General features: G+C 42.5%; 4 protein-coding genes across 10 annotated transcripts in view; all 4 read left to right on the forward strand.

Moving 5' to 3' along the window:
* Positions 1–3,397: 3,397 nt before the first annotated feature.
* On the forward strand, positions 3,398–6,597 carry nop10 (NOP10 ribonucleoprotein homolog (yeast)). The gene is made up of 2 exons (XM_020491332.2): positions 3,398–3,608; positions 5,942–6,597. Exons 1-2 carry the CDS (start codon positions 3,555–3,557, stop codon positions 6,080–6,082), a joined length of 195 nt encoding a protein of 64 aa, XP_020346921.1. The 5' UTR covers positions 3,398–3,554; the 3' UTR covers positions 6,083–6,597.
* Positions 6,598–8,904: 2,307 nt separating this feature from the next.
* On the forward strand, positions 8,905–22,704 carry tox4b (TOX high mobility group box family member 4 b). Of its 2 annotated transcripts, none has more exons than XM_020491319.2 (9): positions 8,905–9,010; positions 15,592–15,660; positions 15,956–16,252; positions 18,677–18,937; positions 19,115–19,432; positions 19,566–19,646; positions 19,811–20,455; positions 20,634–20,788; positions 21,390–22,704. In XM_020491319.2, exons 1-9 carry the CDS (start codon positions 9,005–9,007, stop codon positions 21,442–21,444), a joined length of 1,887 nt encoding a protein of 628 aa, XP_020346908.1. In that variant the 5' UTR covers positions 8,905–9,004; the 3' UTR covers positions 21,445–22,704. The 2 variants fall into 2 exon arrangements, with proteins under 2 accessions (XP_020346908.1, XP_020346907.1); XM_020491318.2 differs by lacking the exon at positions 8,905–9,010 and adding an exon at positions 9,042–10,437.
* A 4,445-nt stretch (positions 22,705–27,149) lies between these two features.
* LOC109896898 (FACT complex subunit SPT16) lies at positions 27,150–50,643 on the forward strand. Of its 2 annotated transcripts, none has more exons than XM_031832145.1 (24): positions 27,150–27,605; positions 31,564–31,656; positions 34,579–34,749; positions 35,053–35,205; positions 35,394–35,540; positions 35,879–36,030; positions 36,239–36,411; positions 36,608–36,698; positions 36,812–36,885; positions 37,040–37,152; positions 37,803–37,868; positions 38,081–38,179; positions 38,306–38,421; positions 38,841–38,994; positions 39,179–39,306; positions 39,489–39,751; positions 40,452–40,570; positions 40,747–40,985; positions 42,025–42,100; positions 46,979–47,148; positions 47,503–47,632; positions 49,030–49,153; positions 49,293–49,367; positions 49,688–50,643. In XM_031832145.1, exons 1-24 carry the CDS (start codon positions 27,540–27,542, stop codon positions 49,798–49,800), a joined length of 3,105 nt encoding a protein of 1,034 aa, XP_031688005.1. In that variant the 5' UTR covers positions 27,150–27,539; the 3' UTR covers positions 49,801–50,643. The 2 variants fall into 2 exon arrangements, with proteins under 2 accessions (XP_031688005.1, XP_031688004.1); XM_031832144.1 differs by having other exon boundaries at positions 27,152–27,605; positions 49,030–49,159.
* Positions 50,644–63,472: 12,829 nt separating this feature from the next.
* Positions 63,473–72,089, forward strand: part of LOC109896890 (E3 ubiquitin/ISG15 ligase TRIM25) — a 32,101-nt gene continuing 23,484 nt past the window's right edge. For 2 of the 5 annotated variants that reach the window (XM_031832147.1, XM_020491324.2), the window contains exons 1-2: positions 63,473–63,545; positions 67,824–68,099. In XM_031832147.1, coding sequence (XP_031688007.1) covers positions 67,842–68,099 — 258 coding nt within the window. In that variant the 5' untranslated portion in view covers positions 63,473–63,545; positions 67,824–67,841. Of the gene's footprint in view, positions 63,671–67,823; positions 68,100–72,089 lie in introns of all 5 variants that reach the window. The other 3 variants (XM_020491325.2, XM_020491321.2, XM_020491322.2) reach the window with 2 other exon arrangements.

Consider the following 72,089-nt stretch of genomic DNA (forward strand, 5'->3'; position numbering starts at 1 on the left):
ATGAGTGAACAGGGAGTACAGGAGGGGACTGAGCACGCACCCCTGAGGGGCCCCCATGTTGAGGATCAGCGTGGCGGATGTTTTGTTACCTACCCTTACCACCTGGGGGCGGACTGTCAGGAAGTCCAGGATCCAGTTGCAGAAGGAGGTGTTTAGTCCCAAGGTCCTTAGCTTAATGATGAGCTTTGAGGGCACTATGGTGTTGAACGCTAAGCTGTAGTCAATGAACAGCATTCTCACATAGGTGTTCCTTTTGTCTAGGTGGCAGTGTGGAGTGCAATAGAGATTGCATCATTTGTGGATCTGTTGGGGCGTTATGCAAATTGGAGTGGGTCTAGGGTTTCTGGGATAATGGTGTTGATGTGAGCCAAGACCGGCCTTTCAAAGCACTTGGCTATACATGGCTACAGACATGAGTGCTACGGATCGGTAGTCATTTAGGCAGGTTTCCTTAGTGTTCTTGGGCATAGAAGTCCCCATTGGCCATAGGGACTATGGTGGTCTGCTTGAAACATGATTATATTACAGACTCAGTCAGGGACAGGTTGAAAAGGTCAGTGAAGACACTTGCCAGTTGGTCAGCGCATGCTTGGAGTACACGTCCTGGTAATCCGTCTGGCCCTGCGGCCTTGTGAATGTTGACCTGTTTAAAGGTCTTAGTCACATTGGCTACGGAGACCGTGATCACACAGTCGTCCGGAATAGCTGATGCTCTCATGCATGTTTCAGTGTTACTTGCCTCGAAGTGAGCATACAAGTAATTTAGCTTGTGTCACTGGGCAGCTTGCGGCTGTACTTCCCTTTGTAGTCTGTAGTAGTTTGCAAGCTCTGCCACATCTGACGAGCATTGTAGCCGGTGTAGTATGATTCAATATTAGTTCTGTATTTACGCTTTGCCTGTTTGATGGTTCTTTGGAGGGCATAGTGGTATTTCTTATAAGCTTCCTGCTCCTTGAAAGAGGCAGCTCTACTCTTTAGCTCAGTGCAAATGTTGCCTGTAATCCATGGCTTCTGGTAGCTGTATGTAAGTACTGTCACTGTGAGGATGACATCATCAATGCACTTATTGATCAAGCCAGTGACTGATTTGGTGTACTCCTCAATGCCCTCGGAAGAATCCCAGAACATATTCCAATCTATGCTAGAAAAACAGTCCTGTAGCTTAGCATCTGCTTCATCTGACCACTCTTTTATTGACCAAGTCACTGGTGTTTCCTGCTTTTAGTTTTTGCTTGTAAGTAGGAATCAGGAGGATAGAATAATGGTCAGATTTGCCAAATGGAGGGCTTTGTACGCTTCTCTGTGTGTGGAGTAAAGGTGGTCTAGAGTTTTATTTTTCCACATGTAATGTGCTGATAGAAACGAGGTAAAAGGGATTGAAGTTTCCCTGCATTAAAGTCCCTGGGCACTAGGAGCACCGCCTCTGGAGGAGCCTTTTCCTGCTTGCTTATGGCTGTATACAGCTCATTGATTGCGGTCCTAGTGCCAGCATCGGTTTGTGGTGGTAAATAGCCAGCTACGAAGAATATAGATGAAAACTCTCTTGGTAAATAGTGTTGTCTACAGACTGCCACCCCTTGTTGCCACCCATTGTCTTATGGAGGCAGCTGTTCTATCCTGCCAAAAAAGCGTAAAAACCGCCAGCTGTATGTTATTAATTTCGCTGTTCAGCGACGACTCGGTGAAACATAAAATATTACAGTTTTTAATGTCCCTTTGGTAGGATATACATGCTCGTAGTTCGTCTATTTTATTATACAATTATTGTATGTTGGCTAATAGGACCGATTGTAAAGGCATATTATCCACTCGCCGTCAGATCCTTACAAGGGACCCAGACCTATGTCCCCGATATGTCTCTGTCTCTTTCTCCTGCGAATGACGGGGATGAGGGCCTTGTCAGGCATCTGAAGTAAATCCTTTGCGTCCGACTCGTTAAAGAAAACATTTTCTTCCATTATGGGGTGAGTAATCGGTGTCTTGATGTCTAGAAGCTCTTTTCGGTCATATGAGACGGTGGCAGAAACATTATGTACAAAATCAGTTACAAATAACACGAAAAAACAGTCACAATAGCACAATTGGTTATGAGACCGTAAACGGCAGCCGTCTTCTCAGGCGCCATTAATTTAGAGGTGTGGTGTAGTTCTTGGAGCCCGGGGCTTGTACAGAGGGTCAGGATCAAGATGAGTCTGTGACAGTAGGAGTGAAGTTTTGGAAAAGTGGACCCTTGCTTTTTTTTTTGTGTGTGATTTCAGGGTGGGTGACAACAGAGTTGGGTGCTGTGGAATCGGTGAGGGTAACCAGAAGTGGTCTTGTGATAATTGTTTGTTTCTGCTGGTTAGAGGGAGCAGGTGCTCTGTGTTAAATGAATGTGGGCAAGAAATGTGAATTGTTTTGCTCTCAAGAAAAGGGTGCCATTGAAAGGAGTGATTACTGTGGAAGCGGTAAATGTGAAAGCTGACTAACTGAACAGGAAGATTACCGGTGTTTGTGATGCTCGTTGTTTGTTGTGACGCAGACAGGGTGGCGTGAGTGGAAAAACAGGAGTCACTGTCTGTTCTTTTGAGTTTTGATGATGAGTCTTTGCCCAACAAAGTGATGTTAGGATATATATCCTATCCTGTAGCTTTTGTGCCAAATACATTACGTTGTTTCAGGTGTCAAACTTAAGGGCATGTGGCAGCAGTGTGTAGGAGGGAGGTTCCTAGGTGTGAGAAGTGTGCAGAAGGGCATGAAACAAAGTAGTGGTATGTGTTAATTGTAGGGGTGGCCATGGGGCTGGGGATCAGAACTGTCCTGTGCGAGAGAGGCAGGCTGAGGTTTCCCGGGTTAGAGTAGTGCAGAAGTCATATGCTGAGGCAGTGAAGAAAATAGAGTAAGATAGGTCAAGGTGGAGGGATCCTGAGAGGAGTGGTGTGAGTAGGGATAAACCAACAAGTGATATGTTTCAGTAAGATTGGATTTTTGGCATTTATGGCAATGGTTATCAACTGTACTGCAAGGATCCGTAAGTCGCAGAAAATAGAGGTTGTGGTGGTAGCTGCAGAGAGGTATTTGGGTGTCTCGAGACTTGACATCAGATGAGTTACATTATTATTATTATTTTTTTACCTATCTATTTTTTTACTTGACACCTATTTTCCTTAAAACTGTGTTGTTGGTTAAGGGCTTGTAAAGTAAGCATTTCACTGTTGTATTCAGCACATGTGACAAAGTATGGTATTGTTTTTATTATTATAAATAAAGTGGTGTTAGATTGTAGGGCATTTGTTGTATTTTTTTTTTTCAAGCAAAGGAGTTATACTCCAGTCTAGTAGGTGGCGGTAATGCAACATTTATTGGATGCCACCTCAACGAATAAGATTTTTTTTTTTCTCGATTAGGTTTGTGCAAGAGGCAATTTTTTCCCTCACGTATATCCGCTTTCAACACTCGGAGGGGAAAAAAGCACGTGGACCGCTGAACGCAACAAATACAGGCACATTTTCTGTCAAATAAAAGCTAACAAGTCCACTTGTTTATAACTTACAAAGCACAAGTTATTCGTCACGATGTTTCTGCAGTTCTACTTGAACGAGAATGGGGAGAGAGTTTACACTCTGAAGGTAGGTTTCGCTAGCTAACAACTAATTAACTAGCATGCAAACCCGTTAGCAATATTCAATGATGTGGTATAGAATCGTGTCCACTCTATGCACATAAATATTACGTCTGTCTTCTGCATTGTAAGAAAAGTTTAGCGGAGTGCGTTAATGCATTGTGTTTTTTAGGGAGGTAGGCTAGCTGTGCATCAAAATAACGCTACCGCATATCTTAGGGATTCACCCTAAGAAAAAACGTTCCAGTTAACAAAGCCATGTATGTACTATATATAAACTACTTAACATATGCGAAATGTGTCCCTCGCTATTAAATAAACGTCTGAATCCAACTTTAGTCCGAAAAGCACCATATTCCTGTCGTGTTAAACAACCGGCTGCCATCAGACCACGCAGTTCACGTGAGAATTCCTACCATGATAGTCTACCACGGTCTACTCAACACAGCAGGAATATGGTGCGGTTCGGACAGAAGTTGAATTCAGATGTTTATTTGATAGCGAAGCACACATTTCACTGTACGTCTGGTAGAGCTGACAAGGTACAAATCTGTCGTTCTGCCCCTGAACAGGCAGTTAACCCACTGTTCCTAGGCCGTCATTGAAAATAAGAATTTGTTCTTAACTGACTTGCCTAGTTAAATAAAGGTCAAATGTTAAAAAAAAAAGAGTTGCTAGAGAATTATATATATATATATATATATATATATATATGCCCTTTTTTGACTGGAAACTTTTTGGGGGTGAAGCTGGCTATATTGTGATATGGGTTATTCGCAGAGGGAGTCCAACCAATACAAAGACTCCCGATGTTGTCCCAAAGCTAAGCGGTAGGCAGTCAAGTAGGGCGACAGGTGAACCACTATCTGGGTTAGAGACCTAACGTTCAGATTCAATCTCCTATTCACCAGCTCTGCAAGCATTGTCAAAATATGTTTGTTGATCATATGGAGTTTGCTGAGAAACTATGCTCATTTACTCATGTTAAGGCCAATATGTACTGCACAAAACAGATACAACATATACAAGCAGCCCAAAAAATGCCTATTCAGCATCTCCTTACAAGCCACGCACAGGTCGGAAGTTGAAAACAGCTCTTGTACATACTGGCCGTAACAGGAGTAAATTTAAGCTCGTATTTGGTGACAAGCAAACATATTTTGAAATTAAGGTTATAACGCTTTGCAGAGCTGGTGAATGGAAGTTTCAATCAGAGTTTTCTGGGCATTAGAGGTCTCTAATACACAGATAGCCTAGCGGTAAGACCATTGGGCCCATAGAAATATAATTCATTCTATTTCTCTGGTTGGGACAGTAACTAAAAGGTCGCTAGTTCGAATCCCAGAGGCGGCAAGGTGAAAAATCTGTTCCTGTGCCCTTGAGCGAGGCACTTAACCCCTAAGTGCTCCAGGGTCGCCATTGATCATGTAAGACTCTGGCTGTGAACTGAACTTGAGGAGACTGACGCCCAGTATCCTTAAATTCAAAGTCCCATTAACTAGCTCTGCAAATGTTTTAATGTCCACATATGTTCGGGCTTTAATGTCCACATATGTTCGGGCTTTAACCAAAATATGGAGTTCCGCAGAGTTCCGCTATCGTCATTACTGTGGTTACGCAGGGTATGTACTTCCAAAACATGTCTAAATAAAATCAATGATACTTCTGGGATACAGTACTCTAGCTGGATCAGCTGACTTGTGCTTGGCAGTAATGAGTGGTTTTTATTGCCAGTGCCGAAGGTAGATCATGTGCACTTGGTCAAAAACTATAAATTTTTATTTAGACCATTTTTAGAAGCACATACCATGCGTAACTGCGAACGCTCCATATTTTGGCGTTATATGTTTACGGACCTGGTTAATGGGACTTTGAATTGAAGAATCCTGGGCATCAGAGGAGATCTCATCTCCTCGTGCACAGGTACTGGTTCAGCTGTGACCCCACTCTCCGAAGGTCTCCGAGTTGAGATATGCAAAAAACATGCTTATACGTTAATGCAAACTTGTACATGTGTGAAATAGGACAAATATAATCACCCACCTAATTATTACTTGTATATGCTGTTATTCTTATTGTAGCTAGTTTCTGATTGTAACTGTTCTTAGGTCCTGCTTAGATGGCATCTCTAAATATCAACTACTGATGCAATTCATAACCTTCTCAGAGGTGGTCCACGTATCCAAACTTTACATCAAAAAAAATTCTGGCCCTACGGCTTCTGTAGAAAATGGGCCTGTCCAACCCTGTAACGTTGTAACAAGCTATACTCAGCTACTTGTTCATGCTATCTCTTTCCTTGTCATACCTCTCTCCTCTCTTCACCCTGTGACCAAACAGAAGGTGGATCTATTGGGCCAGCCCACCAGCTCTGCCCATCCCGCCCGCTTCTCGCCTGATGACAAGTTCTCCCGGCACCGGGTAACCCTGAAGAAACGCTTCGGCCTCCTCCTCACCCAGCAGCCCAGACCAGTTCTGTGATTGAAGCATGAATGACAACTATTGTGCCTGATTCACCCTCCAGGGCCGACCCGAGCCGTAGACCTACTGTGTTGGCTTGGATATTTTCTTTGTACGTTGTCCTTTCTAGCATGGTTACAGCTAAACAGTACAGCTCAGCATGGCCCTAAAGTGTGAATCAGGCTTTGATTTATCATCAATTGATTTAAAAGGCTCGCTCCACAATTGTTTGAGATGTATGGGCCCAGAGGATGTATGTCTTGGGGCTAGCCTGAGAAATCTGTTTATGAAAATCTCAGGCCTGCTCCTATATAGGCTATTTGCCCTGACAGAATGTAATTTTTAAATTTAGTGTGTGTACAGAACATCATTCTGGACATGAAGTCCATACAGAGTGCTGTATGTGATTTTCCTAATCCTTATGAATGTGGTTTCAGAGCTGTCAAAATCAACTGTTCAATTAACATGTACTAGTGTCAATATTTTTCTAAAGATATTTGTTTTGGAGATGGAGAATAAATTAAACGTGAGAACTACTCTTGTATGTGTACTGAAATGTAGTTGGATAAATGTATAGGACAGAGGTGCCATGGGGCTGTGAGGTTGCTTAGGCAGAGAGCTTTGTAGATATTGATTATATTTTTCAATCAACTTTTTGTTAGCTAATTACGTTTTGATTGTGTATATATTATAATCTCCAGCAGATCCGTTTGCTTACAGGCTTTCTGTGTAGATTAAGACACCTTGGAGCTGGTGCCAGATTCAGAATTGTACCTCAATCCTAGGGTGAGTAATGTATTGTACTCCTAATTGTTCCATCATCCCAACTGTTACACAGAGAAGATTGAACAACTGCTAGTTTAATTAATAGCAGTAGTTCAATCTTGTTGTAAAATTTGGGATAATGGGATTACAATGCATTTATCAGCCCTGCATTGAGGCATGTTTTCCTGAGACAAATCTCACGCCGGCTCCATGGTGTCTTAAAGTCGCTGCACGGTCAATCCGACTGTCAGCATTTGCCGTGCAGCATTTCCGGTGATACAGTCTCTGTGGAAGTCAGGGCATTCTTGCGCTTTGGAGAGCTGTTGTAAAATAAGTGAGTTTGTGTTTATACAGGACCTCCCACCCCCACCTGTAACCAACCAATGATGTTAATGTGGAGCTCTAGAGACCTCCACATTGTTACCAAATTTGGGATTAGACCCTTCGTACGGAGCCACGGAACACATTTTCGGATCAAGCATGAATTGGCTTTTAATCTACACAGGAAGCCTAACTGAGCCTAGTGCAACTGTAAGCAAGCAGGTCAGATCGGCTAGCTAGTATATACAGTGCAATCAGAAAGTATCAGACCCCTTGACTTTTTCCACATTTTGTTACATCACGTCCTTATTCTAAAATTGATTAAATAGTCGTCCCCCCCCCCCCCTATTTACACACAATACTGATGACAAAGCAAAAACAGGTTTTTAGAAATGCATTAAAAATAAACAGACATACCTTATTACATAAGTACTCAAGACCCTTTTCTATGAGGCTCGAAATTGAGCTCAGGTGCATCCTGTTTCCATTGATCATCCTTGAGCTGTTTCTACAACTTGATTGGAGTCCACCTGTGATAAATTCAATTGATTTGGATGTGCAAGGCACACATCTGTCTATATAAGGTCCCACAGTTGACAGAGTAAAAACCAAGCCTTGAGGTCAAAAGAATTGTCCAAGAACACAGTGTCGTCATTCTTAATTGGATGAAGTTGAGAACCACCAAGACTCTTCCTAGAACTGGCCAAACTAAGTAATCGGGGGAGAAGGGCCTTGGTCAGGGAGGAGACCGAGAACCCGATGGTCACTGACCAAATTCCTCTGTGGAGATGGGAGAACCTTCCAGTAGGACAACCATCTCTGCAGCATTCTACCAATCAGGCCTTTAGGTTAGAGTGGTCAGACAGAAGCCTTTCCTCAGTAAAGGGCAGTTTGCCAAAAGGCACCTAAGGACACTCCGATCATGAGAAACAAGATTGAACTCTGGTGTGAATGCCAAGTGTCACATCTGGAAGAAACATGGCACCATCACTACGGTGAGGCATGGTGGTGCAGCATCATGCCGTGGGGATGTTTTTCAGCGGCAGGGACTGGAAGCCTAGTCGGGATCGAGGGAAAGATGACCGGCCATGTGCAGAGATCCTTGATGATAACCTGCTCCAGAGCACTCCGGACCTCAAACTGGGGTGATGGTTCACCTTCCAACAGGACAACGACCATAAGCACACAGCCAAGACAATGCAGGAGTGACTTTGGGACAAGTTTCTGAGTGGCCCAGCCCAATCAAACATATCTGGAGAGACCTGAAAATAGCTGTGCAGTGACACTCCCCATCCAACTTGCCAGAGTTTGAGAGGATTTGCAGAGAAGACTGGGAGAAACTCCCCAAATACAGGTACCTAAACTTGTAGTCATACCCAAGAACACTTGAGGCTGTAATCGCTGCCAAAGGTACCTCAACAAAGTACTGCTTAGTCTGAATAATTATGTAAATGTTATATTTGACTTTTTGTTTATGTACAAGCAACAACAACAAAAAGACGTCCCAAGTTGTATCTTTTTATTACATTAATGAAAATGTGAGTAAAACACGTTTTAAGTTGTGATGACTTATCGTTTTCTGTGTATTCTGACATGTTATAGGAAAGGATACAGTATAAATTGAGTTATTTATTCAAGAACATTCAAATGATTGTTAAACTGTAGTTCACAAAAAATAGCTTTTCCACTTAGCTAACTCGAGCTCGCGGAACTTCAACTTGTTTGTCGCTCTGTGGAAATGATGTCACTTCCTCTTCTCGAGACAATCACGGAAGCTGGTGCAATGTCATTTTTTTTAGGATAAATTATCACGGGCGAAATTCAGAAAAGTGGGACAGAGCAGATTTCGGGGTAATAATGGAGGTAAGATGCGTATAAAGTTTAGCAGTGGGGTATCACGCGTGGTCGGCATATTCACTACGTGTACAGATTGGATCGCACAAGTGTCCATAATCTTTGGTTTTCCAACACACAATGAACACTCACGCTCAGCCCGACATCAATTCCGATATAACGTTAGCTTACAGTTTCCTAGTTTGTTACTAGAGCTGCAGTTCGCTTCTCCTTCTATAAAAGTCCTTGAGGCCTTAGACGAACTTGTTAGTGAGCTTCACGTGGCCTTGTTTTAAAAGCTGAGAACGCTTGCTAGTAAAACCAAGAGCTCAACACAGGATAAGTGCAGTCATGATCCCTTTCTTACCATATTCCGACTGTTCAAATAAACCTGCGACAATGGCTATTTACCAAAATTAATGTTGACGATTGGCATTACCAAATATTTAAAATTGAGTTACTAGTGGTCTGGGATATTCTGCCTCCAGAGAATAAACTGTTAAAATGATTTCATTTGGTTTACTAGGCCATTGGGATGAACCATTTGAGAAAAATGGGGTCCTGGGGGGGAGAGAAGTCTGTGCGATTTGTTTACTTATTTCAATTAGAGAGTGGTTGTATACAGACTTGAGTCAGCCATATGATTATCTACACAAGAACGTTGATTGTTACATGATGACAAATCTTTGAACTAAAACAACTGTGAAAGCAAAAGTCCGAAATCCCAGACACCCTCTATTCCCAACCATTCCCCACACAGGAACCCGACCCACGGTGATTGATTCCAATCCAAATCCACAATTCAGGATCCATTGAGCAGCCTTGTTCGAGCGCAGAGCAGCTGTGAAAAGAACCAGACGAGCTCAATTCTGAAATGCCTCAAGACACATCAAAATACGGTTATTTGCGGGACTCCATATAACTTGTAATATTACCCATCTGTTAACATGAGTTTCTGTTTTTTGTCGGGTGTAGTAGCTGTATAATTGTAACCAGACATACCAATAGCACATGCTTCGGTACCACACAGCCTTGCGTCAGCTAGGATAGCCACGCGAATTAGTCAAGAGACAGGTTATTTTTGGTGTGAGTGAGAGCGCTGGGGTGCATCACAATAATTATTTGGCCATATGAGCATAGCTAACACCTGCTTTGTTTCATATCAAGTCGCTAAATCCTGCATATTTCATGACAGAAATCTGAATTCATTGTGTGTAGCCTCGAGTTGGATTTTTTTGGGGGTTATACATTTTGTGGTACTAAAACAAAGACAGTGGTACAGACGTTTTAGATTATAGATTTATTCCGTATATCAACCAATTGCATTGATTTAATGTCATACGAGGCGCCATTAGATAATGGACCTGAATTTTTATTCCGATCTAACGGATGGGACTGGACCACACGGAGATCCAGAATTCCTGGACCCTGGGTCTTTCAATGGATATGACAATAAGGTGACTGACAGCGAGATTGATTGGACAAGCGACCTGTGTGTCTGTCTCTGTGTTGTGCTCTATGGAAAACTCACGGACTCTCACATGCACTCAGAATCCTGTACAATAACTATTTTACAACAGCATATAAGGGCTTGGCTGAATATGTAGTATATACAGTACATGTGTGTGGGGAAGTGATGTGAGCTCAGCTGTTATTGGGATTTTCAATGTTTTGATGAATGGTAAAGTTTCTGTGAACATTTATATATATACATATTTTTTATTTATTTAAACTTTATTTAACTAGGCAAGTCAATATTTGTATTTATTATAGATCCCCTGGCAGCAGCTACTCTTCCTGGGGTCCAGCAAAATTAAGGCAGTTTATACAATTTAAAAAAACATTACAATACATTCAGACTGTGTGCTCCTACTCTACCACTACCACATATACAGTGGGGCAAAAAAGTATTTAGTCAGCCACCAATTGTGCAAGTTCTCCCACTTAAAAAGATGAGAGAGGCCTGTAAAATGAGGGGGAAAAATCCAGAAAATCACATTGTAGGATTTTTAATGAATGTAATTTGCAGATTATGGTGGAAAATAAGTATTTGGTCAATAACAAAGTTTATCTCAATACTTTGTTATATACCCTTTGTTGGCAATGACAGAGGTCAAATGTTTTCTGTAAGTCTTCACAAGGTTTTCACACACTGTTGCTGGTATTTTGGCCCATTCCTCCATGCAGATCTCCTCTAGAGCAGTGATGTTTTGGGGCTGTTGCTGGGCAACACAGACTTTCAACTCCCTCCAAAGATTTTCTATGGGGTTGAGATCTGGAGACTGGCTAGGCCACTCCAGGACCTTGAAATGCTTCTTACGAAGCCACTCCTTTGTTGCCCGGGCGGTGTGTTTGGGATCATTGTCATGCTGAAAGACCCAGCAACGTTTCATCTTCAATGCCCTTGCTGATGGAAGGAGGTTTTCACTCAAAATCTCACGATACATGGGCCCATTCATTCTTTCCTTTACACGGATCAGTCGTCCTGGTCCTTTTGCAGAAAAACAGCCCCAAAGCATGATGTTTCCACCCCCATACTTCACAGTAGGTATGGTGTTCTTTGGATGCAACTCAGCATTCTTTGTCCTCCAAACACGACGAGTTGAGTTTTTACCAAAAAGTTATATTTTGGTTTCATCTGACCATATGACATTCTCCCAATTTTCTTCTGGATCATCCAAATGCTCTCTAGCAAACTTCAGACGGGCCTGGACATGTACTGGCTTAAGCAGGGGGACACGTCTGGCACTGCAGGATTTGAGTCCCTGGTGGCGTAGTGTGTTACTGATGGTAGGCTTTGTTACTTTGGTCCCAGCTCTCTGCAGGTCATTCACTAGGTCCCCCCCGTGTGGTTTTGGGATTTTTGCTCACCGTTCTTGTGATCATTTTGACCCCACGGGGTGAGATCTTGCGTGGAGCCCCAGATCGAGGGAGATTATCAGTGGTCTTGTATGCCTTCCATTTCCTAATAATTGCTCCCACAGTTGATTTCTTCAAACCAAGCTGCTTACCTATTGCAGATTCAGTTTTCCCAGCCTGGTGCAGGTCTACAATTTTGTTTCTGGTATCCTTTGATAGCTCTTTGGTCTTGGCCATAGTGGAGTTTGGAGTGTGACTGTTTGAGGTTGTGGACAGGTGTCTTTTATACTGATAACAAGTTCAAACAGGTGCCATTAATATAGGTAATGAGTAGAGGACAGAGGAGCCTCTTAAAGAATAAGTTACAGGTCTGTGAGAGCCAGAAATCTTGCTTGTTTGTAGGTGACCAAATACTTATTTTCCACCATAATTTGCAAATAAATTCATTAAAAATCCTACAATGTGATTTTCTGGATTTTTTCCCCCCTCATTTTGTCTGTCATAGTTGAAGTGTACCTATGATGAAAATTACAGGCCTCTCATCTTTTTAAGTGGGAGAACTTGCACAATTGGTGGCTGACTAAATACTTCTTTGCCCCTCTGTATACTGTACAAAATCCATGCGTACGTGTGTGTATATGCACCTATGTTTGTGTTGCTTCACAGTCCCTGCTGTTCAATAAGGTGTTTTTTTAATCTGTTTATTAAATCAAAATGTTCTGCTTGCATGAGTTACTTGATGTGGAATAGAGTTCCATGTAGTCATGGCTCTATTTAGTACTGTGTGCCTTCCATAGTCTGTTCTGGACTTGGGGACTGTGAAGAGACTTCTTGTGGGGTATACATGGGTGTCCGAGCTGTGCGCCAGTAATTCAAACAGACAGCTCGGTGCATTCGACATGTCAATACATCTCATAAATACAAGCAGTGAGGAAGTCAATTTCTCCTCCACTTTGAGCCAGGAGAGATTGACATGCATATTATTAATATTAGCCCTCTGTGTACATCCAATGGCCAGCCGTGCTGCCCAGTTCTGAACCAATTGCAATATTCCTAAGTCCTTTTTTGTGGCACCTGACCACACGACTGAACAGTAGTCCAGGTGCGACAAAACTAGGGCCTGTAGGACCTGCCTTGTTGACAGTGCTGTCAAGAAGGTAGAGCAGTGCCTTATCATAGACATACTTCTCCCCATTTTAGCTACTGTATCAATATGTTTTGACCATGACAGTTTACATTCCAGGGTAACTCCAAGCAGTTTAGTCACCTCAACTTGCTCAATATCCACATTATTTATTACCATATTTAGTTGAGGTTTAGGGTTTTGTGAATGATGTGTCCCAAATACAATTATTTTAGTTTTATAAATATTTAGGACTAACCTATTCCTTGCCACCCACTCTGAAACTAACTGCAACTCTTTGTTTAGTGTTGTAGTAATTTCAGTCGCTGTAGTAGCTGACATGTATATTGTTGAGTCATCCGCATACATAGACACTCTGGCTTTACTCAAGGCCAGTGGCAATTCATTAGTAAAGAATGAAAAAAGTATGGGGCCAAGACAGATACCTTGGGGAATTTCTGATTCTACCTGGATAATGTTGGAGAGGCTTCCATTAAAGAACACCCTCAGTGTTCTGCTAAACAGGTAACTCTTTATCCACAATATAGCATTGGGTGTAAAGCCATAACACAAGTTTTGCCAGCAGCAGACTATGATCGATTAATGTCAAAGGGCCGCACTGAAGTCTAACAATCTTTTTATCATCAATTTCTCTCAGCCAATAATCAGTCATATGTGTAAGTGCTGTGCTTGTTGAATGTCCATCTCAATAAGCATGCTGAAAGTCTGTTGTCAATTTGTTTACTGTAAAATAGCATTTTATCTGGTCAAAACATTTTTTCCCCAAAGTTTATTAAGGGTTGGTAACAGGCTGATTGGTTGGCTATTTGAGCCAGTAAAGGGGGCTTTATTATTCTTAGGTAGCGGAATGACTTTTGCTTCACTCCAAGCCTGAGGGCACACACTTGCTAATAGGCTTAAATTGAAGATGTGGCAAATAGGAGCAGCAATATCATCCTCTATTATCCGCTGTCATTTTCCATCCAAGTTGTCAGACCCCGGTGGCTTGTCATTGTTGATAAACAATTTGTTCACCTCTTCCTCACTAACTTTACGGAATTTAAAATTACAATGCTTGTTCTGTCATAATTTGGTAATTTTTCCTTCGATGTGTACTATCAGCATTTGTTGCTGGCATGTTATGCCTAAATATGCTAATCGTGCCAATGAAAAAATCATTAAAGTAGTTGGCAATATCAGTTGATTTTGTGATGAATGAGCCATCTGATTCAGTGAATGATGGAGCTGAGTTTGCCTTTTTACCCAGAATTTCATTTAAGGCACTCCAAAGCTTTTTACTATCAATCTTTATGTCATTTATCTTGGTTTCATAGTGTAGTTTCTTCTTTTTATTCTGTTTAGTCACATGATTTCTCAATTTGCAATACGTTTGCCAATTGGTTGTGCAGCCAGACTTATTTGCCATTCCTTTTGCCTCATCCCTCTCAACCATACAATTTTTGAATTCCTCATCAAACCATGGGGATTTAGCACATTTTAGCCATTTTCTTAATGGTGCATACTTATTAGCAACTGGAGTAAGCAATTTCATAAATGTTTCAAGTGCAGTGTCTGTTTGCTCCTCATTACGGACCAACAAATATTCTTTACATCAATAACATAGGAATCACTACAAAACGTCTTGTCTAGACCTCCTTGTACACTATGTTAGGCCCAGCCGTTGGAACTTTGGTTTTCCTAGATATGGCTACTATGTTGTGATCACTACATCTGATGGATCTGGATACTGCTTTCAAGCTAATTTCTGCAGCATTAGTAAAGATGTGATCAATACATGTTGATGATTTAATTCCTGTGTCGTTTTATAACTACCCTGGTAGGTTGACTGATAACCTGAACCATGTTGCAGGCACTGGTTACAGTTTGAAGCTTTTTCTTGAGTGGGCAGCTTGATGAAAGCCAGTCAATATTTAAATCAACCAGAAAATATACCTCTCTGTTGATATTGCATACATTATCAAGCATTTCACACATATTATCCAGATACTGACTTAGCACTTGGTGGTCTATAGCAGCTTCCCACCAGAATGGGCTTTAAGTGAGGCAGATGAACCTGTATCCATATTATTTCAATAGTATTTGACATGAGATCTTCTCTAATCTTTACAGGAATGTGGTTCTGAATATAAACAGCACCTTCACCATTGGCATTTCTATATTTTCTATAAATGTTATAACCTTGTATTGCTACCACTGTATTAAAGGTATTATCTAAGTGAGTTTCAGAGATAGTCAGAATATGAATGTTACTAGCAAATTATTGATTTCATGAACCTTGTTTCTTAAGCTGCATATATTAACAAGGGCTATTTTGAGCACTTTTATTCTGGAATGCTTAATTGCTTTCGTTGCTTTACTGGGAAGCTTAGCAGCAGTAGATGTGCTCAGTTAAGAACAAATTCTTATTTACAATGACGGCCTACCTCGGCCAAACCCGGACGACACTGGGCCAATTGTGCGCCACCCTATGGGACTCCCAATCACGGCTGGATGTGATACAGCAGCCTTGTATGATGCCACAGATGTTTTCAAGGGATGCTGACTGTTACGAGAATAAGTCTTATCATTATCCTATGTGATGATGATTTGACCCGTGTGTGTGTTTCAGTTCCCTGAAGGCAGTAATAACTACCTGACCATCAGCGGGGCGGGCCATCCGTTCCTCTCATCCTCCGAGGTAGCTACTCATTCCTTCCTTCCACTTCTCTCGCTTCTAAACTCTCATTCACTCTCTTCTCTCTCCACTATCCTGTCTCTCTCTCTCTTTACAACACACAATCTGCAGTTACTCACACAACACTCACACCCAATATAGCAGGGGAGGATGTCTCAATCTATAATAATAACCTTTGCTCTTCCCACCCTCTTCCCCCTCTTCTCTCTTCCTCTTTTCTCCATACCCCCTTTCCTTCTTACCATCTCCGCTCCCCCAACCCCCACCGTCTCTTCTCCCTCTCGCTCTTCCCCAATAGACGTTCCACACCCCCAGTCTGGGAGATGAGGAGTTCGAGATCCCCCCCATCTCCCTGGATCCAGACCAGGCGCTCATCGCGTCCGATGTGGTGGCCCACTTCGGAGCGCTATCGGATGGAGAGCGCAGTGGCTTGTCCACCCCCGGGAACGTTGTGGTCGGGGGAGACGATCCGTCCTTCGCCTCCACCTTTGTGAATCCCCACCCGGAGTCTCAGGGACAGGACCACCACCTGAGTCTGGGGGTCATCAGTCAGCCAGGTGGAGGAGGAGCTATTCTGGGGTCTGCTCTGGGCATGGTGAGGACTGCAAGGGTTGAGAATGCTTTTGAAATGGCACCCTATTCTCTATGTAGTGCACTGCTTTTGAAAAGGGCCTGCATATGAATCTGGTCAAATGTAGTACACTTATATACAGTACCAGTCAAAAGTTTGGACACACCTACTCATTCCAAGGATTTTCTTTATTTTTACTATTTTCTACATTGTAGAATAATAGTGAAGACATCTTCACCTGGAATGCTTTTCCAACCGTCTTGAAGGAGTTCCCACATATGCGAAGCACTTGGCTGCTTTTCCTTCACTCAATTGGGTTGAGGTCAGGTGATATTAGAGGCCAGGTCATCTGATGCAGCCCTCCATCACTCCTTCTTGGTCAAATAGCCCTTACATAACTCTAATGAACTTATCCTCTGCAGCAGAGGTAACTCCTTTCCTGTGGCGGTCCTCATGAGAGCCAGTTTCATCATAGCACTTGATGGTTTTTGCGACTGCACTTAAAGAAACGTTTAAAGCTCTTGAAATGTTCTGTGTTGACTGACCATGTCTTCAAGTAATGAACTGTCACTTCTCTTTGCTTATTATAGCTGTTCTTGTCATAATATGGACTCGGTCTTTTACCAAATGGGGCTATCTTCTGTATACCACCTCTACCATGTCACAACACAGCTGAATGGCTCAAAGGAAAGAAATTCCACAAATTCACTTTTAACAAGGCACACCTGTTAATTGAAATGCATTCCAGGTGACTACCTCATGAAGTTGGTCGAGAAAATGCCAAGAGTGTGCGAAGGTGTCATCAAGGCAAAGGGTGGCTACTGTGAAGAATATCAAATATATTTTGATTTGTTTTACTACATGATTCCATAAGTGTTATGTCATAGTTTTGATGTCTTCACTATTCTTCTACAATGTAGAAAATAGTACAAATAAAGAAAAACCCTGGAATGAGTAGGTGTGTCCAAACATTTGATTGGTACTGTAGGTAATAGCCTATTAGGGTGCCATTTCCGACACAATTAGTTCTTGACAGAAATGTGAAATTATATGAATTGGGCCCTTTTCACACCACAGTCCATTCTTTGATAACAAGATGGCTGCTGCCTGTAATCAGGCCCGGTCCTGGCCCTTCTGCCGCCCTAGGCGAAACAATTTTATTGGGTTCATTTTCGGTTCTGAATGAAAGTTGAACATATGTCTTGAGTAGGACTGGACCGGACCAAATCTCAATTTAACATAGACATACGTCTATGATTGGTCCAGATTAGATCCGGTCCATGGATGTTGAAATCAAGTCCGGACGACACCAAATCAATACACCAAAAAGACATCCTGACAGGACCAAAAGAAATGCGTCCAAAAGACGTCCTCGTTGGTCCGTGCTTACTGGGGTGCAGTGGAGGCTGGTGGGACGAGCCTTTGGAGGACGGGCTCATTGTAATGGCTGGACTGGAATAAATGGAACGGTATCAATGACCACAATGACATTTTCTGAATGCTCATCCATGTGGTAGACCTACCATTTGTAAAAAAATATATAAAAAAATAGGCAGTTGCATTGGCTTTATTAGTCCTGATTCCTGTTATTAATCATTTTGGCTGTTTTAAGCTCAGAATATCAGCTACCCAACTTTATCAGGAGTTATCCTGAGCCTATTTGCAATGAGAATCAGTGTGCTTACATAGCGGGAAATGCAGAAGCATTTTATTTTTCACTTATGATCATCTTGTAAAAACAATTATGGATACAAACTTGAAACCACTGATTATCATAACAATTTAGCCCACTGTGTGAAACTCGTGGACAGCAGCCACGAGTTTGATTCTAGCCAGATTTTTCCATTCCATATTATCCATTTTATTTTGAGCTGTCCTGTTTTAAGGATATGATGTTTGTTAACATGCCATGTTCGCATCGAAGCACATTTTTTATTTGATTGGGTGCCATTTAGGTTAGGCTATTTGATCGGCGAAGCGTGCATGATGTTAAAAGTGTCTCATGACATTGACATACATTTTACCTGTAGGCTATAGCAAAGGCCATATACTCTTTCTACCATAAGCTAAATGGTTTATGTTAGATGATTTTTTTGAAGTAATGTTGGTGGAGTGCCGCAGCGGTGTGTCTCGACAACAGCACACTGGAGAGGCGCATTCGGCATGGACGAGCAAAATATTTTGCACCCCTGCTTTTGACAAAGTGGCCTCTGCTTATCACAGGAGGGGATCAGCGCTCACCTAAATAATCCATATGCCACTAGCTGAGAGGAATTGTAGTTATTTTTGGGCAAAATTATGTGAGGTTTTATGTGTTGTTGACGGTGTTTCGCCCTCGTCAATCTGCTGCTGTCGACGGCCGCCTAATCCTGCCTAATGGCTGTCCTGCCTGCCTGTAATACATTGTCTTTGGCTTTTTCTGAGTATGAACCCTGCCTAATTTTCCAGGATCTGGGCCACCATGTTGGCTCCCAGTTCAGCAGCTCCTCCCCCATGACCATAGACGTCCCGCTGAGTGACATGGACCACAGCCTGTTGGGCCACAACCAGCTGATCACCATCGACCAATCAGAGCTCAGCGCCCAGCTGGGGCTCAGCCTAGGGGGCGGGGCCAACCTGGCGAGGTCGCAGTCACCTGACCAACCACTGTCGGCCGCTGCTTCGCCGGCCGGCTCGCTACAGGACGACGACATGGACAACTTCAGACAGGTCAGTCCTATTGGTCGGTCTGTCTACAAGTCAGTTTGTCTGTTTATTGGTTCGTCTGTCTGCCTCAGTCTCTTCATTGATTACAGTCACACACTTTATATGAAACTGATGTCCTTGTTTTTGCTATTCCTCCCTTTCTCCCATCCCACCCCTCCTTCTTCCATTCTAACTCAGCAGAGTGTGCTGGTGGAGTCCCCTATCTCTCTCGGCGTCATCTCCCTCGAGCCCCCTCTCTCCGACTCCCCCATTCCTTCCTTTGCTCCGTCCTCCAGCACCCCTCCTACCCTCGTCCGGAGAGGGGCAGCGGCCGGAGGAGGGAAGAAAGGGAAGAAAAAGAAAGACCCTAACGAGCCCCAGAAGCCTGTGTCGGCTTACGCTCTGTTCTTCAGGGACACGCAGGCAGCCATTAAGGGCCAGAACCCCAGCGCCACCTTTGGAGAGGTGTCCAAGATAGTGGCCTCCATGTGGGATAGCCTGGGGGAGGAGCAGAAGCAGGTACACACACACACACACATTCACATGTGCAAACACGCATGTTCACAATCACATTCACTACACAAGCACACGCAGATATGAATAATGTAATGGTATCGGGTTCATGATATCCCTGTATGTGTATTCCTCTCAGGTGTACAAGAGGAAGACAGAAGCAGCTAAGAAGGAGTATTTCGAGGCTCTGGAAGCCTACAGAGATCATCAGCTTTCTCAGGTGAGGCAAGACGAGTATTCCTAGAGAGCACTTCAGTTATTTGTGTGAGTAGGTTTATTATGATGGCCACCCTTTGTCAGTGTGTAAACTACATCTCCTCTTTCCCCTCTCAACTCCTCTCTCTTGCAACCCCTCTACCTTTCTCCTCCTCTTCTCTCTCCCAGCCGACCATTGAGGTTCTGGACACTTCCCCGTCGCCTCCCTCTCCTCCTCCCGTTGCCCCACTCCCCACCCCTGCTCCCCGTTCCACCCGTTCCTCCGTCCCCCACCTCGCCCCTGAAGAGAACACCATCACCAACATCTGCACCTCCAACATCATCCTAGCAGGTGGAGACCTCCCTCAGGTCACCACCCGCTCCCGTACAGGGGCGCAAAAACCCCCCAATCCTACGCCCGCCCTGGCCCTAAACCCCCCCACCGTTACGAAAATCATCATCAAGCAACAGACGTCGCCATCAGGGGTAATGGTGGTGTCAAGTAGTACGGTATTGTCTACTCGGCAGCCGCCACCACTCCAACAGATGCAGAACACCCCTCCTCCGCCCCGTCTCCAGCAGATGGTACATGCCCAAGCCCCACCGCCACTGCAGGCCAAACCAAGAGGCGGGGGTGCCATGGCACCACCCCCTCTGCAGATCAAGATCGTCCCTCCCGCCTCAGATTTGGACGCTCCCGTCATCGGCACGGCGGCAGGGGGGTTAGCCGCGTTGGGGGGGCCCACTCCGACCTCGGGGGAGGTGGTACAGTCCGCTGCCTTAGTAACGGCCTGTTCGACGGAAGCCGAGGACGGGGCTGAAGGAGAGGATGGGGTAAGAGAAGTATAGAATAGAAAAACTTTAGCATATATTTTCATAATTTTCTCTGAAAACTCAGGGCCCTGGTCATCTAATGATTGGTATCCTTCACACTACTGTATATCAACCACTGTCTTTCTCTCTCCTCTACCTCTCTCTCCCTCCGGTCTTTCACCTCTCCCTCCCTTCCCAGATGCAGGTGGAGTTGAATGTGTCTCCAGGGCCAGATGTGACCCAGACCTGCAGCCCTAACCTGTGTGTCCGAGCCGGCTGCACCAACCCAGCTGTAGAGAACAAGGACTGGGACAGGGAATACTGCAGCAACAAGTGTGTGGCCACACACTGCAGGTACAGACAGATAGATGGCTGGACATAGGCTGCTTTTGGACAGGCTGCCCAATTCTGCACTTTTTAAACTTTTTTTCACTTTTGATCAATCAGATAAGTGCTGAAAAAAATCTGATGTGAAAAAATCTGATGATTGGTCAAAATACCAATTTGTGGAAAAAATATCAGAATTGGGCTGCCTGTCTAAATGCAGCCATACAGACACATAAACAGAACACACTAACATTACCACCTGAAACACTTAGGAGTCAAGATAGATCATGTTCTTCCCAAAGAATGGTCTCGAGGCGAAAGAACCGCACACCTCTTTAGGCGAGGTGCTGGCTAGCGGAGTAGAACACTTGGAAAAGAAAAGGAGAGCCGCACACTCAAGGAGCTCCGATGCAATTATTTTATAACCTAATAACCAACATTTCGACAGCTCAGATCCAGACTCATTGTGGAGAAGAAACGAATGTCCGTGGGACATTTGGCGGCAGCCAGGAAAGGAAAATGTCGATAAAGCAACATTTCTGCTCTAATTATGATTTTATTTATTTATTTATTATTGATTAGTTGATCTATTTTTTTTGTTTTCTTCTCCAATTTATTGTCTTCAAAGGGATGTGTTCATGGCCTGGTGTGCGATCCGAGGGCAGGACTCCACTGTCACGTAAGGAATGGACAGAAGAGAGGAGTGATAGATGGACAAAGACTTCAGAGGAGTGAGAGGAGAGAAGAGTGATATATGGACATGATAGGGATTAGCCAGGACTAAAGAGAAAGGAGAGGGGAGTGAAGAATGGAGAAGAGAAGAGAGGGACTTGGCTTTTTTCCACAACCAGACTTTGTCCTCATAGAATAATCAAGCAGAAGACCAATACTCCTGTGCTGATACATTATGAAGTTTAAATAATAAGATCATTTTATATGAAATGTTTTTAAGGTAATATCTAATATAACGCTACAGGCACCACTGGTATGTCTCTTGCATTTCATAGCTCGTGCCATAGAGTTTGACAAAGGGCACATATCTGCAAATGGTGCTGTCCATGCAAAAATAGACTGTGATAATCTATCCAACTCTACAGCTAATGACGGTTTTTCTCCTGACCATGTTATCAGTGTTGTCGTTACAAGTGATTTCAAGGTATGTACAGTGCTTTCGGAAAGTATTCAGACCCTTTGACCTTTTCCTCATTTTGCTAAGTTACAGCCTTATTCTAAAATTGATTCAATGAAAAACAATTTTCATCAATTTACACACCCCATAATGACAAAGCAAAAACAGTTTAAAAAAAACATTTTTTGCAAATGTATAAAAAATAAACAACAGAAATACCTTATTTACATAAGTATTCAGACCCTTTGCTATGAGACTTGAAATTGTTTCCACTGATCATCCTTAAGATCTTTCTACTGATTTGAAAACGCACACACCTCTCTATATAAGGTCCCACAGTTGACAGTGCATGTCAGAGCAAAAACGAAGCCATGAGTAGGGCTGTTGTGGTGACCATATTACTGCCACACCGGCAGTCACGAGTCATGAAGGCAGTCAAATTCCACATGACCGTTTAGTCACGGTAATTAGGCTTCTCTAAGCTCTGATGCTGCTGCTGGTCATTGGTAGCCTACCAAACTTGCTAACTGCCTGTTACTCAGCCATCTATTGTCCCTCTAATCACTCTGACATCAATGTAAATGTATTCTAAAATCTAATCAAACACTTCATGAGAGCCCATCAGCTCATGTTGCGCAACATTTCATTAGGCTATTCAATTGTGGGAGAAAACCGAGTGATGGTCACTTACAAAAAGAGGAGGATCCCATCAGCTTTCTAAAGGCTAGGCCTACTATATTGATTAATTTCTCAACTTTCCTCATGTTAAGCACATTATTTATATTTACAACAGGAGTATAGCCTACCTGGCTGGCATGAAAATATACCACTGGGAAAAGCGTCCTCCATTCGCTGTTTAAGTGCATAGATGACTTATTTTTTCCCCCTGCCCTGTTTCGATACAGGTGCATGATAATGGTCCATTCTAAATCAAAACAAATGTCATACATATATTATTTAGTATATGTAAAGACAAAATTAAATCAAGAATAGTCTGATGGGTGACAATATTAGCCTGTCCCTTGTGAATTATATGTTCTCACTTGTGAATGATGCCCAGCATAATGCCATTTTTTTGCGACTCGTTTGCAAAAGTTTCAAGTTTGGGGAAGATAATTTTCACCATAAAAATGCACCTTTATAATAAAAGCATTACATGCATAATTGCATTTGCAGTCACTTTTGATAATGGTGTTTTCCTTTAATGGAACATTTGCTCTTATAACCTACTATACCATGTGTGCATTGCTGCGCTTATAATGTGAAGAAGTAGCTTAATAGTTTATCAACATTTTAAACTAAACGTTCTGATCTGTTGTGTCAGTCATTTATGCTATTGGCTGTATTAATTTGGGATCTATCGCATCCCACAACTGTCCCAGACTGTTTGGAATATTTATTTATCGCACAGAATAGAATAGGTCGACCTTTGTACTACGGGGGATAGTAGCTTGACATAGACTAGTGCTTTTGCTGTTCAATAGGCCTACTCATCTTGTTGGCTGATGAACAGTTCATCCAATATCTTCAATATTTACCTCGGAATTGGATAAGGACTCGCGCAGCTGCGTCCCCGATATGTCTGTCTTCACTTGTAGCCTGTGAGAAAGACCTGGTCACGTGACAGATTGCGCAGCACACTCTTTGAGAAGGGCACAACGCAGCATTCCGGGCCGCAAAAGGCATGGATTTTTTGAAGGTGCATTATGGCCACAAAGGGGATGCCACCATGAATTCGAGGCATTGTCAAGTTCTTGTTAAATTGTGAATGAGACTATTGAGTGTGTACAGCCTGCGCAAAAAAATAAAGCAGAGCTCATGCCATTCAAGCAACTTTTTTCAAATCATCATTAGTCTCATCATGCAGCCTTAAAATGTTTGTAGAACAACTAAAGTTACATTGATACCTCTAAATTAAGCCAATAGAATAGCCGCATGTGCTCACTCCCTCAAATCGAGAGAATATTTATATTTTATTCTGCTTTGTTCAATACTATAAAATAATGCCATGGAATTATAAGCAAATCTTGTCTGCTAAATGAACTAGTGTAGCCCACAGTCATTTGACATAGCCACATCAGGACCTAACACAAGAACAACTCAGAGTATGCTATTATTTTCTTCTTATCATGCTGCTTTAGACCTGTCTAAAATAAATAATGGATTTATAGTAAAGGTGTATGCTATATTACATGGATTTATTCAAAATGGCTTGTGGGCCATGTGGGGAGACCAGGAGATGCTAAATGTGCTTATGTTAATTAACGGTCAATTACCGTGAGACTGACAGTGATTTGCTTGACAATCACTGGCTGACAAAATGTCATGACCACCACAGCCCTAGCCATGAGGTTGAAGGAATTATTCGTAGAGTTCTGAGATAGGATTGTGTCGAGGTACAGATCTGGGGAATGGTACCAAAAAATGTCTGCAGCAATGAAGGTCCCCAAGAACACAGTGACCTCCATCATTCTTAAATGGAAGAAGTTTGGAACTAGAGTCCTAGAGCTGGCCGCCCGGCCAAACTGAGTAATCGGGGGAGAAGGGCCGTGGTCAGGGAGGTGACCTAGAACCGATGGCTAGTGACAGAGATCAAGAATTCCTCTGTGGAGATGGGAGAACCTTCCAGAAGGACAACCATCTCTGCAGCACTCCATCAATCAGGCCTTTATGGTAGAGTGGCCAGACGGAAGCCACTCCTCAATAAAAGGCACATGACAGCCTGCTTGGAGATTGCCAAAAGGCACCTAAGGACTTTCAGACCATGATAAACAAGATTCTCTGGTCTGATGAAACCAAGATTGAACTCTTTGGCCTGAATGCCAAGCATCACGTCTGGAGGAAACCTGGCACCATCCCTACAGTGAAGCATGGTGGTGGCAGCATCATACTGTGGGGATGTTTTTCAGCGGCAGGGACTGGAAGACTAGTCAGGATCGAGGGAAAGATGAATGGAGCAAAGTACAGAGAGATCGGCAATAAAACCTGCTCGCTCAGGGCCTCAGACTGGGGGGGGGGGGGGGGGGGGGGGTGAGGGTTCACCTTCCAACAGGACAACGACCCTAAGCACACAGCCAAGACAACGCAGGAGTGGCTTCAGGACAAGTCTCTGAATGTCCTTGAGTGGCCCAGCCAGAGACCGGACTTGAACCCGATCTCTGGACAGACCTGAAATTAGTTGTGCAACAATGCTCCCCATCCAACCTAACAGAGCTTGAGAGGCTCTGCAGAGAAGAATGGGAGAAACTCCCCAAAGGTGTGCTAAGCTTGTAGCGTCATACCCAAGAATAATCAAGGCTGTAATCGCTGACAAAGGTGCTTCAACAAAGTACTGAATAAAGGGTCTGAATACTTATGCAAATTTGATATTTCCATTTTTTATTTGTAATAAATGTGATGGACACACACAATTGAATACATTTTAGAAGAAGGCTGTAACATAACAAAATTTGGAAAAAGTCAATACTAAATACTTTTCTAATGCACTGTAAATCATGCATTGTGATTTGGTAGCTCTGCCTGCAACTTAAAATCAGTGTCACCCTCAGCCCTAGTGGGAATTTCCTCTCAGTCTAATGGTTAAGACAGTTGGTTTCCGGAGCAGGAGACCAGGTTTGACATAAAATAAACCTCTGGGCTGTGTTCAGGAGTGTGCAACATTCTGAACGTTGCAGATAGCATTTCTTTCTATGTATAGAACTGACATGATTCCTTTCTCTAGTACCTGACAAAAGTATGTCTGTACTACATATATTTCATATAATATATTTCTATCTGTACGGTTGTTCTTCACTGAAAATGATTCCCGTTGAATGGGAAGGCTTCTCTCCTTTAAAGTATGCATATTTGGAACATTCAGGTTTACAGTTTGTTTTTGAAAAACCATTATGTGGTGAAATAAGATTTGGAAAAATGTATTTGAAAGAAAATACAAAAAATCATTTAAACAATGCACACAATAACACTTAACCAGTTTGTACTTTTATTTCAGTAGGGGAAAGGAAAAATAACTTTTGATTTTGTAACCTAATTATTTTTTCCCTGTTTAATCTCAATCTGGGCCCATATTCATAAAGCTCTCTAAATAGGGGTGCTGATCTAGGATCATGTCCCCTGCTGCCATAGGTAATCTTATTAATTTTGATCGAAAAGACAACTGTTCCTAGATCAGCACTTCTACTCTGAGATGCTTTATGAAAACGGCAGTGACGTGTAAATAAGCAATATCAGTGGTTTACCCATAAAGATAATTATATAATTAAATCTTAATTCTGTACAATAGTCATTATTTTTCATATGGTTTCACCACGTGCATCAATAGATTTGCTTGGCATTGGATTAGTGAAAGACAAATGATGGGTTCTGATTTCTAATCACTTACCAGTTGTCATCGTCAGTATATTATGGGTGCAGAACAAAAATTGCACAAACATGTTCAATAAATAATAAAAAAGCAAAAACAAATGAATGAAAAGGTTGTTCTCCTAATGGTGATTGAAATGTTTAATATTTTAGGTATCAGAACGTAATATTTTTGGTTAGAATTTTGGTTTATATCCCTAAAAGGTATTTTTATTTGGTTTTTTTTTTTAAAGCAAAAAAATCCAATTAACTAATTTATTAAAGATTATGATTTTATCACCATGATAAACTATTTGCAAGAGCCTTCCATGCACATCTCATTTCAGCGGTAAGAAGATGTTTTAAACGTTTGTGCAATGAAACGTTTGTTTCCAGCGTGACGTGTTCAGGAATTTCGAATTCTGGAGGTGGCGGGAAAATATACAGTAGTGGGGGTGGAGGTGGCGGGAAAATATACAGTAGTGGGGGTGGAGGTGGCGGGAAAATATACAGTAGTGGGGGGGCGCATGGTCGCTGGCACAATCCGACTGGAGGTGGGTATTCCGATGTAGTTCTGGAGGCGCTGTCGAGTAATGTAAAACAATAAAATTATACTGTAACAATCTAACAATATACATGAAATGCCCCAAATTGAATACCCCATCAAACGATTTAATACACTGATATTATTTTTTACACATCGATTAAAGATAGAAATCCAGGCGGTCCAGAGGAAAACGAGCAAACCAAGATTGCGCGTGTGTCATATAAACTCGTGCATCATTATATAATAAACATGTCGCATTCTTTTATCCAAATAATGTGCTTGCCAGATATAGGCTGAGTATTGGAATTGACCTATCTGACACGTAAAGTGCTCGACAGACTGCAAGAAGAGGGAGGGAGAGAGAAGGAGGAGAAAACGGAGAAGGTGGGGGGTATTAATTATAATCGAGTCGTTTATGCGTGGCACCAGTGTGGATAACAAACAGCTAGATGTTATGCAATTATTCATCTCAAGAAAAATTATGAATTTGACATTTTTACTTCAAATATCGATTTTTAACAAAACACTGTATTTAATGTAAACATTTGTTGGCGATTTTTTTAATTGAGCAACATAGCCATAGAGGCACATCTTGGGAAGAATTGAACGTAACCATCGTCCATACATCGAGGAGGAAGGAAGAGTGTCTTTTGATAGAGAGGTTTCAAGGCGTGGAAAGTGCGTGAAACAGCAAACACTCATCCGGCCTGTGCTACTCTGAGAAGCCAGGAGCTCAAGTTTGAAGGTGCAGAAGACTCGCTATGGCGGTAAACTTGGACAAGGAAGCGTACTACCGCCGAATCAAGCGCTTATATGGCAATTGGAAGGTAAACGGCACGTTTTGAAACGATTTTTTTTGTTGTATAGGTGTGGGTAAAACTCGTAAAATCATGCTCTAGCTTAGATGCTGATACTGGCGGATAGCCGCGTTTTTGAAGTGCGTGGTTGACTTTGTTTTCGGCATGAGTGAGTGCCATGGTGGTGTTGTTCAGAAGCGCAAAAAGCACCCAACAATGAGCGGAAGGCCTCACTTCGATTATATAGGTAGACTTCCATGCATGAAACACTACTGTGGATTTAATACATTCAGGAGATCTTAAACATCCTAACAATGATATCTACAACATTGCCACTTATTCTGCATTGTATATTATTCACCAAGTTATCTATTCATTCGCGTAGCTAGCTAGCCAGACAGTCATTTACTAGTATCTGGCACTGTGTGTGGCACAACCACTTTAGCTCGTTGCCAGTCTAGCCAGCGTTAGCTAGCTAGCAAATTATGAATTCATATTCTGGGTTGCACATCTAAAATTGGCACCAAAATACAATGCCAAAGAACCATTGTCAAAAAAATCCCATGGTAATCTTCACTAACTAGTTGCTTCTTGTTCACATGGCTAACTAGCATCAGTAAACATGCTAGCTAGCTAGCCAGCCAGCAACTATCCAGGGCGGGCCTTAGGGTGCATGGCCCGCCCTACCGTAGCTCCTTGCCCATCCAAATAAAATATTCCAATATGAATACTTTCTTTGACTGAGACACTCCCTGAAAGAAAGGCACATCAATCCCAGATAAAGCATCTGAGAAGGCAGGGCAAACCCTTTTTGGAGATGTCTGGTATATAAAAGTTTAAAAAAAATCTAATTCAGCAGCTGTTAAACCTGATTTTTAAGTACAATACCCCATTGGAAATTAATGTTGAAAGCCCCATTTATATTCCTAATACCAAATTTGCAGAAACAGTTTGATATATTAAAAACTTTAATATAACAATATCACAAGTTTGGGGTCACTTAAAAATGTCCTTGTTTTGAAAGAAAAACACGTTTTTTTTGTCCATCAAAATAACATCAAATTGATCAGAAATACAGTGTAGACATTGTTAATGTTGTAAATGACTATTGTAGCTGGAAATGGCAGATTGTTTTATGGAATATCTACATAGGCGTACAGATGCCCATTATCAGCAACAATCACTCCTGTGTTCCAATGGCACGTTGTGTTATCTAATCCAAGTTTATTATTTTAAAAGGCTAATTGATCATTAGAAAAACCTTTTGCAATTATGTTGGCACAGCTGAAAACTGTTCCTATTAAAGAAGCAATAAACCTTGCCTTCAAATAGACTAGTTGAGTATCTGGAGCATCAGCATTTGTGGGTTTGATTACAGGCTCAAAATGGCCAGAAACAAAGAACTTTCTTCTGAAACTCGTCAGTCTATTCTTGTTCTGAGAAATTAAGGCTATTCCATGTGAGAAATTGCCATGAAACTGAAGATCTCGTACAACGCTGTATACTACACCCTTCACAGAACAGCGCAAACTGGCTCTAACCAGAATAGAAAGAGTGGGAGGCCCCGGTGCACCACTGAGCAAGTACATTAGTGTCTAGTTTGAGAAACAGATGCCTCACAAATCCTCAACTGGCAGCTTCATTAAATAGTACCCGCAAAACACCAGTCTCAACGTCAACAGTGAAGAGGCGACTCCATGATGCTGTCCTTCTAGGCAGAGTTGCAAAGAAAAAGCCATATCTCAGACTGGCCAATTAAAAATAAAATATTAAAATGGGCAAAAGAACAGACACTGGACAGAGGAACTCTCGATATCACGATGAAAAAGAACAAGGTGTTGTAGATATAAGCCTTCTATCTTTTGTAATGGCGGATGTTGATTTCAGGAGGCTGGCATCACAGAAAAGGGAACAAACCACTTTTTCTGTTAACTTCAACGAATCACGATATCAACAACGACAACAGTTGGCTTCTATTTAAGTGATAGTTTGACTGGTGTGTGGCCAGCAGTGGAGGCTGCTGAGAGGAGAATGGCTCATAATAATGCATCAGAGCCATGTGTTTTGATGTATTTGATACCATTCCACCTACTCCGCTTGAGCCATTACCATGAGCCCGTCCTCCCCAATTAAGGTGCCACCAACCTCCTGTGGTGGCCTGCGACTTTTTAGAGAGACCGCCCGAATGATCAGTGCCATTTGAGAAATAAAACTATAGTTGTGTCCTGTGACCCCCCCCACCGCCTCCAGCGAGTATGGCAAAATCAACAGTACAAAACCAACAATATTTATTTGCTTTAAGCAATTGATCTTGTGTAATCGTTGTTGCCTTAACTTTTATACTAACATCACAAATCTGAGGTAAAAAGAATGTGTAATAACCCCCCCCCCCCCCCCCATTTCAAAGTGGTCAAAACGTAATCTTGTGTAATGTAGTAACACATACTGTCGACATGGAAAGTAGCATAATATACATGAATTACATATGGCAAAAAAACTATTATTTTCTATTTATTTAATAATAATAAATGTACCCCCTTTTTTTCTCCCTAATTTCGTGATAGCCATTTGGTAGTTAGTCTTGTCCTATCGCTGCAACTCCCGTACGGACTCAGGAGAGGCGAAGGTCAAGAGCCGTGCGTCCTCCAAAACAAGACCCCGTCAAGCTGCACTGCTTCTTGAGACAATGCTCGCTTAACCCGGAAGCCAGCCGCACCAATGTGTCGGAAGAAACACCGTACACCTGACGACTGTGTCGGCATGCATTGTGCCCTGCCCCCCACAGGAGTCGCTAGAGCGCGATGGGACAAGGACAACCCGGACGATCAAACCCTCCCCGGACAACGCTGGGCTAATTGTGCGCCACCTCATGGTTCTCCCGGTCGCGGCCTGCTGCAACACAGTCTGGGATTGAACCAGGGTCTGCAGCTAGCACTGCGATGCAGTGCCTTAGACCACTGCGCCACTAGGGAGGCCCACGGCAAAATAATTATCCTGATTTTGGATGATAGTAAATAAAGCAAACTCACAGATTTTTTTTCAATAATCAGATTTCTCACTAGTTTAACCATTTTAGAGATGCTCTTATGCACAATTTTAACCAGGGGCTCTAGAAAGAGCTCCCATAGTGACTGTGCAGCAGCCCATTCATTCGACTTCCCTAATCTGAGCGAGCAAAACAGCGGCCCTCTGTATGAATGTGTAGCCTGATGCTGTGTGGACAAAAAGAGTGTGGCATGTCGTACTCTTTTTGACCAGACAGCATCAGATACATGGGCTATTTCTAGTAAAACAGAGGGGCGTGTTTCGCTCCCGTGGATGCTTTCTCCGGTGAGATCGTTTCAGCCACTCTTCGGATGCTGGAATTATTTTTGACGAACGTTCAAAGGTAACCTGCTTTTTAAAGCGATTTTGTTTGACAATCAGAGGAAAACATCATGACTAGTTGTGTTCATGCCACATTAAAACATAATACATTTTTTGATGTCTTTACTATAAAACCCATTTAAAAAATGTCAATGCCCATCCAACTGATTCGTTCTGGTGCCGGACCTGCAACTATCGCACATCAGAAAGCTGGACATGTTCAAGCTAGCGCAATAGCTAGCCGTTGATTTGTTACGTGCACAGTGCACTTTTATTATTTTTGGGGCACGCAATGATTAAGCTCATCCCCTGCATTTGAATGCCAACCAAGCTAGCTAACTAGCAACTTGCTCTCGAGCTACATTGAGATACCACTGTATCTATAGCAATAGATGGCTATAAACTTCAGTTTGTTCTTAACTGGTTAGCTAGCTAGGTTGTAGCTTGCTAGCAATTTTTCCGTACTTAACACCTGCACTCAAAAAGAACAACAAGCAAACTGTCAACCAAAACTCACAACTGTGGCTAGCTGTACTTTTTTGCTCATTGTTTAACTTAGAACTATGTTAAAACATTCCTGTATTATTAATCAATGATCTATTTTGTTATTTTTCTCTATCAGAAAGGAGAAGATGAGTTTGGCAAAGTGGATGCCATGGTCGTCTCTGTTGGTGTGGACGAGGAGATTGTATACGCCAAATCCACTGCCCTGCAGGTAAAACTCATGAACCTTACCCCTATCCTGGAGTTATTCCTAACTGTGTGAGCTGATTAGGGAAAACTCTGGACCCCAATTGTAGGCTGTAGCTGGGGCCTGGAGTCATTTGGGTCCGGTCAGGAAAATATGGCTCCTTGACAACTTGTTGGATAGTCTGACTTCGTGTGTGCGTGCGCTCATTACATGTGTGTTGTGTGTTATGACTTTTCTAATGAATAAATATAGCTAGTTTACACTCAAGCATAAGGCTGGGTGATATATAACTTGATTAAATCTACTTTTTTTTTGCAATATTTTTGTTTTAATGAGCGTTTGACCTCTTGTCGTCTTTTTGGTCTCGTTGTGTGCTCCTTGTGTGCTCTTTGCACATTCCCATTCCCATTTACACCAGATATCTGTATATAACGATGAGATGCTAATGTCTCTGCCCTAAGAATTGGAGTCGTTGTCCCGACGGCGGCAAGGCAGGCAACATGCTTCGATCCACAATAAACCCATTAATGCATAGCGCTTATTTTTGACCGATTTTTAAATTTATTTATTTTTAATTAAAATTTATTATTATTATTATTAATTTTTTTGTTGTTGTTGCAAGCGTGAAACCTCTCTCTTCGGCTCTTCCTCTCTGTTTACATACACGCCAAGCCCCTCCGCCTGCCACTTACAACAACAGAGATGGAGAGATCACTTTCTCTCTGACAAGCTGTTTCAACTCACTATTTACATCCAACAGAATAGGTCATATGGACACCGAAACACATTGAGACATCATTTGACTGTAATGGAGAAGTTAACCTTTATAATGATACCCTTTTGTCTCAACTCATCAAATTGCGCTCAGAGCCGACACCACTAAAATGGGAGTATCACTGAACATTGATTTTGGAAAATGTATGCTCAGTTTGTGGCATTGCGGTACCACGTACGGCTAGCAGCATTTTAGCCAAAGACTGTTATACTAGCTGTCAAGTCTGTCTTTTATAAATGTGCAATAAGTATTAAAAACAATTTATAGAATGAATTGTCAACTCATTCTAAAAAATAAAGCAGGCCATTTGATTTCAGTATATGAACGTGGCTTGGGTGGAATCCAGCTTCTCATACCTTCATACCAACTTTGTGCCATACATGGATGTTCTGTAATAACGGCATTAAACACAATGTTTATTTTTTTTCCCCCCCAACCCCTGCTGAGCCTTTATAATCCGAAGGGTCGCAATGCTTACATGTAAAATCCCATAGAGAATGCTAACGAAATGCTAACAATGTGAACATGCGCCGAATACAACGCGTGTAGACATTACCGTGAAATGCTTACTTACAACCCCTGAACCAACAGTGCAGTTCAAGAAGAAGAACATATTTACCAAGTAGACTAAAATAAAAAGTAACACAATAACGAGGCTATTGTACAGGGGGCACCGGTACCAAGTCAGTGTGCGGGGGTACAGGTTAGTTGAGGTAATCTGTACATGTAGGTGGGGGTGTTGTGACTATGCATAGATAATGAACAGCGAGTAGCAGCAGTGTACAAAAGGAAGGGGGGTGGCGGTTTTATGAATTGTTCTGCAGTCTTATGGCTTCGGGGTAGAAGCTGTTGAGGAGCCTTTTGGTCCTAGACTTGGCGCTCCGGTACCGCTTGCTGTGCGGTAGCAGAGAAAACAGTCTATGACTTGGGTGACTGGAGTCTCTGACAATTTTATGGGCTTTCCTCTGACACCGCCTATTATATAGGTCCTGGATGGCAGGAAGCTTGGCCCAATTGATGTATTGGGCCGTTCGCACTACACTCTGTCGTGGTACGGTCAGATGCCGAGCAGTTGCCATTCCAGGCAAGGATGCAACCTGTCAGGATGCTCTCAATGGTGCAGCTGTAGAACCTTTTGAGGATCTGGCGACCCATGCCAAATATTTTCAGTCTCCTGAGGGGGAATTAGGTTTTTGTCGTGCCCTCTTCGCGACTGTATTGGTATGTCTGGACCATGATAGTTTGTTGGTGATGTGGACACCAAGGAACTTAACTCTCGACCCGCTCCACTACAGCCCTGTCGATGTTAATGGGGGCCTGTTCGGCCCACCTTTTCCTGTAGTCCACGATCAGCTCCTTTGTCTTGCTCACATTGAGGGAGAGGTTGTTGCATTTCACCTGTCTCTGACCTAAAGTATTTGCAGGACATACATCCCAGCTCAGAGTTTTACAAGTAAATTAAAAAGCACAGTTTGCTGCACACACAAAGCACATATTAGATGGCAAGGCTCTTGATCCAGTAGGGGATTCTCTGCTGATACCAAACCAAGCTTGGTTTTGGAAGAGGCTAAGCACTTAGTTAGATCATTCATGTTGGCTATCAATCCAAATGCACAAATGCGGAACATTTAACTTAATAGTTCTAGGGTATCTAGCTGGCAAACCTTTTTATTTGTGAATTTCATGCTGTAACTAGGTCATCTGGCGCGTGCTACACAACAATTGGGGATTCGAACCGGCAACCTTTCGGTTACTGGCCCAACAGTCTTGACCACTAGGCTACCTGTTTGGGAGCTGTGTTCATTGTCTAAAATGCCTGCTTACAAGAAGTTAAGTCATTATTAGTGAATGGCCATTATGCATGGTTCTGGTCAAATGTTTACAAAAAGTGGGTCTTATGGTTGTGGACGGCTTATATTTAGCCTAGGTAGAATTTTCGCTCGCCCTGAATTCATTAGGTTATTCCTGACTGTTTGAAATGCAGTGTGTTTGACCCTTTAATTGTATGGCAAAGCTTATTTCGAGAGAACATTAAACCGTAAGTTTGGAAAAAAATAAAAATCTATATATGATTTTTAGGCCACATCGCCAAGCCCTACTCCAGCATAAGCGACCGTTTCAGAGAATTACATGTATGCTCTTCTCCTCTCTTCCCTTCCTCTTTTCTGAAGACATGGCTGTTTGGCTATGAGCTGACCGACACCATCATGGTGTTCTGTGAGTCTAAGATCATCTTCCTGGCCAGCAAGAAGAAGGTGGAGTTTCTTAAACAGGTGGCTGTCACCAAGGGCAACGAGAATGCCAATGGGGTTCCACCAATCACACTGCTCGTCAGGGAAAAGGTAAGCACCGCTTGTTAGACGCGGCATGGTCTATCACTGATTGGCTGTCAGTGTTGATGCATCTTTCCCTGACATGCCTGTCCTTTGTAGTGTGTGACACATCAAGTCCGTGTGGTTGTTGTAAGTCTCATAGCCATTTGTAGTTGCCAAGTTGTGTGAGAACTAGACCTTATCAGTTCATGTTTGTGAGCGCTTGTGTTTTTGTGGGAGGGGAAAGCCTGTGTGTGAGTGCTCACTCGCTCACATGAGTGTGTTGAAAGCTTGTTGGTAAAACTCTCTCTCTCTCGCCCGCCCGCCCCTCAGAACGAAAGCAACAAGGCTAACTTTGAGAAGATGATGGAGGCGATCAGGGCCAGTAAGGAGGGCAAGACTGTAGGTGTGTTCAGCAAGGACAAGTTCCCCGGAGAGTACATGAAGAGCTGGAATGACATGATCACTGCTGAGGGCCTGGAGAAGGTGAGAGAAAGGAGGGAGGGAAGAAGGGATGATGGGGGATGTGTGTGTGTGTGTGTTAGCAGGCCGAAAATCCGACCCATGGATATGTCTGATGTGCTCGTCTGCGTGTAACGCACAAGTACCTACTCATTGGTTTGTGGATCCTCATATAGTTTAACCCCTTCCTCCCCCTCTTTTTCTCCCCCCAGGTGGACATCAGTGCGGTAGTGGCCTACACCATGGCTGTGAAGGAGGATGGGGAGCTGGCTTTGATGAAGAAAGCTGCAGCCGTCACCAGCGAGGTCTACTCTAAGTTCTTCAAGGAGAGGGTCATGGAGATCGTGGACGCGGATGAGGTAAGGGGAAGGACACGAGAGAAGCTCTAGGTCCTGTTTGAGTACTTTTAAAATCCTTCCTTTCTTCTTTCCTTTCTCCCTACCTTCCTTTCTCCCCTGGAGTAATCACTGGCCCAACACCAGCTTTCACCACTCGAGTCATGTCAGATCAGTGCTATCTTTCAAATTAGGAAGAAAGGATGCATTTTCAAAGTATTGGAACCGGGCTAGACTGGCCTGAGAGAACATCATACAGCAAACATAGATGTAAGCTTCACAGTTTACGTCCAAATAGTTTTGAATCCATTCCATTCCTTTCCTTTCTTAACAGTGTGTCCCTATCTGTCTGCCCTAAACAGAAGGTGCGCCACAGTAAGCTGGCGGAGTCTGTGGAGAAGGCCATCGAGGAGAAGAAGTACCTCGGGGGAGCGGACCCCTCGACGGTGGAGATGTGTTACCCCCCTATTATACAGAGCGGGGGCAATTACAGCCTCAAGTTCAGCGTCGTCAGGTAATAGGTCAATCGGGCAGTTTGCTGCTTAACTGACTTGTGGCTGCGAAGTCGTCAATCTTTCATTTTATCCCCTTTTTCTTGACCAGAAAGACACACATAACCTGTCACAGCAGACTCCTTTTTCTAAAACAGTACAACCTCTATCAACCCATTATACCCCCATTTTATAATTATTGTATACATCTGTTCTAACTCCATATGACAGTGACAAGAACCACATGCACTTCGGGGCCATCACGTGTGCCATGGGCATCCGCTACAAGTCCTACTGCGCCAACCTGGTCCGGACCCTAATGGTGGACCCCCCACAGGAGATGCAGGACAACTACAGCTTCCTACTACAGGTGGAGGAGGAGCTGCTCAAAGAGCTGAAACATGGTGGGTGAAGGATGGCGGGAGAGAGAGAGAGAGAGAGTGTGTGATGTGGGGGGTGGAGGATATCAGCTTGGAGCTGCCCGAGGGGTGAGAGGGCTGTGGATGAGAGGGAGTGTGTTTGCGGGATAGGGTACACGTGGTCGCTGTAACCGGACCCCTTTTTTCTTTCTTCTTAACTTTTTTTTTTTTTTTTTTGTAGGTGTGAAAATCTGCGACGCGTACAGCGCCGTGCTGAACTACGTTAAGAAGGAGAAACCAGACCTGGCGGCCAAACTCACCAAGAACCTCGGGTAGGACGCGACGCGACACACACCCGTTCGTTCTCTCTCGTTCTTAACTTCTGATAGGCTCCCCATGTGCCCGTGTGTTTATTGTGCGGCCCCTCTCTCTCCCCCTGTTGTAGGTTTGCCATGGGGATAGAGTTCAGAGAGGGCTCCCTGGTCCTGAACAGCAAGAACCAGTACAAACTGAAGAAAGGTGAGAAATCAAGTCACTGTACTGTCTTACTGAGTAGGTTACTTTGTAGGTACGGTTGTGTGTCTCAGACAGAGGCAATTTTAAGTGATGTGTGTGTGTGTGTGTGTGGAGAGCGGACGCTTTCATAACTGTGAGTTACTGTGTGTGTTTTTAGGTATGGTACTGAGCATCAGCCTGGGTTTCGCTGACCTGGTGAATAAGGAGGGGAAGAAGGAGGAGCAGAAGAAATACGCCCTGTTCATAGGAGACTCTGTACAGATCAACGAGGTAGGAAGAGAGGGGGGGGGCAGAAGAAATACGCCCTGTTCATAGGAGACTCTGTACAGATCAACGAGGTAGGAAAGAGAGGGGGGGGGCAGAAGAAATACGCCCTGTTCATAGGAGACTCTGTACAGATCAACGAGGTAGAAGAGAGAGGGGGGGGAGCAGAAGAAAAACGCCCTGTTCGTAGGAGACTGAAGATCATCGAGGGATAAGGGTGGGTGGGATGGAGGAATGAGAGGGAAAAGGAGCAGAAATATGCCCTGTTCATAGGACTCTGTACAAATCGACAAAGTAGGGGTCACACACATGTTTGTAAGGAATATTTGTGGACCAACAATTGATTCCCATTCAAAATCCGATTTTCCTTAACTCCTAACCCTAATCTCTAATCTGTTTTTGTGAGGACCGGCAGCATATCCTCACTTGTTATAATTTTCCTTGGTTTTACTATTCTTGTGAGGACCTCTGGTACTCAGAAGTATAGTAAAACCGGTACACACACTTTTGTTTAATTTTTGCAAAGTCTTTACAGAGTCAAACGTATAGCTCTGTTAATATAATTTTTGATATAAGCACATTGACAGTAGTAAACAAAAAAAACAGTCCAAACATTCTGTGTGTGTGTGTGCATTTAAAATGTCTGTATCTTGTAGGATGATCCAGCCACAGTTCTCACACCGGTCAAGAAGAAGTTAAAGAACGTTGGAATTTTCCTAAAGGTACGAAAGATGACCACCGTCTCTCTCGGATTCTTGTTTCACTCTGTCCCTCTCCAACCCTGAAAGATGCACATCTATTTCATATATTAAAATGTTTCTTTTAGGACTCTATGCCCTCTTAAACTGTTGCGTTGACATGCTATGTTACACTTAAAAAAATAAATAATCCTTTATCAAACAGAGTATCTATAAAACACTGTTGTTCTCTTCAGAACGATGAGGAAGAGGATGAGGAGGAAGATGCAGACGATGCAGAGGAGCTACTGGGGAAGGGAGCGCGTGGACAAGCTTTACTTCAGGACAGGACTAGGGTGTGTTTGTGTTTGTCTGTGTTCTTGAGAGAAATTCACTGTACTTAAACCATCTCAGTTTGTGTGTGAGGTGAAGGCTGTTTGATTGGTCAGACTGTGAGGGAACACTGTTATTTGATTGGTCAGAACGAGATGACGGCGGAGGAGAAGAGGCGGGCTCACCAGAAGGAGCTGGCCAATCAGGTGAACGAGGAGGCCAAGCGACGTCTGACGGAACAGAAAGGAGAGCAACAGGTCCAGAAGTGAGTGAACGAGGGGAAAAGAGGAGTGGAGGTGATGGAATGATGTTTGGAAGGAGGGAGATGGGAGGATGCTGGTTAGTTAATAAAGGAGTGGAATGGAGCGATGAGGAGAGGTGGTAGAATGTGTATAATTGGGAGAGATTGAAAAATGGGGATGGGAATTATGTTATGGGGATTTATATGGTGTTTTGTTTGTCTAAATGGCCTATGGTAGAACATTTGTGTTTAGAGTTTTCTGAACAAAAGTCTGTGTGTGCTTCAGACTGTCTAAAAGCATGTTTTTAATTAATGATTTATATAAAATTATTAATGATTTCACTTTCTCCGTTTTTATGTAAATGTACTTTCCAAAAATGTGTGGTGGTACCAAATGAATTGAATGATTAAATTAAGTATTTCCCTGTGTCTTTGTCCTCTAGGTCCAGAAAGTCCAATGTCTCCTACAAGAACGGCTCTCAGATGCCTCGAGAGAAAGACATTCGAGATATGAAGATCTTCATCGATAAGAAATACGAGACTGTCGTCATGCCCGTCTTCGGCATCGCCACCCCTTTCCATATCGCTACCATCAAGGTACCTGACACACACTCTAATATCGTGCACTCACTCATTCACTCACAAAATGCATATTTGGATTTCTGTGACCTCTTTTCACACACAATCGCACAATTCGACCGAATTTGAGATGACACCTATCTGAGGTCAAATTTGGCATTTCTGTGTCCGTCTCTCCACGTTTGTGTGTGTGTGTGTGTAGAACATCAGTTCGTCGGTGGAAGGAGACTGGACCTACCTGAGGATAAACTTCTACGTTCCCGGCAGCTCTCTGGGACGCAACGAGGGAAACATTTTCCCCAACCCTGACGCCACCTTCGTCAAAGAAATGTAAGAGGAAATTAAACATATTTTGTGAGCGCCCACTTACTGTAGGTTTCACTGCTGTCAAATATAAAGCAGGTGGTAGGGTAGACCCTGTGTGTACATACGTGTATTTGATGTGTTCGTCTTTGTGTCCAACTGCTGCTATGTCTAACCGTTGCCCCCCCCCCCCCCCCCCCCCCCTGCAGTACGTACCGGGCGTCGAACCTCAAGGCGCCAGGTGACCCAACGGTCCCGTCCACCAACCTCCAGAATGCTTTCCGCATCATCAAGGAGGTGCAGAAGCGCTACAAGACCCGGGAGGCTGAGGAGAAGGAGAAGGAGGGCATCGTCAAGCAGGACTCGCTGGTCATCAACCTGAACCGCTCCAACCCCAAACTCAAAGACCTCTACATCAGGCCCAACATCGCCCAGAAGAGGATGCAGGGGTCGCTGGAGGCCCATACCAATGGTGAGGAAAGGAGCAGAGTTCAAATTACAATGTAATTGTGAGTCCCTCCAAGAGACTTTGAGCACAAGTTTATGTATAATTGGAACTCTAGGATCAAGGGAGTGGAGGAGAGTAGTAAGGGAAAGTTTTTCCCAGATCAGATAGTTGCTGTAAAAGACTACATGAATGTAGTCTACCACTGCAGCACATATGAATACTACTACTACTACTACTACTGCAGCACATATGAATACTATGAATACTACTACTACTACTGCAGCACATATGAATACTACTACTACTACTACTACAGCACATATGACTACTACTAATACTGCTACTACTGCTACTACTACAGCACATATGACTACTACTAATACTGCTACTACTGCTACTACTACAGCACATATGAATACTACTACTACTGCTACTACAGCACATATGAATACTACTACTACTACTACTGCTACTACAGCACATATGAATACTACTACTACAGCACATATGAATAATAATACTACTACTGCTACTACTACAGCACATGACTACTACTACTACAGCACATATGAATAATACTGCTACTACTGCTACTACTACAGCACATATGAATACTACTACTACTACTACAGCACATATGAATAATAATACTATTACTACTACTACAGCACATGAATACTACTAATCAACGCACCTGGTAAATAACGTGTGTCTGTCTGTCCAGGTTTCCGCTTCACGTCCGTCCGTGGGGACAAAGTGGACATCCTCTACAACAACATCAAACACTCCCTCTTCCAGCCCTGTGACGGAGAGATGATCATCGTGTTGCACTTCCACCTCAAGGTACCTACCGGTGTTTTGTGTGTTGTGATAAACTTAGGCTTAGTTCATGTCTGATCTCGTATGCGTTTTGTAATCAAGCTGTGGGTATTTTGGATCTATGCTTTTGCCGGTGGCACTTGGAGGGGTCTTAATTTTGGCGTGTGTTTGTGCGTCCATTTTGACTTATCCACCCTCAGAACGCCATCATGTTTGGTAAGAAGCGTCACACGGATGTACAGTTCTACACAGAGGTGGGTGAGATCACCACAGACCTGGGCAAGCACCAGCACATGCACGACCGCGACGACCTGTACGCCGAGCAGATGGAGAGGGAGATGAGACACAAGCTCAAGTCTGCCTTCAAGAACTTCATCGAGAAGGTGGAGACCCTCACCAAGGAGGAGCTGGAGTTCGAAGTGCCCTTCCGGGACCTCGGGTAAGAGCGTAGAGTGATGACATCGCTGCTTGGAAATAACTCCTTTTTGCATGGACGAATTGCCATTGAGGACTTCCACCATTTTAAAGTAGTGAACTGGGTGTGACTTTCTATTGGGGTCAGCCAATTAATTATATTTGTGAGCAAACATTCCATAAACTGCAGGAGGCAGTAAATCGCCAACCTTGGATTTATACCTTTTTTAAATCACACTCCAGCTGGCAGTCGTCTAAGTGTATGGGTAAGAGAGGGATGGAGTAAAATGTATGCACACGTGGCTAAGTCGCTTTGGATAAAAGTGTCAGCTAAATTGCATTTATTATTATCATTATGGAGAGGAGTTGAGGGATATTGGCAGGGTAGGGCACTATGAGAAGGGGCGTGTGTGCTACAGCCATATAACTTCTATATGCCCCATCAGAACCTAAAATATAAGCTTGTTTTACTCCAGTGTTTGTAAACAAACTGTATAGCCTCAAACCCCTGTTTAAAACTATAATTTTGATATCTTGGATGGTCTGTCCTTGCATCTTTACCTCTGTTTATGAATTTGAGTGGTTACTCTACATGTCTGCCTGCCGGCCCCCCAGGCTTGCCTGGGCAAGAACCAATGAAAACAGGCAGCTGGTCATTGTCGTTAATGACCAAGTTTTCTGCACTTAACTATGATTAGTAGTAGTATTCACATGTGCTGTAGTAGTAATAATATTAATCTGTCCTGTAGAGAAATGGCGCGTTGAGCTCAGAAAACAACCAAACTAAATGGAATTCAAATACTTGAACCGATGTCGGTCAATTGGTTATTTCAAATTTTGGTTATTAGCTTAGCGTTGGTGTTTTACATTTCTCCAGGCCCATCCCCTCAGCTTTTTACTAAAACAGAGGAGGATGCCCGCTTTGTAATTGTTTCAATTGAGGGTTCTAGCTTATGGGTGGGAAGCACGGAGTTGGGTGTTCAAGTAATAAACTGTAACAGTGTTAAAGTTTGAAGAATATCAGACTTGTTGAGGACATTAACTGAATGGTTGTGTGTGTTCAGGTTCCAGGGTGCCCCCTACAGGAGTACCTGCCTGCTGCAGCCCACATCCAGCTCCCTGTGTAACACCACTGAGTGGGTGAGTGCCTTCTACTACTACTACTACTACTACTACTACTACTACTACTACTACTACTACTACTACTACTACTACTACTACTACTACTACTACAGCACATGAATACTACTACAGCACATGAATACTACTACTACTACTACTACTACTACAGCACATGAATTACTACTACTACTACTACTACTACTACAGCAACATGAACTATACTAATCACTAATACTACTACTCACTACAGCACATGAATTACTACTACTCACTGACTACTAAGCACATTGAATACTACTACATCCACATGAATCATACTCAGCACATGAATACTACTACTACTACTCCAGCACATGAATAACTACTACTACTAATACAGGCACATGAATACTACTACTACTACTACAGCCATGACTACTACTACTACTACTACAGCACATGCACTACTACTACTACTACTACACAACACATGAATACTTACTACTACTACATACCGCACATGAATACTACTACTACTACACAGGCACATGAATACTATCTAGCACTATGAATTACATCACATACTACTACTACAGGCAACATGAATACTACTTACTACTACTACAGCACATGAATACTACTACTACTACTCCAGACAGAATACTACTACTACTACTACAGCACATGACTACTACTACTACTACTACAGCCACATGAATTACTACTACTACTACTACAGCACCTGAATACTACTACTACTACTACTAAGCACATGAATATACTACTACTACTACTACAGCACATGAATACTACTACTACTACTACAGCACATGAATACTACTACTACTACTACAGCACATGAATACTACTACTACTACTACAGCACATGAATACTACTACTACTACTACAGCATGAATACTACTACTACTACTACAGCACATGAATACTACTACTACTACTACTACTACAGCACATGAATACTACTACTACTACTACTACAGCACATGAATACTACTACTACTACTACTACAGCACATGAATACTACTACTACTACTACTACAGCACATGAATACTACTACTATACAGCACATGAATACTACTACTACAGCACATGAATACTACTACTACAGCACATGAATACTACTACTACAGCACATGAATACTACTACTACTACAGCACATGAATACTACTACTACTACAGCACATGAATACTACTACTACTACAGCACATGAATACTACTACTACTACTACTACTACAGCACATGAATACTACTACTACTACTACAGCACATGAATACTACTACTACTACTACTACTACAGCACATGAATACTACTACTACTACTACCACTACAGCACATGAATACTACTACTACTACTACAGCACATGAATACTACTACTACTACTACAGCACATGAATACTACTACTACTACTACAGCACATGAATACTACTACTACTACTACAGCACATGAATACTACTACTACTACTACAGCACATGAATACTACTACTACTACTACAGCACATGAATACTACTACTACTACTACTACAGCACATGAATACTACTACTACTACTACTACAGCACATGATACTACTACTACTACTACAGCACATGAATACTACTACTACTACTACTACTACAGCACATGAATACTACTACTACTACTACTACAGCACATGAATACTACTACTACTACTACTACTACTACTACAGCACATGAATACTACTACTACAGCACATGAATACTACTACTACAGCACATGAATACTAACTACTACTACTACTACTACAGCACATGAATACTACTACTACTACTACAGCACATGAATACTACTACTACTACTACTACACTATACTACAGCACATGAATACTACTACTACTACTACAGCACATGATACTACTACTACGACTACCCTACAGCACATGAATACTACTACTACTACAGCACATGAATACTACTACTACTACTACAGCACATGATACTACTACTACTACTACAGCACATGAATTACTACTACTATACTACAGCACATGAAAATACTCTACTACTACTACAGCACATGAATATACTACTACTACTACTTACAGCACATGAATACTACTACTACTACTACAGCACAGAATACTACTCACTACTACAGCACATGAATACTACTATACTACTACTACAGCACATGAATACTACTACTACTACTACTAAGCACATGAATACTACTACTACTACTACACAGCACATGAATACTACTACTACTACTACTACAGCACATGAATACTACTACTACTACTACAGCACATGAATACTACTACTACTACTACTACAGCACCATGAATACTACTACTACTACTACTACAGCACATGAATACTACTACTACTACTACACTACTACAGCACATGAATACTACTACTACTCTACAGCACATGAATACTACTAACTATACTACTAGCTACTTACTACTACAGCACATGAAATACTACTACTACTACTACTACGCACATGAATACTACTACTACTACCACTACAGCACATTGAATACTACTACTACAGCACATGAATTACTACACTACAGCACATGAATACTACTACTACTACAGCACATGAATACTACTACTACTACTACTACAGCACATGAATACTACTACTACTACTACAGCACATGAATACTACTACTACTACTACAGCACATGAATACTACTACTACTACTACAGCACCATGAATACTACTACTACTACTACAGCACATGAATACTACTACTACTACTACAGCACATGAATACTACTACTACTACTACAGCACATGAATACTACTACTACTACTACTACAGCACATGAATACTACTACTACTACAGCACATGAATACTACTACTACTACAGCACATGAATACTACTACTACAGCACATGAATACTACTACTACTACTACAGCACATGAATACTACTACTACTACTACTACTACTACTACTACTACCACTACAGCACATGAATACTACTACTACTACTACAGCACATGAAATACTACTACTACTACACAGCACATGAATACTACTACTACTACTACAGCACATGAATACTAACTACTACTACTACAGCACATGAATACTACTACTACTACTACAGCACATGAATACTACTACTACTACTACAGCACATGAATACTACTACTACTACTACTACAGCACATGAATACTACTACTACTACTACAGCACATGAATACTACTACTACTACTACAGCACATGAATACTACTACTACTACTACTACAGCACATGAATACTACTACTACTACTACTACAGCACATGAATACTACTACTACTACTACTACTACTACTACTACAGCACATGAATACTACTACTACAGCACATGAATACTACTACTACAGCACATGAATACTACTACTACTACTACAGCACATGAATACTACTACTACTACTACAGCACATGAATACTACTACTACTACTACTACTACTACTACTACAGCACATGAATACTACTACTACTACTACCACTACAGCACATGAATACTACTACTACAGCACATGAATACTACTACTACAGCACATGAATACTACTACTACTACAGCACATGAATACTACTACTACTACTACAGCACATGAATACTACTACTACTACTACAGCACATGAATACTACTACTACTACTACAGCACATGAATACTACTACTACTACTACAGCACATGAATACTACTACTACTACTACAGCACATGAATACTACTACTACTACATGAATAATACTACTACTACAGCAATGAATACTACTACTATATAGCACATGAATACTACTACTACTACAGCACATGAATACTACTACTAAATGACTACTAACAAGCAGCAATGAATACTACTACTACACGCACCCATGAATACTACTACTACTACTACAGGCACATGAAATACTACTACTAACTACTACAGCACATGAATACTACTACTACTACTACTACAGCACATGGAATACTACTACTACTTACTACAGCACATGAATACTACTACTACTACTACTACTTACAGCACATGATACGATACTTACTACTACTACTACTACAGCCCACATGAATACTACTACCTACAGCACATGAACTACTAACTACTACAGCACATGAATACTACTACTACTACTACAGCACATGTACTACTCACTACCTACTGACTACAGCACATGAATACTACTACTACTACTACTACTACAGCACATGAATACTACTACTACAGCACATGAATAACTACTACTACTACTACTACTCCGCACATGAAATACTCGGACTACTACTACTACTACAGCACATGAATACTACTACTACTACTACTACTACTATCCAGCACCATGAATACTACTACTACAGCACATGGAATACTACTACTACTACTACAGCACATGAATACTACTACTACTACTACAGCACATGAATACTACTACTACTACTACTACAGCACATGAATACTACTACTACTACTACTACAGCACATGAATACTACTACTACTACAGCACATGAATACTACTACTACTACTGCAGCACATATGAATACTACTACTGCAGCACATATGAATACTACAACTGCAGCACATATGAATACTACTACTACTACAACTGCAGCACATATGAATACTACTACTACAACTGCAGCACATATGAATACTACTACTACTGCAGCACATATGAATACTACTACTGCAGCACATATTAATAATTCACCTTCACTGATATCGTCAGCAGTACTGCTTGCATTCTCCACCATGTGTTTTAAACAAAGATAGGCCTTTGGGCAGATATTTTACTACAGATCAAATCAAATCCTCAGTAGGTTCAAGTTGAGGGTAAAAGGGACATTCAGCAGTAAATATGTTCTTCTCTTTTCCTCCTGTTTTCTTCCTTTCCATCTCCAGCCTCCATTCGTGGTGACTCTGGATGAGGTCGAGCTGGTTCATTTTGAGCGTGTTCAGTTCCACCTGAAGAACTTTGACGTGGTCATCGTCTACAAGGACTACAGCAAGAAGGTCACCATGATCAACGCAGTGCCCGTCAACTCACTGGACCCCATCAAGGAGTGGCTCAAGTAAGTCAATTGGTTCCGTGTGGCTGTTGGTAGTGTGCCACTCACAATGCTAGAGCCGTGGATTTGATTCCCACCTGGGTTACCAATGCAAAAATGTAAGCACATCGGTAAGACGCTCTGGATTAAAGTGTCTGCTAAATATCACATATTAATACATCTCTTTATGGCCATATTTGAATGGTTTTGTCTTGTCCCTTTTAACGGTGAATGGATTTTTTGGAGTTTCTCGGGAAAGGAATTCGATTTTCAATTGATATTTGTGTTTTAGCAGAGTTTAACCAAGTGTTTCGCCTAAAGAATAACTACTTTAAAAACCTTCCTCTCTGCCCCCCCCCCGTGCTGTCTTCCCTGCAGTTCCTGTGATATCAAGTACACAGAGGGGGTCCAGTCTCTGAACTGGACTAAGATCATGAAGACTATAGTGGACGATCCAGAGGGCTTCTTTGAACAGGGGGGCTGGTCCTTTTTAGACCCGGAGAGTGAGGTGAGGGGAGTATGTGTGTGTGTATGGGGGGGGGGGGGGGGGTGTTTGTGAGTGAGCGAGCGAGCCAATGATAATTTTGCCAGCTATTTTCGATTTAGTCTTAGTCTCAAAATAGTCACTTCACCCCTACCTACATTTACAAATTACCTCAACTAACGTGCACCTCCGCATACTGACTCTGTACCGGTACCCCCTGTATATAGCCTCATTTTTGTTAATTTTATACTTTTACTTTATTCCTTTATTTGATTTGGTAAATATTTTCTTAGCTCTTCTTGAACTGTGCTTTTGGTTAAGGGCTTGTAAGTAAGCATTTCACGGTAAGATCTACACTTGTTGTATTTGGCGCATGTGACAAAATTTTATTTGAGAAAAATATATCATATATATTTTGGTCTTAATAGTCACATTTGAGTAATTTCTTCCATTGTTAGTTTTAGTGATCAGGTGACACAAACTCTGGACAATTGTGGTCTAGTTTTGGTCACATTTTAGTCAGTGCATCTTTTCCATTAAATAATGAATATTGACCTCGTACTTGCATCATGTGTACTTTCAAATACCCGTGTCCAACTAGGCCTACCATTGCCTCGTATACCTTAGCTGGAAAAATTGTAACACATGCCAGCCATATTTAACCATATAGCATATAAAGCCTACAGGTTAAACAATTTAGCCTTGATTTTTCTCCCCATCATAACTGTCGGAGGGGGGTAAATAACAGTGATTTCCTTGAAAGGGGAGAATGAGCTTTCCAACAATGTCAGAAGTAATACTGTACTTTATTCAGCAGTTTTTCCAATCGGAAAAAAGCAACCGCAACACACATTAACAACAGCACTCATGGCAAAATAGAGCTTTTGATGTGATCAGAGCAAAAAATGGCCTAAAACAATTTTTAAACACACCGTTTTCGAATTGAGCTTAGTTCCTTATAATTGCGCACCACTTCAAAAGAGTCAGAGTGATTTGAAGTGACCGGGAGCTGTGGGTGTGGGAGAGCCAGGTCAACTCTCAATCAGCCCGCTCAACAGAAAGACGTTATCGGCCAATGAGAGGATTGCATTATATATTCTGCAAAGGGATGCATGCTTATGATTGGACAAAACCGATGAAAAGGAGCTTCATGTCAAATTGAATGTCTATTAGTCTCACATTGAATTCTCGTTACATTTTTGTCAACTAAAATGAAAAGTGATTAGTTTTTTTTATCCAGGGCATCTCATCTTGTTATCGTCATTAGTTTTCATCAAGAAAAATAGGTTGACAAGTGTTTTCGTTATTGTTGACGAAATTAACACTGGTGTGACTGGAGTGCGTGTGTGATTTGAGCTATTATTGCAAGACAGAACATGTGTTGTGTTAAAATGAAGATGTTTGACATCTGTCTCTTTCAGGGGGAGGGAGCGGAGGATGACTCTGAGTCGGGGGAAGATGAGACATTCAACCCCTCGGCAGACGAGAGCGAGGCAGAGGAGGAAGACAGTGATGAAGACTATGACTCAGAGAGCGAGGACTCTGGTAATGGTAACGCATCATGTTGAGATACGCACACATTTTACTGACACACATGCACACACATCACTTGCGTGGACTCGCTGTCTGACACGCATACAAACACATACAGAGGCTTAGTACTGTGTGTGTGTGTATATTTCAGACTACAGTGCATCGCTGGGCAGTGAAGAGGAGAGTGGTAAAGACTGGGATGAGTTGGAAGAGGAGGCCAGGAAAGGTGAGTCTACTTTACGTACATGCCCATTTTAATGTAAGCGGTCCCCCAAGGAGAGAATCATAGCTTACCATTCCTGAAGCAAGAGGTACTATTGCTTGCTTGACCCTGGTATAGAAAAGCCTGAGAAATCCCGGAAAATAAAACTTTGCTATTCGATGTGAATTGGAAATTCTTCATTCAACGACCCGTGACACTTTTGACCTTTAAAAAAAAAAAATGTATGTTTGTTGTTGACACACTTCACATAATGAAAAGGGGCTGTGAAATCGGTTGCAAATTGTTTGGTATTGACACGTCTCCCTCTTCCTCCTCTCCCTCAGCGGACAAAGAGTCTCACTATGAGGACGCGGAGGAGACCTCGTCGGCCAATAGGAAGAGAAAGGGCCGCTCGTCAGCCCCACCCCCCAGCAGCAAGAAGAAACGGCGCCACTGAACGATAACACCACCAGACACGTACACACACACACACACTGCCAAAACATTGTCAATTCGATCACCCTCTCCTCCCATTCATCTTCGCTCTGTCACTCCTCTTCATCTTTCTTTCAAACAAAAATACATACACACACACATAAAAACACACACACACACTATACAATGTGTATATAGAGGTAGCACCCCCATGCGTTTGTATTAGGCATTGAGTGTCTTGATTAAAATGGGCATATCGTACCTGGCAACCGACAAACTCCATCCATCTTTTTTATTTTGTTCTATTCCTTCATTCCTCCTTCCTTTCCTTTGGCAACTCTAACTCTCCTGTTTTCAGGGGCCAGGTACATATGTGTGTGTTGAAAGTTTTTTTTATTGCAAACCATTGGTTTTCTGGTAAACTGTTTCTGAACTAATAGATCTAGTAAGCAGTGACGATGATATACAGTATCTTCTGCCAAGCGTTTTATAAGACTTTGTGAAAACTAAGAATACTCTCTTTCCTTTCCTCCTTCCCCATCGCTCTGTCACAATCCATCTATTCCCTTGCTCTTTTATCTTCTTGGACGCAGTTTATTTGTTGAAAGATTTATGTTCATTTTTGGAGGGCAGATATCAATATTCAGTTTTTGATTCAGTTTTCCAATTCCTTTTTTTTAATGGGGGTTTGTACAGACCGACACACACAGACACACTCACAAACCCCACACTGTCGCTTTCCCTTCCCTCCTTTCCTACCCCCTATCCTCTCTCTTTTTGTTCATCCTGGATAGGTAGACTGTTGTATTGTTAATTAAAAAAAATCCAGATTTTCTTTGTTTGGGTAATAAAATTGAAAAGGAACTATTTTTGTCCATTTCGTTAATTAAAATGTCACTATCAATGCTACCTATGAAATTGATAAACCATTTATTGTGCTACATGGTTCCCTTCCAAGTTGGCTGGCTGCATTCTCCGCCACCTAACCGAACAAATTAGTACTAGAACAATTACAATTGACATATGTGATATGAGGAAAACAAATAATGTGACCAAAAAAGTAATCTAAAGTGTGTAAAAGAAAGGCAACTTCCTTAATCTTTAGTTAACCCGTCCTTAGTAAACCCGTAGTTGGTTAATCGTCGTCGTCGTCCCCTTTGGGACATCAGGCCACACTAAGCTTCAGAGGCAAGGGGGAGGGGTAGATAACCAGTTAGGTGTGACTGGAGGTACTTATTTGTGGTTTTTCACCTGTCCTTGACCACACTGGGGATGAGTATTTACATTTTACATTTACGTCATTTAGCTGATGCTCTTATCCAGCGCGACTTAGTGCATTCATCTTAAGATGGTTAGGGGAGACGACCACATTTCTTTGTCCTAGTAAGTACATTTGTCCTCCACCTAACCGAACAAATTAGTACTAGAACAATTACAATTGACATGTGATATGAGGAAAACAAATAATGTGACCAAAAAAGTAATCTAAAGTGTGTAAAAGAAAGGCAACTTCCTTAATCTTTAGTTAACCCGTCCTTAGTAAACCCGTAGTTGGTTAATCGTCGTCGTCGTCCCCTTTGGGACATCAGGCCACACTAAGCTTCAGAGGCAAGGGGGAGGGGTAGATAACCAGTTAGGTGTGACTGGAGGTACTTATTTGTGGTTTTTCACCTGTCCTTGACCACACTGGGGATGAGTATTTACATTTTACATTTACGTCATTTAGCTGATGCTCTTATCCAGCGCGACTTAGTGCATTCATCTTAAGATGGTTAGGGGAGACGACCACATTTCTTTGTCCTAGTAAGTACATTTGTCCTCAAGGTAGTTATCGGCAAGGTCTGCTAGTAGAAAAAGTTAAGTGTGAGTGTTGTTTTTTTAGCACTCATTGTAACACACTATATATATATATATTTTTATACAAAAGTATGTGGACACCCCTTCAAATTGTGGGATTCGGCTATTTCCCTCACACCCGTTGCTGACAGGTCTATAAAATCGAGCACACAGGCATGCAATCTCCATAGACAAACATTGGCAGTAGAATGGCCTTACTGAACAGCTCAGTGACTTTCAACGTGGCACCGTCATAGGAGGCCTACCTTTCCAACAAGTCAGTTCACCAAATTTCTGCCCTGCTAGAGCTGGCCCGGTAAACTAAGTGCTGTTATTGTGAAGTGTAAACGTCTAGGAGCAACAACTGCTCAGCCGCGAAGTGGTAGGCTACACAAGCTCACAGAACGGGACTGCTGAAGCGCGTAGCAATGTCCTATCCTCTGTTGCAACATTCACTACAGAGTTCCAAACCACCTCTGGAAGCAACATCAGCACAAGAACTGTTCGTTGGGAGCTTCATGAAATGGGTTTCCATGGTTGAGCAGCCGCACACAAGCCTAAGATCAGCATTCACAATGCCAAGCATCGGTGTAAAACTCACAGCCGTTGCCCTTTGGAGCAGTGGAAACGCGTTCTCTGGAGTGATGAATCATGCTTCACCATCTGGCAGTCCAATGGACAAATCAGGATTTGGCAGATGCCAGGAGAACTCTACCTGCCCCAATAGTGCCAACTGTAAAGTTTGGTGGAGGAGGAATAATGTCCTGGGGCTGTTTTTCATGGTTCGGGCTAGGCCCCTTCATTCCAGTAAAGGGAAATCTTAATGCTACAGGATACAATGACATTCCAGACGATTCTGTTTTTTCAACTTTGTGGCAACAGTTTGGGGATCGCTCATCTTTCTCTCGATCCTGACTAATTTCCCAGTTCCTGCCGCTGAAAAACATCCCCACAGCATGATGCTACCACCACCATGCTTCACCGTAAGGATCGTACCAGGTTTCCTCCAGAGGTGACGCTTGGCATTCAGGCCAAAGAATTCAATCTTGGTTTCATCAGACCCAGAGAATCTTGTTATCCATGGTGTGAAAGTTTAAGTGCCTTTTGGAAAACTCCAAGCAGGCTGTCATGTGGCTTCTCTCTGGTCACTCTACCATAAAGGCCTGATTGGTGGAGTGCTGCAGAGATGGTTGTCAAAATCCTACAGGAAAACCTTGTTGAGTTTGCTTTCCACCAGACACTGGGAGATTAATTCACCTTTCAGCAGGACAATAACCTAAAACACAAAAAGCCAAATATACACTGGAGTTACTTACCAAGAAGACCGTGAATGTTCCTGAGAGGCCGAGTTAGTTTTGACTTACAGTACCAGTCAAAAGTTTGTACACACCTACTCATTCCAGGGTTTTCCTTTATTTTTCCTATTTTCTACATTGTAGAATAATAGTGAAGACAACTATGAAATAACACATATGGAATCATGTAGTAACCAATGGAACCATGTAGTTGCCACATGCTGAGTACTCGTTGGCTGCTTTTCCTTCACTCTGTGGTCAAACTCATTCCAAACCATCTCAATTGGGTTGAGGTCATGTGATTGTGGAGGCCTGGTCATCTGATGCAGCACCACCACTCTCCTCTTTGGTCATATAGTCCTTACACAGCCAGGGGGTGTGTTTAGGGTCATTGTCCTGTTGAAAAACAAATGATAGTCCCACTAAGCGCAAACCGGATGGGATGACGTATCGCTGCAGAATGCTGTGGTAGCCATGCTTGTTAAGTGTGCCTTGAATTCTAAATAAATCACAGATAGTGTCACCAGCAAAGCACCATCACAACACCGCCTCCATGCTTCACAGTGGGAACCACACACGTGGAGATCATTCATTCACCTACTCTGTGTCTCCCAAAGGTGTTTGGAACCAAAAATCTCATTTGGACTCGTCAGACCAAAGGACTGATTTCCACCGGTTTAATGTCCATTGCTTGTGTTTCTTGGCCAAAGCAAGTCTCTTCTTCTTACTGGTGTCCTTTAGTAGTGGTTTCTTTCCCACAATTCGACCATGAAGGCCTGATTCACACAGTCTCCTCTGAACAGTTGATGTTGAGATGTGTCTGTTACTTGAACTCTGAAGCATTTATTTGGGCTGCAATTTCTGAGGCTGGTAACTCTAATGCACTTATCCTCTGCAGCAGAGGTAACTCTGGGTCTTCAATTCCTGTGGCGGTCCTCGTGAGAGCCAGTTTCATCATAGCGGCTGATGGTTTTTGCGAAACTTCAAGGCATGAAGGTCAGTCAATGCGGAAACATTAAGAACTTTGAAAGTAATGATTGACTGTCAATTCTCTTTACTTGTTTGAGCTGTTCTTGCCATACTATGGACCAAATAGGGCTATCTTCTGTATACCATCCCTACCTTGTCACAACACAATTTATTGCTTCAAAATGCATTAAGGAAAGAAATTACTACATGATTCCAAATGTTATTTCATAGTTTTGATGTCTTCACTATTATTATACAATGTAAAAAATAGTAAACATAAAGAAAAACCGTGGAATGAGTAGGTGTCCAAACTTTTGACTCACACTGTAATTCATTATGTGATGCGTTGTGCAGACCTCACTACCCTCTGGAGAGCCTTACGGTTGTGGGCGGTGCAGTTGACGTACCAGGCGGTGATACAGCCCGCCAGGATGCTCTCGATTGTGCATCTGTAGAAGTTTGTGAGTGCTTTTGGTGACAAGCCGAATTTATTCAGCCTCCTGTGCCTTCTTCACGATGCTGTCTGTGTGGGTGGACCAATTCAGTTTGTCTGTGATGTGTATGCTGAGGAACTTAAAACTTACTACCCTCTCCACTACTGTTCCATCGATGTGGATAGGGGGGTGTTCCCTCTGCTGTTTCCTGAAGTCCACAATCATCTCCTTAGTTGTGTTGACGTTGAGTGTGAGGTTATTTTCCTGACACCACACTCCGAGGGCCCTCACCTCCTCCCTGTAGGCCGTCTCGTCGTTGTTGGTAATCAAGCCTACCACTGTTGTGTCGTCCACAAACTTGATGATTGACTTGGAGGCGTGCGTGGCCACGCAGTCGTGGGTGAACAGGGAGTACAGGAGAGGGCTCAGAACGCACCCTTGTGGGGCCCCAGTGTTGAGGATCAGCGGGGTGGAGATGTTGTTGCCTACCCTCACCACCTGGGGGCGGCCTGTCAGGAAGTCCAGTACCCAGTTGCACAGGGCGGGGTCGAGACCCAGGGTCTCGAGCTTGGAGGGTACTATGGTGTTAAATGCCGAGCTGTAGTCGATGAACAGCATTCTCACATAGGTATTCCTCTTGTCCAGATGGGTTAGGGCAGTGTGCAGTGTGGTTGAGATTGCATCGTCTGTGGACCTATTTGGGCGGTAAGCAAATTGGAGTGGGTCTAGGGTGTCAGGTAGGGTGGAGGTGATATGGTCCTTGACTAGTCTCTCAAAGCACTTCATGATGACGGAAGTGAGTGCTACGGGGCGGTAGTCGTTTAGCTCAGTTACCTTAGCTTTCTTGGGAACAGGAACAATGGTGGCCCTCTTGAAGCATGAGGGAACAGCAGACTGGGATAGGGATTGATTGAATATGTCCATAAACACACCAGCCAGCTGGTCTGCGCATGCTCTGAGGGCGCGGCTGGGGATGCCGTCTGGACCTGCAGCCTTGCGAGGGTTAACACGTTTAAATGTTTTACTCACCTCGGCTGCAGTGAAGGAGAGGCCGCATGTTTTGGTTGCAGGCCGTGTCAGTGGCACTGTATTGTCCTCAAAGCGGGCAAAAAAGTTATTTAGTCTGCCAGGAGCAAGACATCCTGGTCCGTGACGGGGCTGGTTTTCTTTTTGTAATCCGTGATTGACTGTAGACTCTGCCACATACCTCGTGTCTGAGCCGTTGAATTGAAATTCTACTTTGTCTCTATACTGACGCTTAGCTTGTTTGATTGCCTTGCAGAGGGAATAGCTACACTGTTTGTATTCGGTCATGTTTCCGGTCACCTTGCCCTGATTGGGAATGTTTTAATCGTTGCTATGGGAACGACATCTTCAACGCACGTTCTAATGAACTCGCACACCCCGAATCAGCGTATTCGTCAATGTTGTTGTCTGACGCAATACGAAACATATCCCAGTCCACGTGATGGAAGCAGTCTTGGAGTGTGGAATCAGATTGGTCGGACCAGCGTTGGACAGACCTCAGCGTGGGAGCTTCTTGTTTTAGTTTCTGTCTGTAGGCAGGGATCAACAAAATGGAGTCATGGTCAGCTTTTCCGAAAGGAGGGCGGGGCAGGGCCTTATATGCGTCGTGGAAGTTAGAATAGCAATGATCCAAGGTTTTGCCAGCCCTGGTTGTGCAATCGATATGCTGATACAATTTAGGGAGTCTTGTTTTCAGATTAGCCTTGTTAAAATCCCCAGCTACAATGAATGCAGCCTCAGGATGTATGGATTCCAGTTTGCAAAGAGTCAAATAAAGTTCGTTCAGAGCCATCGATGTGTCTGCTTGGGGGGGAATATATACGGCTTTGATTATAATCGAAGAGAATTCCCTTGGTAGATAATGCGGTCGACATTTGATTGTGAGGAATTCTAAATCAGGTGAACAGAAGGACTTGAGTTCCTGTATGTTTTTGTGACCACACCACGTCTCGTTAGCCATAAGGCATACGCCCCCGCCCCTCTTCTTACCAGAAAGATGTTTGTTTCTGTCGGCGCGATGCGTGGAGAAACCAGCTGGCTGCACCGACTCCGATAGCATCTCTCCAGTGAGCCATGTTTCCGTGAAGCAAAGAACGTTACAGTCTCTGGTTTCCCTCTGGAATGCTACCCTTGCTCGGATTTCATCAACCTTGTTGTCAAGAGACTGGACATTGGCGAGAAGTATACTAGGGAGTGGTGCACGATGTGCCCGTCTCCGGAGTCTGACCAGAAGACCGCTTCGTTTCCCTCTTTTACGAAGTCGTTTTTTTGGGTCACCGGCTGGGATCCATTCCGTTGTCCTGGGTGAAAGGCAGAACACAGGATCCGCGTCGCAAAAGTCATATTCTTGGTCGTACTGATGGTGAGTTGACGCTGCTCTTATATTCAGTAGTTCTTCTCGACTGTATGTAATGAAACCTAAGATGACCTGGGGTACTAATGTAAGAAATAACACGTAAAAGAACAAAAAACTGCATAGTTTCCTAGGAACGCGAAGCGAGGCGGCCATCTCTGTCGGCGCCGGAAGTAGTTGAAATAATGCAAAATTATGTACTAATATGAAAGTGTAATTGTAAACTATAACGTATATAAATAGAGCTGTCGCCGACAAAAAAAATAGGATGGGTCGACATTTATAAACGTGTATTTTTTCATATAGACATCCTATGTGTTTTAATAAAGTCAACTACAGGCATTGAGTTTGTCTGATGCTTAAAGCTTACGGGTTGATGCCGTACGAGGGCGCCAGAGATCTAAATAACCAGAAGAAAAACTACCTGACCTCACTATTCTCATCCCGCTTCTGCTGCTGGCTTTCGCAGAATCTGCGATTACTCTCCTGAAGTTGCCGGTAATAGGCTACACCAGGAGTCGGCAACCTTTCCATGTTGAATGCCAATGTATCTTACAATTTCTACCGAGCTACGTGCCAGCTATGGTTTTCATATGCACATTTTCGTGTGAAACAGTTTTATTGAATTTATAACGTCTTCATATCTCAAAATCATTGTCATGTGGTTAATCAAAATTAGAACCAAATCTAATTGAAAATCGTACTACTTTAAGTTTAACTTCTATTGCCATTGCAAACTTAGTTTAAAAAAATGCCTACATAAAGACAAATAAAAACATTCAGCCTGCAGATAGAAAATATCCTGATAAAAAAAATATCCAATAAATCACATTGGCTACACATGGCCTGTCTGCAACGAACTTGAAACATTGTATCAACCACGAAAAATGAAAAAACACGAAAAATGTAATGCTCTGATCCAGTGAAAGGGAGGGCGATTTTCCAGGTAGCCTATAGGCCTACTTCTATGCCTGCGCGGTTTAAATAAACCAAAACTTGTTTCTCACAAATGTAGCACAGGTTGTACACTCTGCAAACAATGTGTCCACTCAGACAATGAGAACGGGAAGACTGGAATAATAATATTCCATTAAAAAGAATTACCGTAACCAGAGTAACAAACATTGTACGTTTATAAATTATAGGTATTCGCGGTAAATGTACTATTAGTGATACATGTAATGGAGAATTGATATACACTGGCAACGCAAACAATTCACACAATGACGTTATGAAACAATGAATGTGCGCATTCTGGAGCGATAAATGCATTGTGCATCTGGGCGCATGGTCAATCCGACGTCTCTGCATTGGCCATTCAGCATTTACGGTGATATGGCCTCACCAGAAGTCAGGGCATTCATACTTCATGGAGCAGTGCAGAGCTGTTGTCAAGGCAGTGGGTGTGTGTTTATACGGGATGTACCGCCCCCACCTACCGCCAACCAATCATGTCATTGCGGAGCTACACAGAGCCCTCCGCATTGTTACAACATTTGGGAGGCGCATGGCGATGCATTACAGAGCTCGATTTGGCATCTGGAGGCTCCGCAGTTGCTGTTTGGATGTTCAATGACGAGACCGTCATTGATGCGAGTAATCAGTATTGTTCAGCACATTGCAATCCATCCGGGTATATCAAGCACACCAGTAAAAATACTGCTGTTGCAGGAATGAACATTTACCAACAGATGGCATCAGCGCGTCTTCTTCCACTCATGAAAATTGCGTCACACCATCCATATGAAGCCTCCGACCACATTTTCGGATCAAGCATAAATTGGCTTTTAGTCTCGGCCACCACAATTAATTAGTTAACTGAGATGGGCGCAATATATTTGTTACTGTTCAACTAAAACAGCCTAACGACCAAACAATCGACCAGTCGACTAATTGGGGTCAGCCCTAATATAAACCATAGTTGAATGTATTAATGAGGTCCTGGCGGAGGATTCTCGGTTGAACAAGGATACACATCAGCAAGTCCTCCTTGCATTTTGAAGACCACGCCCACCGTGACGTTAGCACCTCCCACCGGCCGAAATGGCATGAAAAGAGTGGTAAAGGCTAAAGAAACCGACCCGGGATAGGTTGTCGGAATCGGTTCAGCCACCGGGCTTCTCCATGCATCACGCCGACAGAGATTAACACCTCTCTGGGAAGAGGAGGGGCGGGGGTGTACAGTCATGGCCAAAAGTTTTGAGAATGACACAAATATTAATTTTCACAGTCTGCTGCCTCAGTTTGTATGATGGCAATTTGCATATACTCCAGAATGTTATGAAGAGTGATCAGATGAATTGCAATTAATTGCAAAGTCCCCCTTTGCCATGCAAATTAATTGAATCCCCCAAAAACATTTCCACTGCATTTCAGCCCTGCCACAAAATATCAGTGATTCTCTTGATAACACAGGTGTGAATGTTGACGAGGACAAGGCTGGAGATCACTCTGCCATGCTGATTGAGTTCAAATAACAGACTGGAAGCTTCAAAATGAGGGTGGTTGTTCAGCAGGCAGGTGTGAGTGCATCTGCACGCACAATGAGGCGAAGACTTTTGGAGGATGGCCTGGTGTCAAGAAGGGCAGCAAAGAAGCCACTTCTCTCCAGGAAAAACATCAGGGACAGACTGATATTCTGCAAAATGTACAGGGATTGGACTGCTGAGGACTGGGGTAAAGTAATTTTCTCTGATGAATCCCCTTTCCGATTGTTTGGGGCATCTGGAAAAAAATGCTTGTCTGGAGAAGACAAGGTGAGCACTACCATCAGTCCTGTGTCATGCCAACAGTAAAGCATCCTGAGACCATTCATTTGTGGGGTTACTTCTCAGCCAAGGGAGTGGGCTCACTCACAATTTTGCCTAAGAACACAGCCATGAATAAAGAATGGTACCAACACATCCTCCGAGACCAACTTTTCTCCCAACCATCCAGGAACAGTTTGGTGGCGAACAATGCTTTTTCCAGCATGATGGAACACCTTGCCATAAGGCAAAAGTGATAACTATGTGGATCGGTGAACAAAACATCAATATTTTGGGTCCATGGCCAGGAAACTCCAAAGACCTTAATCCCATTGAGAACTTGCGGTCAATCCTCAAGAGGTGGGTGGACAAACAAAAACCCACCTGACAAACTACAAGCATTGATTATGCAAGAATCGGCTGAAGAATTGGCCCAGAAGTTAATTGACAGCATGCCAGGGTGGATTGCAGAGGTCTTGAAAAAGAAGGGTCAACATTGCAAATATTGACTCTATGCATCAACTTCATGTAATTGTCAATAAAAGCCTTTGACACTTATGAAATGCTTGTAATTATACTTCAGTATTCCATAGTAACATCTGACAAAAATATCTAAAGACACTGAAGCAGTAAACTTTGGAAATTAATATTTGTGTCATTCTCAACACTTTTGGCCACGACTGTATACTTCATGATTAGCAATGGTGTAATCAGATCAAATCAAATGTTATTTGTCACCTACACATGGTTAGCAGATGTTAATGCGAGTGTAGCAAAATGCTTGTGGTTCTAGTTCCGACAATGCAGTAATAACCAACGAGTAATCTAACCTAACAATTCCACAACTACTACCTTATACACACAAGTGTAAAGGGATAAAGAATATGTACATAAAGAAAAATGAATGAGTGATAGTACAGACCGGCATAGGCAAGATGTAGTAGATGGTATAGAGTACAGTATAAACATATGAGATGAATAATGTAGGGTAAATAAACATAAAGTGGCATAGTTTAAAGTGGCTAGTGATACATGAAGATAAAGATGGCAAGATGCAGTAGATGCAGCAGTTTAAATGAGTACAGTATATACATATGAGATGAGTAATGTAGGGTATGTAAACATTATAGTAAGTGGCATTGTTTAAAGTGGCTAGTGATATATTTTTACATCATTTCCCATCAATTCCCATTATTAAAGTGGCTGGAGTTGAGTCAGTATGTTGACAGCAGCCACTTAATGTTAGTGGTGGCTGTTTAATAGTCTGATGTCCTTGAGATAGAAGCTGTTTTTCAGTCTCTCGGTCCCTGCTTTGATGCACCTGTACTGACCTCGCCTTCTGGATGATAGCGGGGTGAACAAGCAGTGGCTCGGGCGGTTGTTGTCCTTGATGATCTTTATGGCCTTCCTGTGACATCGGGTGGTGTAGGTGTCCTGGAGGGCAGGTAGTTTGCCCCCGGTGATGCGTTGTGCAGACATTGATAGATTACTTGTTACATATTACTGTACTGTCGGAACTAGAAGCACAAGCATTAAGCGACACTCGCATTAACATCTGCTAAACATGTGTATGTGACCAAATCATTTCGATTTTCATTTTTTGTAATTATCCCTAATCTAAAAAAAATTGATTTCTCGGGTGCCAGCACACATCTTTCTCATTTGTCAGCCATGTGCAAGGTTTTACGTGGTCTAAATAACTCAACCGGCTAGTTTACCTGTCTGTAAAGAGAAGGGCGGGATGCACGCTGATCTAGCTGCTCTGATTAGATAGAGTGAAGCTGTATTTTTCCATCCACTCACTTCATAATTTCACATGATCACTTTTCCTGCATGTTTTTGGTCTGATCATTTAGATTACTGCTGCCTGCTACTATGATAAAACACATGGCAAGGACATTTGCTATCAATGTGCATAATATACAATTTGTCTGCCTGCTATAAATTGAGGATAAACGCATAAATACACACCACAGGAGGTTGGTGGCACCTTAATTGGGGAGGACTGGCAAGTTGTAATGGCTGGAGCACAATAGTTGGAAAGGTATCAACATCAAACTACATGGTTTCCATGTGTTTGATGCCATTCAATTTGCTCCATTCCAGCCATTATTATGAGCCGTCCTCGCCTCAGCAGCCACCACACACGCCCCCTCTGCGTGCTGCTACTAATCTGCATTTTTTTTCAGTGCAAACGTGCAAGGAGATATTTTGCCAAAATATATTTATGCATATTATTATTATTATTTTCTTTTTCTGATCACGAGTGTCATCCGATCTGACTACCAACTGTCAATTTACGGATACGATTACGAATACGGCCATGTCAGCACACCTGTGCTATCTATCTCTGAGTCGACTGCAGTCAAAACTTCAGGACCTTGGAGGACATGATTTTTGTAAAATTAATGCAGTTGACATGTTGGCGCAAATTGGACAATGTTCATTCCCATAATGTAACACATTTTGAAAGTTGGTCACTGACCTGACAAAAGTGGTTTGCTGGTGTCCCTCTACAGCGGGGTCATCAGTAGTTAATAACACAGCCACAAACCTCACCTATTTCAAATCAAATCAAAGTTTATTTGTCACATGCCCCAAATACAACAGGTGTAGACCTTACAGTGAAATGCTTAATTACAGGCTCCAACCAATAGTGCAAAAAAGGTATTAGGTGAACCATAGTTAAGTAAGGAAATAAAACAACAGTAAAAAGACAGGCTATATACAGTAGCAAGGCTATATACAGTAGCGAGGCTATATACAGTAGCGAGGCTACATACAGACACCGGTTAGTCTGGCTGATTGAGGTAGTAAGTACATGTAGATATGGTTAAAGTGACTATGCATATATGATGAACAGAGAGTAGCAGTAGCGTAAAAGAGGGGGTGGTGGGACACAATGCAGATAGCCCGGTTGGCCAATGTGCGGGAGCACTGGTTGGTCGGCCCAATTGAGGTAGTATGTACATTAATATATAGTTAAAGTGACTATGGATATATGATAAACAGAGTAGCAGCAGCCCAAAAAGTGGGGTTGGGGGGGCACACAATGCAAATAGTCCGGGTAGCCATTTGTTTACCTGTTCAGGAGTCTTATGGCTTGGGGGTAAAAACTGTTGAGAAGCCTTTTTGTCCTAGACTTGGCACTCCGGTACCGCTTCCCATGCGGTAGAGAGAACAGTCTATGACTGGGGTGGCTGGGGTCTTTGACAATTTTTAGGGCCTTCCTCTGACACCGCCTGGTGTAGAGATCCTGGATGGCAGGCAGCTTAGCCCCAGTGATGTACTGGGCCGTACGCACTACACTCTGTAGTGCCTTGCGGTCAGAGGCCGAGCAATTGTCGTACCAGGCAGTGATGCAATTTATTTTCATACAATCTGATTTTAAACGTAACCACAGTGCTAACCTTATGACTAACCCTAACATGAAACGAAGACTAAAATGTTAACGATATTGAAAAAAATTCCACGAGCGCTTTTTGGACTCCATCGTTTGACGTGTACTGACGCCTTGTTTGGCCCACTCCACACACATTTATGGTGACAAACAAAGTAAAGGTCTCCGTTAAGATTATCCATAGATTAAACCCGTGTAATAGCTTGATTTCTAAATGTATACCTGATGTTAACCAGTGAACTAGAAACGGAATCCATTTTACACGTATTTTGTAGTTTGCATAATGATGTGTTCTGGACTGATTTGAAGCTATTTCTTGGCAACAAAATGCTTACAACCATTTAAATATGCGAATTGTACATATTGTTTTACGAAACTGATTCGACATTCATCTCTATTTTATTAGGAACATTTTTCATACACAAATCAAAATGTATTAAGAAATGGTCCCTTTTAAAATATTTAACTGATTTGGAAAATCATTTAGAATCATTCAAATGTATGCAAAACAAAATGTCACTTCCCGTCTGGATTTGATGTGGTTTTTCTTTATGTAATCCCTCTCTGTCTGTTCCGTATTGTGTTACTGTTTAATAATAATACAAAATAATACAAAAAAGTTCCACGCGCGCATTCTAGTCACGTGACCCTATCAGCTTGCCCGCAGCGTCACGAGGTCACGAGAGAGTTCACTTTCGGTTCCCTGGTAAGAATGGTCGAAGAACAATTGTAAGTGCCTGAATCATGTTCATTGGAGATACCGGTATGGCAAGGAATGGGACAGGCTAAATAGAATTTGTGAAATACGGTGTCCTCTATAATAGACGTAAGGTATGTACGGCAATGTTTGTATTGTCAACGCCTAGCGCCACAAGGTGCGCTTGCGCTGCTATTATGCCACCTATGATAGCTAGCTAATTAATTAACTTTAGCTAGATAGCTAACGTTAGCGCTCTAAACTACAACATTCCATGTAGGTCAGCGTATTCTATTTATCATATAAATCGATTTGAACTCAGCTGCTTTTGTTTTGAGCCATTGCACTTGCATACAAGACGTAGTTAGATGTCTCCAGTATCGTTGACGATGAAAGAGTTAGCTAGCTACAGTGCATCTAAAGAAAGGGAGATGTCATGTACGGTGCTTCTTCGGAAAGTATTCAGACGCCTTGACCTACTCCACATTTTCTTACGTTACAGCCTTATTCTAAATGTATTACATCCCCCCCCCCCCTCAATCTACACACTCAATAATGACAAACCCAAAAAAGGCTGAGACATTTTAGCAAATTTATTAAAAATAAAACACTGAAATGTTATTTACATAAAGTATTCAGACCCTTTACTACTCACTTGAAGCACCTTGAAGCACCTTTGGCAGTGATTACAGCCTTGAGTCTTCTTGGGTGTGACGCTACAAGCTTGGCACACCAGTATTTGGGGAGTTTCTCCCAGTCCTTTCAGATTCTCTTAAGCGCTGTCAGGTTGGATGGGGAGCGTCTCTCTCTACACAGCTATTTTCAGGTCTCCAGAGTTGTTCGATAAAGGTTCAAGTCTGGGATCTGGCTGGGCCACTCAAGGACATTCAGAGACTTGTCACAAATCCACTCCTGCGTTGTCTTGGTTGTGTGCTTAGGGTCGTTGTCCTGTTGGAAGGTGAACCTGTCTGAGGTCCTGAGTGCTCTGGAGCAGAATTTAATCAAGGATCCCTCTGTACTTTGCTCCATTAATCTTTTCCTCGATCCTGACTAGTCTCCCAGTCCATGCCGATGGATAAACTTCCCCACAGCATGATGGTGCCACCACCATGCTTCACTGTTGGGAGGGTGCCAGGTTTTCTCCAGATGTGACGCTTGCCATTAAGGCCAAAGAGTTCAATCTTGGTTTCATCAGACCAGATAATCTTGTTTATCATGGTCTGCAAGTCCTTTAGTTGCCTTTTGTCAAACTCTTAAGCGGGCTGTCATGTGTCTTTTACTGAAGAGTGGCTTCCGTCTGGCCACTCTACCATAAAGGCCTGATTGGTGCAGAGGTGGTTGACCTTCTGAAAGGTTCTCCCGTCTCCACAAAGGAACTCTGGAGCTCTGTCATAGTGACCATCAGGTTCTTGGTCATCTCCCTGACCAAGGCCCTTCTTCCCCGATTGCTCAGTTTGACCACGATGCCAGCTCTAGGAAGAGTCTTGGTGTTTACAAACTTCCTCCATTTAAGAATGATGGAGGCAACTGTGTTTTTGGGGACCATCAATTCAGTTTACCACAGGTGGACTCCAATCAAGTTGTAGAAACATCTCAAGGATGATCAATGGAAACAGGATGCACCTGAGCTCAATTTTGAGTCTCATACAAAGGGTCTAAATACTTATGTAAATAAGGTATAGAGGTCGACCAATTATGATTTTTCAACGCCGATACCGATTATTGGAGGACCAAATAAAGACGATACCGATTAATTGGCCAAATTTTTAATTTGTAATAATGACAATTACAACAATACTGAATGAACACTTATTTTAACTTAATATAATACATCAATAAAATCAATTTAGCCTCAAGTAAATAATGAAACATGTTCAATTTGGTTTAAATAATGCAAAAACAAAGTGTTGGCGAAGAAAGTAAAAGTGCAATATGTGCCATGTAAGAAAGCTAACGTTTCAGTTCCTTGCTCAGAACATGAGAACATATGAAAGCTGGTGGTTCCTTTTAACATGAGTCTTCAATATTCCCAGGTAAGAAGTTTTAGGTTGTAGTTATTATAGGGATTAAATGACTATTTCCCTCTATACCATTTGTATTTCATTAACCTTTGACTATTGGATGTTCTTATAGGCACTTTAGTATTGCCAGTGTAACAGTATAGTTTCCGTCCCTCTCCTCGCTCCTCCCTGGGCTCGAACCAGCAACACAATGACAACAGCCACCACCGAAGCAGCGTTACCCGTGCAGAGCAAGGGAAACAACTACTAGAAGGCTCAGATCGAGGGATGTTTGAAAACGATATTAGCGTGCGCTAACTAGCTAGCCATTTCACTTCGGTTACACCAGCCTCATCTCGGGAGTTGATAGGCTTGAAGTCATAAACAGCGCAATGCTTGACGCACAACGAAGAGCTGCTGGCAAAACGCACGAAAGTGCTGTTTGAATGAATGTTTACATGCCTGCTTCTACCTACCACCGCTCAGTCAAATACTTAGATGCTTGTATGCTCAGTCAGATTATATGCAACACAGGACATGCTAGATAATATCTAGTAATATCATCAACCATGTGTAGTTAACTAGTGGTTATGATTGATTGTTTTTTATAAGATAAGTTTAATGCTAGCTAGCAACTTACCTTTGTTTACTGCATTCGCGTAACAGGCAGTCTCCTTGTGGAGTGCAACGAGAGAGGCAGGTCGTTATTGCGTTGGACTAGTTCACTGTAAGGTTGCAAGATTGGATCCCCCGAGCTGACAAGGTGGAAATCTCTTTCTTCCCCTGAACGAGGCAGTTAACCCATCATTCCTAGGCCATCATTGAAAATAAGAATGTGTTCTTAACTGACTTGCCTAGTTATGGTTAGGTACAGTCGTGCAACGATTGTGCTTTTTTCACAAATGCGCTTTTGTTAAATCATCCCCCGTTTGGCGAAGTTGGCTGTCTTTGTTAGGAAGAAATCGTCTTCACACAGTTCGCAACGAGCCAGGTGGCCCAAACTGCTGCATATACCCTGACTGTTGCAAGAGAAGTGACACAAATAAATTCATGTCAGCAGGCAATATTAACTAAATTAATACTTACCTTGGCTTCTTACTGCATTCGCGTAACAGGCAGGCTCCTCGTGGAGTGCAATGAGAGGCAGGTGGTTAGAGCGTTGGTCTAGTTAACTGTAAGGTTGCAAGATTGAATCCCCGAGCTGACAAGGTAAAAATCTGTCATTCTGCACCTGAACAAGGCAGTTAACCCACCGTTCCTAGGCCGTCATTGAAAAATAAAAATGTGTTCTTAACTGACTTGCCTAGTCCAGTAAAGGTGTAAAAAAGTCACCGATTTCCGAGTGTTATGAAAACTTGAAATCGGCCCTAATTAATCGGCCATTCCGATTAATCGGTCGACCTCTAAGGTATTTATATTTTTTATAAATCAGCAAACATTTCTAAAACCCTGTTTTTGGCTTGGTAATTATGGGGTATTGTGTGTAGATGGATGAGGGAAAACGATGTAATACATTTTAGAAATAGGCTGTGACGTAACATTGTGTAAAATTCAAGGGTCTGAATACTTAACGAATGCACTGGTGAGTTATGAGGCTACTATCGGAATTGAAATTGGCCAATTTCTTTTGTCATGCAATATTTGAAAATACAAATTTTCACTAGCCGGTGGGCTAGTTGTGCGCATTTTCTACTGTTCTAGTCCTGTCTGAAAAGTAGCCACGGGCTAGGGGGCTAGCTTATTTTCCATCCCTGTTCGTTACATCTTGCAATGAAACCGTTTACTGTTCATGGCAAACAGAAACAAACCCAACGAAATCTGGAGGGACCAACATTAATTTGTCCAATAGTAACTGGTTTTCCAAGGTAAAATCTTTTCCGTTTGGAGTAAACGGTTTCAGTCGCAAAACCTTTTGCAACATCAACCTAATGAATACACCCCAGCAGATATTCAACTCCGACCACAAATTACCTTTGAATTTTAGGTTTTGTCAGCAAGTTCAGAGCTGGGTGACTCATCTCTTACACTTTTCATCCAACATCTACAGTGTTTATTGAAAATGAGAAGATAAAAGTTTAAATCTAGTTATGTTTTAAATTGCCAAATGTGTTAATACTTATCTGTTCACCTCGAAATACTCCAATAACCATGTTTTATATTAGAGGGACATAAACTTCTATCAACGTTGAATTTTTCTCTACAAACCACACATACCTTGGCTCTTCCCCCTCTCACATCAGCTCAGCTCAGCTCCCTTCCTTTCCCCCTTTTTCTTCCCATCTATCAGCTTCCTCCCCTTCCCATCATGGCTACCTCCATGGATCAGTCCACTGTTCTTGAAGATGAGCTCACCTGTCCCGTGTGCTTGGACCTGTTCCGGGACCCCCACCTGCTGCCTTGCGGCCACAACTTCTGCCTCCTCTGCGTCCGCCGCCTCAAACGCCAGGCAGAGCGAGGTCGCTTCCGTTGCCCAGAGTGTCGCGAGAGCCACCGCTGCTCCGGAGCCTCGCAGAAGAACTTCAAGCTGGCCAACATCGCCGACGACTACCGCCTCCGGGGACAGGTATGTGTGTCCTGGGGCCATTTTCACAAAGCGTCTGAGTAGTAGTGCTGATCAGTTTTACCTTTTCAATCTTGGATCAGCACACCTACTCTGAGACGCTTGATACATATGGCGCTTGGTCATAGAAGTTGTGGTAAAAGCAGAAAAGTAAAGTAGTTCAGTTTATAGTAGGATTGTCTAAGTTAATGCGTGATGTTTATCGGCGGAATTCTTTTTTACGTCGTTAATTGCGTCTCCATTTGTTCACCGCACTAAACCTTTTAAGTGCACCTGTTTCCGCATTGACTCTTTTAACCCATAAGAGTCTAAGCCGGGGGGGGTCTACTAAGCTATATGGAATTGTTTTAAGCTCGTCTTACCAAGGATCATTTTGCTTTTTGAAATTTACGACCCCTTGGGGGAAAAAATACATCTAATTATTTGATGATTTTTTTGGGGGGGCCTTACTGCTATTAGCTCATAGAAACCTATTGAATAACAGCTTCACCGCATGGAACCAGGGGTGTAACTTTTGTTTTAGAAGAGGGGAGGACATAACCTGGCAGGTGGTCTGAATTTCTTTTGCTCCCCTAAAATGTGGGGATGATATACAAAAAGTGCTGTAATTTTTAAACGGTTCACCCGATATGGATGGAAATACCCTCAAATTAAACCTGACAGTACTTACTTTGACTTCATAGTCATTGTTTGTTTTCAAATCCAAACTTGGTGTATTGAGCTGAAAAATAAATTACTTCCCAATAATTATGGAGGGCACTGTAATTCAGATCACAGGCCTAATAGTACTGTAGTGCTCTTTTCACTTGCATACAATATAGCTGGATCACCCCATCCTGCCCCTAGGGGTCCACCGCCCTGCAGCACCCCAACACACCCCACTCAGCTTTAGGATCTTAGTGAAACATTTATTATTGGTTTCAGGTGTGTTACTCCAAGGCCAGAGTGACAACCAACAGTATGGCAGACCCCCAGGGCCAGGACTGAGCCGCCCAGCAGCTAGGGATTGCATAAATAGGTATCTCCCCTGACATGGGCATGTTTTCAATAGACTCCTTTTGTCGTACAGTGTTCCATATAAGGCATCCAGAACTTACAAAAGTTGCACAGTATACCCTTAATCGTGTAATAAATCAAATCTAGTGAGGCATCACATTTCTTCCATCTATTGTGACATTGCGCGAGGATAACCAACCTTAAAATTAATGCCAATGCAATTAGTCGTGTTGTCGTTGAGTCGTTGACTATCATTAAATGTGAAGACTGTATATTATCAAATCAATTTTCTGTGTGATTTAAACTAATCATGTAACTTTTTATTTAACTGGGAAGTCGGGGCACCATGGGAAAATGTTTGGTCTAACTCTTCCGATATTTTCATGTCTTATTGACTACAGTCAATTTTCCCATTTAGAAGGCAAACATCACATTACGTCTTTCACAAATAGTTTAATATTTACTCATTCATTTTATACAACATTGAGGTAGAAAACTAATAACTGAGGAATGTACACTTCCAGAGATACCATTATCCTGTCCTACTGCCTTTCCCGATGTCACAAAATTAAACAACTTCGACAGGATTGTTATTTAAATACCCACGGACCATTCCCACATTCTCAAAAATATAAAAATGGTTTAGTCTCAACTTCAAGACGATTCCGAAATTCCGTCTTTTTCTTTGCATCTCTGCCTAGAAGGCCAGCAACCCGGAGTTGCCTCTTCACTGTTGATGTTGAGACTGGTGTTTTGCGGGTACTATTTAATGAAGCTGCCAGTTGAGGACTTGTGAGGCGTATTTCTCAAACTAGACACTCTAATGCACTTGTCCTCTTGCTCAGTGATGCACCGGGGCCTCCCACTCCTCTTTCTACTCTGGTTAGAGCCAGTTAGCGCTGTTCTGTGAAGGGAGTAGTACACAGCGCTATACAGTCTTCAGTTTCTTGGCAATTTCTCACATGGAATAGCCTTAATTTCTCAGAACAAAAATAGACTGACGACTTTCAGAAGAAAGTTCTTTGTTTTTGTCCATTTTGAGCCTGTAATCAAACCCAAAAATGCTGATTCTCCAGATACTCAACTAGTCTAAAGAAGGACAGTTTTATTGCTTCTTTAATCAGGACAACAGTTTTCAGCTGTGCTAACATAATTGCAAAAGGGTTTTCTAATGATCAATTAGCCTTTTAAAATGATAAACTTGGATTAGCTAACACAATGTGCCCTTGGAACACAGGAGTGATGGTTGCTGATAATGGGCCTCTGTACGCCTATGTAGATATTCCATAAAAGATCTGCCGTTTCCAGCTACAATAGTCATTTACAACATTAACAATGTCTACACTGTATTTCTAATCAATTTGATATTTTAATAGACCAAAAATGTGCTTTTCTTTCAAAAACAAGGACATTTCTAAGTGACTGAACCTTTTAATTGATTTATAAAAAAATAAAATGTACCCCTGTTTTTCTTTCCAATTCCATGGTATCCAATTGGTAGTAGTTACAGTCTTGTCTCATCGCTGCAACTTCCGTACGGACTCGGGAGAGGCAAAGGTCGAGAGCCATGCTTCTTCCGAAACACAACCCAACTGAGCCACATTGCTTCTTGACACAATGCCCATCCAACCCGGAAGCCAGCCGCACCAATGTGTCGGAGGAAACACCGTACACCTGGCGACCTGGTCAGCGTGCACTGCGCCCGGCCTGCCACAGGAGTCGCTAGTGTGCGATGAGACAAGGATATCCCTGCCGGCCAAACCCTCACTAAACCCGGATGACGCTGGGCCAATTGTGCGCCGCCCCATGGGCCTCCAGGTCGCGGCCGGCTGCGACAGAGCCTGAACTCGAACCCAGCATCTCTGGTGGCACAGCTAGCACTGCGGTGCAGTGCCTTAGACCACTGCGCCACCCCAAGCTTTTGAACAGTAGTGTATCTGTTTCCATTCATCAATAGTGTCTCCCAGATCTTCCTCACTTTTTTTGTTTTACATGTTTTGTGTCATCGGTAAAATCCTCTATCAACCCTTGATACGTTTTGGAAATAGTCTGACAAACCTCTAAAGTTTATCTTTGAATCTTCTGGCTTGTCCAGTGTTTGCTGCACAGACAGAATAAAGTGTTGCATCTGCCAAAGTTCACCTCAGCGCCGTCAGACTGGTCTTCCCAGGTTGCCTGACCCTCCTGAGACCCCTGTCACTGTTTGAACCTGCTCAGATGAGGCATGACAAAGATTGACCTTGGTGTACATTATATTATCCAAAAATAGAATCAATGGTTCAATAATTGAAATGACCATTATTCCCCGATTCTACACAGTAGCCTGCCCTTCAACTCAAGATTGCAGCTTTGTATCCATTCACTGGTTGTAATAATATACTGCAAAATTAACCTGATCACTGCAGACTGGTCTTCCCTAGGTGTCTGACCCTGCTGGGACACTTGTCACCATCTGATCCTGCTAAGACATGATGAGCATAGTGTTGTGTACTGACTGTGCACCATGACAGTGAAGCTTGTAGCGCTGTTTATACCGTGTCGGTGTGAGAAGTATGGAATTAGCTAGGGAAACTGACAGATTAATAACGTTACATTGCTATACTGACTAAGAAATCTCACATTGTGCTCTCAAAAATGGTCAGAATATCGGTCTTCAATTGTTTGACCGCTGGTTTCATCGTTTGATTCCGATGTAGTGGGATTGAGGCAAAAATAATAACAAAAGTTATTGAAAACTAGCCAAGTTCATTTACTTCTGTTGAAATGCGACAAAACAAAGGCTACAAAACATTTCCATACACACAAGCTGTTAGATACAACTACCTGACAGATAGCTAGAGGCTGGAGCTGAACTGGCTGTGGTAACTACTAAGCTAGCTAGCTAGTTAATTCGCTTCAGTTGAGGGAGGATGAAACATGTAACGCATTAGCTAACGTTACATGTCAGTTACACTACCAACTCAGCACTGCTAATAAATAAAAACATTTATGTTAAGT

This window comes from Oncorhynchus kisutch, linkage group LG9 (genome assembly GCF_002021735.2).
Source record: "Oncorhynchus kisutch isolate 150728-3 linkage group LG9, Okis_V2, whole genome shotgun sequence".
NCBI lineage: Eukaryota > Metazoa > Chordata > Actinopteri > Salmoniformes > Salmonidae > Oncorhynchus > Oncorhynchus kisutch.

Coding starts and splice junctions, on each gene's coding strand:
- nop10 (XM_020491332.2), top strand. CDS start 3,555: ATGTTTCTGCAGTTCTACTTGAACGAGAATGGGGAGAGAGTTTACACT. Junction 3,609..5,941: donor AGAGAGTTTACACTCTGAAG/GTAGGTTTCGCT, acceptor GTGACCAAACAG/AAGGTGGATCTATTGGGCCA.
- tox4b (XM_020491318.2), top strand. CDS start 10,339: ATGGACCTGAATTTTTATTCCGATCTAACGGATGGGACTGGACCACAC. Junction 15,661..15,955: donor CGTTCCTCTCATCCTCCGAG/GTAGCTACTCAT, acceptor CTTCCCCAATAG/ACGTTCCACACCCCCAGTCT. Junction 20,456..20,633: donor GGGCTGAAGGAGAGGATGGG/GTAAGAGAAGTA, acceptor CTCCCTTCCCAG/ATGCAGGTGGAGTTGAATGT.
- LOC109896898 (XM_031832144.1), top strand. CDS start 27,540: ATGGCGGTAAACTTGGACAAGGAAGCGTACTACCGCCGAATCAAGCGC. Junction 40,986..42,024: donor GTGCCCTTCCGGGACCTCGG/GTAAGAGCGTAG, acceptor GTGTGTGTTCAG/GTTCCAGGGTGCCCCCTACA. Junction 49,368..49,687: donor GGAAGAGGAGGCCAGGAAAG/GTGAGTCTACTT, acceptor CCTCTCCCTCAG/CGGACAAAGAGTCTCACTAT.